Source organism: Meles meles, chromosome 3 (genome assembly GCF_922984935.1).
Source record: "Meles meles chromosome 3, mMelMel3.1 paternal haplotype, whole genome shotgun sequence".
Taxonomy (NCBI): domain Eukaryota; kingdom Metazoa; phylum Chordata; class Mammalia; order Carnivora; family Mustelidae; genus Meles; species Meles meles.
This window is the reverse complement of record NC_060068.1, coordinates 1,927,366-1,999,454: the sequence shown is the minus strand read 5'-3', so window position 1 is coordinate 1,999,454 and position 72,089 is coordinate 1,927,366. Positions and strand designations below refer to the sequence as shown.

The window sequence follows — 72,089 nt, the reverse complement described above, 5'->3', positions numbered from 1 at the left end:
TAAAATCTTGGGAGGAAATCTTTCTGCCTCTAGTACATGAACGTTGTTTCCATTCGTGAGATTGGGAAAATTTTCATAGACAACTTCTTCCACTCTATCTTCTAGACTTCTTTCTTTTTCTTCCCCTTCAGGGATTCCAATAATTCTGACGTTGGAACGTTTCATGGCATCGTTTATTTCCCTGATTCTGTTTTCATGGCTTCTGAGCTGTTTGTTCCAGACTTCCTCCTGATCCTTTCTCTCTATCTGTTTGTCCTCCAGATCACTAATTCTATCTTCTGTCTCAGTTACCCTAGCTTTTAGAGAATTTAGATTGGATTGGAACTCATTGAGAGCATTTTGAACATCATCCCTGGTGGCTTTCAGTTCTGCCCTAATATTGTGAACATCATCCCTGGTGGCTTTCAGTTCTGCCCTAATAAATTCTGTTTGGTCATCCATGGCTTTCTCCAACCTAGCTATTGCCTGGATAATTGTTAGTCTGAATTCCTTTTCTGACATATTGTCTATGTCGATAGGCATTAGCTCAGTTGCAGAAGGCCCATCCTCTGTATTTTTCTTCTGTTGGGTATTCCTCGTCCTAGTCATTTTGGTAAGAGATGACTAAACAGATGCAGCTGGACTTATCGATTGTGGTGCAGTCAATGTTCACCCTGGAACGCTTCTGTGCAATCAGGATTCCCCACCCAAATGAGAGAAAAAAGAAAAGAAAAAGAAATAGAGAAGAAGAAAGAAAAAACAGGGGAAAGAAAAGAGGGAAAAAAAGGGAAAAAAGAGAGAAAGAGAGAGATAGGAAAAAAAGGGAAGATAAAAGAGAAGGCTCAGCCCAAATGGGTCACAAGGTAAGATTTGTGGAGTATACAAACAAAAACAGACAGACAAAAAGAGTGATAAAAGTATATGACAAGAGAAAAAAATATGTATATATAAGCAAAAAAAAGGGGAAGAACCTCATCAGAAAGAACCCCAAGTATAAGGTTTATATATTATTAGGACAAACACAAATTCACAGAAACACTGACAGAAGGAAAAAATGGGAGAATGGTTATAGATTCTCAGTGTGGGTGAGGAAGGTTATTTTGATTCTTCCTGAAGGTATCTTGATGTTTTTGTTAAGGGACTCAACTTTCCTAAGTTACAGGGGGATTAGAAACTGGTTTGCTTATAGGGTAGCATTGATTGGGGAATGGGGATTACCTTGAAGTTTAACTCTATATGTATAGTAGAAAATAAAAATTAAAAAAGAATAAACTAGACTAAACTAAGTTAAAATTAAAAAGAATTAAAAAAATAGAAAAACAAAAGAAAAACACGGGTATATGCATCAAAAAGTTCAGGTTAGAAGGTTATTAAAGAATTTGATGTACTGGACATCTCAGTGTGATGGTAAATAGGTTAAAAAGTTATAAAAAGTATAAAAAATAGGTTAAAAAATTTAAAAAGAACCAGAATATTGGTAAAGAGTTAAAAATAAAAGTTGTATTTATGAAGTAGTGGTGATTGTTCTCTTGTAGTCTTTTTTTTTTTTTTTCCTTCCTGGTTGGTTTTCTGGGGGAGGGGCCTGCCACGTGGGTTTTCAGACAATGATGTTCCCTGAGTTAGGTCCTCCCGCTCCCCTCAAGGGGCTGAGCTCTTTTTTTTTTTTTCAGGAAACTGTTTTTTTTCAGCCTTTTGTTCTCTGGGGGTTTTTATGTTCTTTCATCTGCTTTCTCTCGCCTTGACAGCTTTTGATGGTTTTTGGAGGTTTAGAGGAGAGCAAACAGCACCCCAACCTCCCTTTCAGAGAGAAGCCTCAGACTGTTTTGCAAAAGCTGCTGGCAGAGTCGGTTCTGAGTCACTGTCCCTGGGGATGCAGGAGCTCCTCGTTGTCCCCAAAACCAGGGCAGCGGTGGCTGTCTAGGCAGCTCCAGACCGCCAGAGAGGTTCCGAGCAGAGATCACGCACTGAGATTTTCCCGCTGTCCTGGGCTGGGAATGTCTGGTTTTTCTGGCTGCCAGAGCTCCAGGCTAGCGCCTATGAGCACCTTTCCCAATGGAGGGTGTGGGACGCGCACGTTTCAGGATTGCCTTCTGGCCAGGCTCCCAGCCCCTCACGGGAGCCAGACCCCACTCGTTCTCGGGCACGCTGGCGTTCAGGTGCAGTGGCCGCTCAGGGACGGAGACCTGATTTCTCCGCCGCACTCTCTCTGGCTCCACGCCAGGGGAGGCTGTCCTGGGTCCGGGGACTTAGGTCCCTGACCCTAACCACCCAGGTTCCCACTATTACACCCCCCGCGATCCTTTGCTCTTTGTTTTTTGAGTGCTTTCAACCAGACTCCAAGTTAATGCTGGTCCCCAGACGCAGAGCACTCTCGTGTTGGGGTGTTACTTTCCGATAGGTCACCTCTGGTGGCTCCCTCCCCCTTTTGTTTATCTTCGGACGTTCCCAGTCTGCTTTACCTGCCACTGGCGTCTTCTGCTCCTGTAGAGATCCAGACGTGTATAATTCCATCTCAGGCTGATTTCATGGGTGGTCGGAGTTCTTTGGTAGGTAATCATCTCACTTTAGGGTACAGGTTGAAATGGTGCCTCCTCCTACTTCCACGCCATCTTGACTCCCTCTGAGTTTCAGTTTTTTATAGATCTTAGATTTCAGTCCTTTGTCTGTGCTGCCTTTGCAAATATCACACCCATTCTGTTTGCTGCTCCTTTGTTTTGTTGACTGTTTCCTTTGCTGTGCAGAAACTTTTGATCTTGAAGAAAGCCCAAAAGTCTTTTGTTTCCTTCGCCTTTGGAAACTTGTCTTGAAAGAAGTTGCCATGGCTGGATGTCGAAGAGGTGACTGCCTATTCTGTCCTTTAGGACATTGATAGATACCTGCTTCATGTTGAGGAATTTTATCCATTTTGAGGTTATATTTGTGCATGGTGTAAGGTAATGGTGAAACTTCATTCTTCTATACACAGTTGTCCAATTTTCCAGCACAATTTACTGAAGACACTTTTTTTCCACTGTGTATTTCTTGCTGTTTAATTGAAGATTATTTGACCAAAGAGTTGCAGGTGCATATCTGAGCTCTCTACTCTGTTCCACTGCTCTATGTGTCTGTTTTTCTGACTGGACTGTGCTGTCTTCATGATCGCAGTTGTGTAGTGAAGCTTGAAATCAGGAAACATGATGCCTTCAGTTTTGTTTTTCTTTTTCAACATTTTCTTAAAAAATCTGGGTGTCTTCTAGTTCCACACAAATTTTAGGATTGTTTGTCCCAGCAATTTGAGAAATGCCAGTGAAATTTTGATTGGAATGGTTTTGAAAGTATAGATTGCTCTAGGAAGTATAGACATTTTAAGAATATTTATTTTTCTAATCCATGAGCATGGAATGCTTTTCCATCTTTTTGTGTCTTCCTCAATTTCTTCTGTGAGTGTTCTGTAGTTTCATCAGTACAGGTCCTTTAGTTCTGTCGTTAGGTTTATTCGAAGGTCTCTTATGGTTTTTGGTGCTATAGTAAATGGAATCAATTCTCTAATTTCCCTTTCTATAGTTTCATTGGTAGTCTATAATAAAGCAACTGATTTCTGTCATTGATTTTGTATCCTGCCACCTTACTGAATTGCTTTATGAATTCTAGTAGTTTGGGGGTGGCGTCTTTTGGGTTTTCCATATGAAGTATCATGTCATCTGTGAAGAGAAAGAATTTCACATCTTCATTGCCAATTTGAATACCTTTTATTTCTATTTGTTTTCTGATTGCTGTTGCTAGGACTTCTAACACCATGTTGAACAAGCGTGGTGAGAGTGGGCATCCTTGTTGTTTTCCTGACCTCAAAGGGAAGGCTGTCAGCTTTTCCTCATTGAGGATGATATTTGCTGTGGGTTTTTCATAGATAGATTTTATGAAATTGAGGGATGTTCCCTCTATCCCTATACTTTGAAGCATTTTAATCAGGAACATATGCTGCAATTTGTCAAATGATTTTCCTGAATCAATTGAGAAGATCATGCATTTCTTCTCTCTTCTTTTATTGATATGTTCTCTCATACTGTTTGAACCACCGTTGTATCCCACAGATAAATCCCACCCTGTCATGATGGATAAACTTTCTAATGTACTGTTGGTTCCTATCAGATAGGATCTTGTTGAGAATCCTGGCATCCATATTCATCACAGATATTGGTCGGAATATTTCCTTTTAGATGGGGTCTTTCTCTGGTTTGGAGATCAGGCTAATGCTGACTTCATAAAAGGTGTCTGGGACTTTTCCTTCTGTTTATATTTTTGAAAGCAGCCTCAGGAGAATATGTATTATTTCTTCTTTGAATGTTTGTTAGATTTCCCCAGTGAAACCGTCAGATCCTGGGCTCTTGCTTTTGGGAGGCTTTTGATCACTGCTTCAATCTCGTTACTAGTTAATTGTCTAGACAACCTGAAGTTGTCAATTTCATCCTGATTCAGTCTTGGAAGTCTATAGGTTTCCAGGAATGCCTCCATTTCATCTAGGCTGCTTAACTTACTGGCATATAGCTGTTTATATTTTCTGATGAATGTTTCCATTTCTTTGTTGTTAGTCTTGATATCTCCCCTTTCATTCAAAGTTTTATTGATTTCAGTCCTCTCCTTTTTCTTTTGGATTAGTTTATCCAGTTTTTTTTTTCTTTTTTATTGATTCTTTCAAAGAACCTGCTTCTAGTTTCTTTGATGTTTTCTATTGTATCTTTAGTTTCTATCTCATAGATCTCTGCTCTGGTATTGATTATTTCCTTTCTTGTGTGTGTGGGGGGGGCTTAATTTGGTGTTGATATTCCAGTTATGCAAGATGCAAAGAGAGCTGCTTTATTCTGTATTTTTCAATTTTTTTGAGAAGAGCTTGGACGGTATGTATTTCCCCCTTAGGATCACCTTTGCTGTATCCCATAGGATTTGGGCCAAAATTTCTTCATTCTCATTTGTTTCCATGAATTGTTTGCATTCTTCTTTGATTTCCTGGTTGATCCAAACATTCTTTTTTTTTAAGATTTTATTTATTTATTTGTCAGAGAGACAGAGAGAGAGAGTGCGAGAGCAGACAGAGTGGCAGAGGGAGAAGCAGGCTCCCCACAGAGCAAGGAGCCCAATGTGGGACTCGATCCCAGGATGCCGGGATCATGACCTGAGCCGAAAGCAGCCGCTTAACCAACTGAGTCATGCAGGCGTCCCTGATCCAAACATTCCTAAGCAAGGTGGTCTTTAGCTTCCAGTGTTTGAATTCCTTCCAGATTTTCTTGTGGTTGAATTCCTCTTTCAAAACGTTGTGGTCTGAGAATAGGCAGGGAATAATCTCAATGTTTTGGTATCGATTGAGCCCTGATATGTGACCCAGTATATGGTCTATTCTGGAGAAAGTTCCATTTTCACTCTAGAAAAATGAGTATTCTATTGTTTTATGGTGGAATGTTCTGTATATATCTATGAGGTCCATCTGGTCCAATGTGTTATTCAAAGCTCTTATTTATTGATTGATTTTCTGCTTTGATGATCTGTCTTTTACTGAGAGTGGTTTGTTAAGATCCCCTACTATTAATGCATTAATATGAATATGACATTTTTTAAATTAACTGTTGTCTTATGTAGTTCGCTGCTCTCATAGTGGGGGGATAAATATTTACAATTGTTAGATCTTGTTGGTGGATAGATTCTTTAAAAGTGATACAGTGTCCTGTATCTCTGAGTAATGTCTTTAGCTTGCAATCTAATTTATCTGATATGGGAATAGCTACCCCAGCTTTCTTTTGAGGCCCACTGGCATGAAAGGTGCTTCTCCATCCCTTCACTTTCACTCTGGATTTATATTTAGGTTCCAAATGTGTCTCTTGTAGACAGAATATGAATGGGTCCTGTCATTTTATCCAATCTGCAACCCTGTGCTGTTTTATTGGATCATTAGGCTATTCACATTGAGAGTGATTATTGAGAGATACATTTTTATGGACATCATGTTGCCTGTGAAGTTCTTGTTTCTATAGATTGTCTCTGTAAATTTATATTCCTTGTCACTCTTGGGTTCTTCCTTCTTTTAAAGAGTGCCTCATAATATTTCTTGTAGTGCCATCTTCATGGTCACATACTCTTTTAATCCTTGTGGGTCTTGGAAGCTCTTTATCGCTCCATCCATTTTGAAAGTCAACCTTGCTTGATAAAGTATTCAGGGCTGTGTGTTCTTCACATTTATTGTCCTGAATACATCTTGCCAGACCTGTCTGGCTTTTGTGGATATGTCTGATGTTATTTTGATGGACCTTCTTCTGTATTAAAGGAATCTCTTTCTCCAGCTGCCCTCAGAAACTCTTGTCTAAAATTATGATTCTTGAGTCTCACTATCATGTGTCTTGATGTCTTTCTAGATTCATTAATCTTGGTGGGTATTATTTCAGCTTCATTACTGTAAAGCTTATTCCATTCCTCAGATTGGGGAAATTTTCATCCAGAATTTGTTCAATTCCTTCTTCTATCCTTCTCTATTCTCCACTCCCTCAGGGATCTCAATAATTCTGACATTGGGATGTTTCATGGTGTCATGTTTCCCTAGTTCTATTTTCATGGCTTCTATGTTATTTGTTACAAGCCTCCTCCTGATCCTTTTATGCTATCAGCTTGTCCTCTAGATCAATAACTCTATCTTCTGTTATGGTTACCCTAGCTGTTAGAGGAGTTAGATTAGATTGGATCTCATTTATAGCATTTTTAACTTCTGCCAGGGCAGCTCTCATTTATGCCCTCAGAGATTCTGTGTTGTCACTAATGGTTTTATGCAACCTAGCCATTGCCTGGATAATTGTTACCCTGAATTCCCTCCCTGACATAGTGTTTATGTCCATATCCAAAAGTTCTGATGGAGAGATCACAGTCCCTGAAGTTTTCCTTTTTGGGTGTTCCTCCTCCTAGTCATTTTGGTGAGAAGTGGCTGAGGGCATGTATAGCTGAATATATCAACCACAATCCAGGAAAGTTGCACACAGGTGTGCTTTGAAGCAATTGAAAGTCATCATCAAAAATAAAGAAAGAGAGAAAGAAAAAGTGAAAACCCAGCCACAATGAGCCCCAAGAGTAAGTATTATAAAGTATGTAAACAAAAAAGAACAAACAAAAAGATTGACAAAATAAAAGAAGGAAAAAAAAAAGAGCCCAGCCAAAATGAACCCCTAGAATAAGATTTATATAATACCAGAACAAAAACACATACACCGAAGCACTGAAAGAAGAAAGAGATGGGAGGGTGGTTATAAATCCTAGATGTGTGTGAGGAAGTTTCTTTTGGTTCTTCCTGGTTGTTTCTGAATATATTTGTTAAAGTACTCAACTTTCCAGAGGTAAAGGGAGATTAAAACTGATTTATACATAGGGGTAGTATTGAATGGGGAAAGGGGATTACCTTGAGGGAAACTGGAAGGGGAGATGAACAATGAGAGACTATGGACTCCAAAAAACAACCAGAGGGTTTTGAAGGGGCGGGGGGGTTGGAGGTTGAGGAACCAAGTGGTGGGTAATAGGGAGGGCACGTACTGCATGGAGCACTGGGTGTGATGCCAAAACAATGAACACTGTTATGCTGTAAATAAACAAATAAAAAATTAAATTAAAAAAGGGGGATTACCTTGAAGATTATATCTATCTGTATATTTGAAAAAAAAGAAAAAAGAAAAGAACAAGAAAAAATGATGTATATGTATACAACAAGTTCAAGTTAAAAGGATATTATGGAATATGTTGCATTAAACCTCTAGTTGTAATGTTAAGTATGTTAAATTAAAAAAAATCAAAGAACAAGAATGGTGAGAACAAATTAAAAAAAATAGTCGCATTTAGGGGTGCCTGGGTGGCTCAGTGGATTAAGCTGCTGCCTTCGGCTCAGGTCATGATCTCAGGGTCCTGGGATCGAGCCCCGCATCGGGCTCTCTGCTCCGCAGGGAGCCTGCTTCCTCCTCTCTCTCTGCCTACCTCTCTGCCTACTTGTGATCTCTCTCTGTCAAATAAATAAATAAAAAAAATCTTTAAAAAAATAGTCGCATTTATTAAATATACTGGTTTTAGGGCAATGCCATGAGCTTAATATATTGCTTTCCCCAGATGTTGGGGTTTTAGAGTTTTATGTGGACCCTGTGGTGGTTGTCCTCTTGTTTTTTGTTTTTGTTTTTGTTTTTTGGTTCACCTTCTGGGGGTGGGGCCTGGCGGGTTGTTTCTTAGTCAGTCTTGCTTGAGTTGCATTGACCTAGCCCCTATCAAGGGGCTGGGCTCTGTGGAAACTGGGTTTTTCAGTCTTTTGTTCTCTGGAGGTTTTTGTTCTTTGCCAGCTTTTTTCTGGTTTTCAGAGGTTTAGTGGAAAGCAAACCACCCAGACCTCTTCCCAAGAGATAAGGCTCAGTCTGCTCCCCTCTGTGGTCCAGGACACAGAGACTCCCCCTCTGCAAACTCTGCTGAGCAGTGCAACTTCCCACAGGTGGTACACACCCCCAGCCACTGCCTCACTGGTTGCTCAAGGTGTCTCCTTGTCTCTGCACCTCTATTCCACTAAATCCAGAAGCAATATTTTCCAGGGCGTCAACTTCCAGTGACTGCCTTTGCCAGGACTGCTCTCTGGGGTCCAGGCCCATGCAGGTTGTGCTCAGACTTTGCTGTCCTGCAGGTCGCAGAAGGCTAACCCAACCAGAGATCATATCAAGTTCTCTCAGACACATACTGGGAGCATCCAGACTCTTGGCTGGGCCTAGAGACTCCTGACTATTGCATACACCACACTCTCTCAGGCATGGCCAGGAGTATGCCCAGCTGAGTGGTGGTGCAGGCAGCAGAAAGCCATGATCTCAGGGACCACAGATGTTCTGCTGCATTCTCTCTGGCATGGGTGGTTGCTGGCGGTGACCGCCCTGGATCCCTGGGTTTAAGCCTGTACCCATGATCCCCTGATTCCACCAGTTGCCCCTTAAGTTCTTTTTTGTCTTTTTGAGTGCTTTTAACTATACTCCAAGTTAATGCTGGTCCTGAACCACAGGGCAGTTTAGTATTGGGGTTTTCCTTTCCAACAGATCATTTCTGGTGGCTCCCTCCCCATTCGGTTTATCCTGTAATATCAGTCTGAGTGTTCCCAGTCCGTGTTACTTCTCCACTGATGTCTTCTGCCTCTGTAGAGATCCAAAAGTATATAATCTTATATCTCAGGCTGATTTTTTGTGTGTTCTGGTGTTCTGGTAAATATTTAGCTCAGTTAAGGTGACTGCTGAAACCAGGTCTCCTACTTCTCTCCCATCTTGCCCCCATCTCCTGTGTGTCATTTAAAGCCTTTATTTCCTTGTTGATCTTTTGCTTAGATTATCTGTCTATTTCAGTGAGGGAGATGTTAAACTCCCCTACTATGATTGTGTTGTTGTCATTTAAAAAAATTAATTGGTTTATATAATTGACTGTTCCCATGTTAGGGGCATAGATACTTAAAATTGTTAGATTTTCTTGTTTGACAGACCCTTAAAGTATTATATAGTGTCCTTCCTCATCTTATTATAGTCTTTGGTTTAAAATCTAATTTGTGGGGCGCCTGGGTGGCTCAGTGGGTTAAAGCCTCTGCCTTTGGCTCAGGTCATGATCCCAGGGTCCTGGGATTGAGCCCCACATGGGGCTCTCTGCTCAGCAGGGAGCCTGCTTCCTCCTCTCTCTCTCCTCCCTCTCTGCCTACTTGTAATCTCTGTCTGTCAAAATAAATAAAATCTTAAAAAAAATTAAAAAATAAAATCTAATTTGTCTGATATAAGGATTGCTGCCCCATCTTTCTTTTGATGTCCGTTAGCACAGTAAATTTTTTTCCACTCCCTCATTTTGAATACGGGGGTGTCTTTGGGTCTAAAATGTGTTTCTTGCAGACAACATATTGTTGGGTCTTGGCTTTTTTGTTGTTGTTGTTTGTTTGTTTTTAATCCATTATGATACCCTGTGTCTTTTGATTGGGATATTTAGCCCATTTACATTCAGGGTAACTACTGAAAAATATGGATTTAGTGATATTGTATTGCCTGTAAGGTGATGGTTACTGTATATTACCTCTGTTCCCTTTTGGTTTATGTTACTTGTATGTTCTCTCTTTGCTTAGAGGAAATTTTTAAATATTTCCAGTAGGGCTGGTTTGGAGTTTGTAAATTATTTCAATTTTTGTCCTGGAAGCTTTATTTTTCTTCTATATTCAATGACATCCTGGCTGGATATAGTATTCTTGGCTGCATAATTTTCTTGTTTAATGCATATTTTTTCTTGTTTAATTCCTTTCTGGAATGGCCATACTTTCTAAAAACTGTATATTCTTTGCTTATATAGGGGACTGAGTTTCACCTAAAGTTGACAGTTATGTTTGATATGAAGTAAGAGTTAATTAATAATTTTCCATATGAATACTACTTCCCTGATGATATTTTATTGAAATGTGTTTTATTTCACCTGCTGCTTTGCTTTTTCCCCTTGGCCTCTGTGTGTCTGTAGGTCTTTCTCTGGCAGAAGGAATGAAAGCCAGCACTTCACCTTCATTGAGCTCCAGGAAGCATCAGTCCTGTAGCGAATGTTATATATCATCAAAAAAAGTCATTCATCTGTTGATGGGGGGAGGGGGAGCGGGCTATGGACATTGGGGAGGGGAAGCGAACCATAAGAGACTATGGACTCTGAAAAACAACCTGAGGGTTTTGAAGGGTCAGGGGTGGGAGGTTGGGGCAACCTGAGGGTTTTGAAGGGTCAGGGGTGGGAGGTTGGGGGAACAGGTGGTGGGTAATGGGGAGGGCACGTTTTGCATGGAGCACTGGGTGTTGTGCAAAAAGAATGAATACTGTTACGCTGAAAAAATAAATAAAATGAGAAAAAAAAAAAAGTCATTAACAGGAGTCATGCTGAGTAAGCCCAACTTAGTGTGCACCATAATTTGTGTTATACTCCAAAGAGCTGCATTTAACGTTTAGTCAAGAAAACCAGATATAAAGCTGCCTATGTTCCAATGCCCTGAGGTCTCAAAATGTTTATGTTCGCCATCAGTATAGCTCCCTTTATGGGAATGAAAGTGGAATGGGGCCATGGAAGGACATAGGGACTCCAGTTAGAGACTGACAGACCTGTGTAAGCTCCTTTCCATTGGGAAGGGATGTATTTACTGTCCTTTATCAGACTTGTTGGGCAGACTGACAGGATCAGCCAACCAGAACTTTTAGAGGGGTGGTAGCCCCTTCTCCCAGGTCTGTCAACATGATAACTACCTGACACTTACCTTTCACCTCATTCCTCATTTAGAGGAATCTCAGTTCTTGACAGATGTTTATAACTTTCCTCCCAATATCCCTCCCCCCTTTCTTAATATTATGGTATCTTTCTCAGACTATATTCTGAAACCCAACATGTATATGTGCTCCAACCCGTAAGCTTTCCTCATCTACCCATTTGCCCAGCAGCTTCATCTTCCCTCAGTATCTGGAAAGTCCTTTAACTCTCACAGAAATGGATACAGGCACATTCCTTGGGAAAATAACAACCCAGAGTTCAGTGACAGGAGTCAGCCTCAGTGACTGATGCTCAACCACTGAATTTCTTTGGGGCTTTCAGATCCTGTGAAACTTCTGTGTTATTTCTTTGTAACAAGAGCATGAAAAGTGGCTTCCAGCATATTTTTGCAAAATAAAACAAAATAAAATAATCCAGGGAATTTATACCAGAGATAGCAACTCATAAATTGCTCTGATAACACTACTGTTGCCAGTATTGCCAAGGACCTTCAGATGGTTCATAGATTAGGAACCCACAACAATATACAGAGATACTTTTCAGTGTTCTCATTTTGCTATAAAATCAAAGCCATTGGGACACCTGGGTGGCTCAGTGGGTTCAGCCTCTGTCTTTGGCTCAGGTCATGATCTTAGGGTCCTGGGATTGAGCCCTGCTTGGCGGGGAGCCTGTTTCCCCCTCTCTCTCTGTCTGCCTCTCTCCCTACTTGGGATCTTTCTCTCTCTGTCAAAGAAATAAAATACTTAAAAAAATCAAAGCCATTGGTCAAGCCTAAGACTTAACCCTGAGGACATCAGGACTTCTACTCAACAAAATCCACATCTTTATTCTCATCCCTTATTGTAAGCTAGCTTCTCTAATGTTCACTTTCCCCCCACGCTCAGGCAAATACAGGCCACATTTATTTTAGGGTAAATGTATTTTTCAATAACTAGTATGCCATTTTGTCAATCTATATTAATGGTTTGGTCAAAATAAATTTGTTTGGTGCCTACTAAAACTTCTTCCAGGAAGCAGAGCTCTGCTCTACAGCATTTCCTCTAACTATTTTAAGAAAAGAAATGTAGATATTAGTCATATCTGGAAGTCTAAATGTTTATGCATTTCCCTTTTCAGTCCCTTCTGAATCTCTACAGACCCCGATAGAAATGTTTTTATCACAATTCCTATGAGACTGAAATTCTGTATTTTCGCCTTCTAACTAGGGAGTCTCTACAAATTTATTATTTTTTTTTCTTTTTTCATTATAAAAGAATTTATCGCTAGTAGCGTAACTTTATTTATTTATTTTTAAAATTTATTTTTTTTTTTTTTCAGCAAAACAGTATTCATTGTTTTTGCACAACACCCAGTGCTCCATGCAATATATGCCCTCCCTACTACCCACCACCTGGTTCCCCCAACCTCCCACCCCCACCCCTTCAAAGCCCTCAGGTTGTTTTTCAGAGAATTTAAACTCTAGTTAGTTAACATATAGTGATAACCATAGTGAATATTGATAACCAACATAATTATCATATAAAATCATTTCAGGAGTAGTATTTAGTGTTTCATCATTAACATATAATACTCAGTGCTCATCATAACAAGTAGCCTCAGAAATATCCATCACCTATTAAACACTCCTGCACCCATTTCAACTCCATCAACCTTCAGTGTGTTCTCTAAAGTTGTCTCTTATGGTTGTTTCCTTTCTTTCTTTTTTCCTCCTTCTTATATTTTCATCTGCTTTGTTTCTTTAATTTCCACATATGACTGAAATCATATGGTATTTGTCTTTCCCTGACTGACTTATTTCACTTAGCATAATACCTTTCTAGTTGTATCTGTGTCCTTTGGAATGAAAAGATTTAATTATTTCTAATAGCCAATATATCTATATCTATATCTATCTATCTATAGATATCTATATCTTTCTATCTATATATCTATATCTCTCTATAGATAGATATCTATCTTAGGGTATCTATCTATAGAGAGATATAGATATCTATAGATAGATATAGATATCTATAGATAGATAGATATCTCTATCTCTATCTATCTATCTATCTATCTATCTATCTATCTATCTATCTATCCCTCACTGAGCTGGGAGCCCAGTGCTTAATCCAGGGAACAGGGAGTCCAGTTCTTAATCCCAGAACTCTGGGATCATGACCTGACCCAAAGGCATGTGTTTAACCCACTGAGCCACCCAGGCATTTTTTTTCAAGATTGTTTTGGTTTGTGGGGCCTTTCTGTTTCCATACAATTTTAGTAATGCTTGCTCTAACTCTGTGTATTTGCTGGTGATATTTTGGTAGAGATTTTATTAAATGTGTAGATTGCTTTAAGTAGTGTAGACGTTTTACCAATATTTGTTCCTCCAATCCATGAGTATGTTTCTCCATTTCTTCGTATCCTCTTCAATTTTTTTAAGTGTTCTGTAGTTTTCAGAGTACAAATATTTTCCTTCTTTGGTTAGGCTTTTTCCCCAAGTATCTTATGGTTTTTGGTGTAATTTTAAATAGCATTTATTCATTGATTTCTTTTTCTGCTGCTTCATTTTTGGTGTATATAAATATAACACATTTCTGTGCATTGATTTTATATCTTGTGACATTGCTTAATGTATATATTAGATTTAGCAAAATTTGGAGTCTTTCAAGTTTCTACATAGAATATCATGTCTGCAAATAGTGAAAATTTGACTTCATCCTCACCAACTATGACACCTTTAATCTCTTTGTGTTGTTTCATTGCTGAGGCTAAGACTTCTAGTACTATGCTAAATAATTATGGTCTGTGTGGACATTCCTGTTTTGTTCATGACCTCAGAGGAAAAGATCTAAGCTTTTCCCCAATGAGGATGTTATTACCTCTGGGTCTTTTGTACATGGCCTTTATGGTGTTGAGTATGTTACATCTAGAATTACATTGTTGAGGGTTTTACTTTATTAAGATTGTGTACTATATTTTTTGAAATTATTTTTCTGCATCTGTTGAGAAGATCATATGTTTTTTATTCTTTCTTTCAACTACGTTATGTATCGTGTTGACTGATTTGTGAGTATTGAAACACTCCTGCATCCCAGGAACAAAGTCCACTTAATTGGGATTAATAATTCTTTTAAAGTTCTGTTGGATTTGATTTGCTTGTATGTTGATAAGATTTTTTGCATTATTGCATGGAGTAATGGGTGCTATATATAAACAATGAATCTTAGAACACTACGTGGAAAATTAATGACACATACTGTTTATATTTTTGTGGTTTTAGTTGTGATCTCACATATTTCATTTATGATTTTATTTATTTGGGTCCTTTCTCTTTACTTTTAGGCTAAGACCTACATAAATTTTATCAATTATTTCAAAGCAATAGCTCTTAGTTTCATTGATATGTTTCTAATGTTTTTATTTGTTTGTTTCTGCCATTTATTTCTGTCCAAATATTTGTTATTTCCCTTCTTATGCTGGCTATAGGTTTTATTTGTTGTCCCTTTTCTAGCCCCTTTAGATGTAAGGTTAGGTTGTGTATTTGGGACCCTTCTTGCTTCTTGAAGTAAGCCTGTAATGCAATATATTCCCTTTAAGGACTGCTATTACAGGATCTCAAAGATTCTGTTCTGCCATGTTTTGTTTTCATTTGCTACCATGTATTTTTTATTTCTTATTTAATTTTATGGTTAATTCATTCATTCCTTTGTAGGATATAGTTAACCACCATATGCTTATTATCTTTCTATTTTTTTCTCTTGTCGTTGACTTTAAGTTTCATAGTATTGTGGTCTGAAAATATGCACGGAATGATCTCAGTCTTTTGGTACTTATTGAAAGCTGATTTGTGACCCAGTATGTGGTCTGTTCTTGAGAATGTTCCATATGACCTTGAAAAGAACGTGTGTTTCACTGCTTTAAAAGGAAATTTTCTAATATATCTGTTAAATTCATCTTGTTCAGTGTGTCATTCAATGCTCTATTTCCTGACTTCCTGCTTAGATGATCTGTCCAAAGATGTATGGGAGTGTGTTAAAGTCCTTACTTTAAATAGAAGTCCTTCTATTTTTTATGTAGTGTTTCATGATTTTATTTTTTATGTTATACACAATCTTAGGTAGAGGCAAATAATGAGGACTATGGACTCTTGGAAACAATCAGGGTTTTGGGGGTGGGGAGTATGACTTAGCCCGGTGATGGATATTAAGGATGGCATATGTTTTAATGATCCCTGTGTGTTATGTGTCCCCTGAGATTTCCCCCTTCATTTTTCCCTTCTTCCCCCTAATGTTTTCCATGTCATTACTTATTCCACATATGAGTGAAACCATATGATCCTTGTCTTTCTCTGCTTGACATATTTCACTCAGCATAATCTCCAGTCCCATCCATGTTGGTGCATAAGTTTTGTATTCATCATTTCTGATGCCTGAGTAATATTCCATTGTATATATGGACCATATCTTCTTTACCCATTTGTCTGTTGAAGGGCATCTCCACTCTTCCCACAGTTTGGCTATTGTGGACAATGCTGCTATGAACATTTGGTTAAGTGGCTGCCTACAGCTTCAGATCATGATCCCAGTGTCCTGGGACTGAGTCCCACATTTGTCTCCTTGTTCAGCGGGGAGCCTACCTTTCTCTATTCCTCTGCCTGCTTGTGTTCTTTCTCTGACAAATAAATAAATAAAGTCTTTTTAAAAAACAGTGCTAAGATTGGCTATTTTTTAAAGATTTTATTTATTTAGTTGACAGAGATCACAAGTAGGCAGAGAGGGAGGCAGAGAGAGAGGAAGGGAAGCAGGCTCCCCGCTGAGCAGAGAGCCTGATGGGGGGCTTGATACCAGGACCCTGAGATCATGACCTGAGCTGAAGGTAGAGGCTTTAACCCACTGAGCCACCCAGGTGCCTCAAGTTTGGCTATTCTTGCTGTGATCCTGATCTCAAGGGGAAAGCACTCAGCTTTTCCCCATTGAGAATGATATTCACTGTGGGCTTTTCATAAATGGTTTTAATGTAGTTGAGGAATGTTCCATCTATCCCTATATTCTGAAAAGTTTTAATAAGGAACGGATGCTGTATTTTGTCAGTGTTTTTTTCTGCATCAATTGAGAAGATCATATGGGTCTTGTCTTTTATTAATATGTTCTATCACATTGAAAAATTTTCAAATGTTGAAGCACCTTTGTGTCCCAGGAATAAATCCCATCTGGTCATAATTGATAATCCTTTTAATGTAATGTTGGTCCCTATTGGCAAGTATACTGTTGAGAATTTTGACATCCATAATCATCAGGGATTTTGGCATGTAATTCTCCTTTGTGTGGGATCCTTGCCTGGTTTTGGGACCAAGGTAATGCTGGTCTCATAGAATAAATTTGAAAGTTTTATTTATGCATCTTTTTTTGAAACACTTTTAGCTGCATATGTAGTATTTCTTCTTTAAATGTTTGGTAGAATTCCCCTGGGAATTCCTCTGGCCGTAGACTCATATTTTTTGGAGGAGGTTTTTGATTATTGCTTCAATTTCATTCCAGGTAATTGGTCTCTTTAGATTGAAAATTTCTTCCTGTTTCAGTCTTGCTACTTTATAGGTTTCCAGGAAACCATCCATTTCCTTCACATTGGTTAATTTATTGGCATGTAGTTGCTAATAATAATTTCTATTTTTTTTCTATTTTCTTGGTGTTAGTTGTGATTTATCACCCTTTCATTCATAATTTTATTAATTTGGTTCCTTTCTCTTTTCTTTTGGACAAGTCTGACAGAGTTTTATTAATCCTATTAATTCTTTCAAAGAACTATCTTCTAGTTTCATTGATCTATTCTACTATTTTCCTGGTTTTGACTTCATTGATTTCGGCTCTAATCTTTATTATTTCTCTCTCCTAATTGATTTCGGTTTTATTTGCAGTTCTTTCTCCAGTTGCTTTAGGTGTAAAGTTAGTTTGTGCATTTGGGATTTTTCTAGTCCTTTGAAAGGGGCTTGAATGGCTATGTATTTCCCCCTTACAACCAGGTTTGCAGTATCCCATAGGTTTGGGACCAATGTGTTCTCATTCTCATTGGTTTCCATGAATTGTTTAAGTTCTTCTTTAACTTTCTGGTTGACCCAAACATTTGTTAGCAGGATGGTCTTTACATTTCAAGTGCTTGAAGTCTTTCCATTTTTTTCCTTATAACTGAGTTCCAGTTTCAAAGCATTGTGGTCTGAAAATATGCAGGGAATAAGTTCAGTCTTTTGTTATCAGTTGAAACCTGACTTAAGACCTAGTACGTGGTCTACTCTGGAGAATGTTCCATATGCATTTGAGAAGAATGAGTATTCTGTTGTTTTTCAGTATAATGCTATTTATATATCAATGAAATCCATCTGGTCCAATGTGTCATTCAAATCTCTTTTTTATTCTTATTGGTCTTCTGCTTAGATGATCTCTCTATTGCTATGAGTGGAGTGTTTAGGTCTCCAACTATTAAAGTATTATTATCAATAGGATTCTTTATTTTGGTTAACCATTAGTTTATATGGTGGGCTGCTCCCTTGTTGGGGGCATAGATATTTAGAATTGTTAGATTTTTCCTGTTGGATTGACTCCTTAAGAATGATACAGTGTCCCTCTATACCACTTACTAGAGTCTTCAGCAAAAATCTCACTTCTCTAATATGAGAATTGCTATCCCAGGTTTCCTTTGAGCTCCCTTGGCATTAAAAATGTTTTTCTATCTCCTCACTTTCAGTCTCTATGTGTCTTTAGGTTTGAAATGAGTCTCTTGTAGACAGCATTTGGATGTGTCATGTCTTTTCATTCAGTCTGCAATCCTGTGCCATTTCATGGGAGCATTTAGGCCATTCATGTTGACAGTGACTATCAAAAGATATGATTTTAGGGCCATCATGCTGCCTGTGAAGTCCCTGTTTCTATAGATCATCTCTGTAAATTTCTGTTCTATATCACTCTTAGGGTCCTTTTTCTCTTATAGAATCCCCCCCCCTTAATATTTCCTGCAGGACCACATTGGTGCTCACATATTATTTCAGTTTTTGCCAGTCTTGGAAGTTCCTAATCTCCCCATCCATTCTGAATGACAATCTTGCTGGATAAAGTATCCTTGGATGCATTTTCTTCTTATTTAGTACCCTGTATATGTCTTTCCCACCCTTTTTGAATTGTCAGGATTCTGTGGATAGGTCTTTTGTTATTCTGATGTTTCACCCATGATATGTAAGAAATCTCTTTCCCCAAGATGCTTTCAGGATTTTTTCCTTGTATCTAAGATATTCAATTGTACTATTTTATGTCAGGGCATTGATCTGTTCACATTGATCTTGGGATGAGTCTTCTCTGCCTCCTAGACAGGAATTCTTATTTCCTTCCCCAGATTAAGGAAGTTCTCAGCAATGATTTTCTCAATTATACCTGCTAGTCCTCTCTCTTTCTCCATCCCCTCAGGATCCCAACAATTCTGACATTGGAACGTTTCAGGGCATTATTCTTTCTCAGTCTGATCCCTTGGGTCTTAATCTGTTTTTCCCAGCTCTCCTTAGCTTCCTTCTTTTCTATTATCTTACCTTCTATCTCATTAATTTGTTCTCTTGTTTCATTTACCCTGGAACTCATTTATCCAGTTTAGGTTGCATCTCATTTATAGCATTTTTAACTTCGGCCTGATTAGATCTCATTCCTGACCTTAGAGATACTATATTGTCTCTAATATTTTCCTCACACCTAGATATCACCTTCATAATTGCTACTCTGAAGTCTGTCTCTGACATCTTGTTTATGACCACATCCATTATGTTGGTGGCAGAGGCCATAGTCTCTGAATTTTTTCTTTGTCTGGAGATCCTTTTGTTATTCATTCTGTTGAGGTGTGATTGATGGAATGTGTAGAGTCCAAAGTGTTAAGCATGATCTAAGCAAGATACACCCATTTGGTGACCCTAGGGTTGTGGTCCTCTGGTTCTTCTAGTCTGTCTTCTGGGGGAGGGGCACCCTCTGCTGTTACTCAGGCAACTCTGCTTGGGCAGAGTTGTAGTGCTCCCTATGTGGGGGCAAGTGGTCTCAGTGAAATCCTGGTTTTTAATTTTTTTTTCTTTGGTGGCTTTCTGTGGTGGATTTCGCCATCTCTTCCAATAGTCATAGCAGCAGTGATCACACCCAAATCTTGGTACCAAAGGAGAGAAATAACAGTCTGCTCTTCACTAAGCCCTCAAGACACATGTTCTCTGTTTTAGTCTGCATTGCTAAAAATAGCAATTACCTCAGTGGTGCACCCCACAACAATTCTCCCAGAGTTTGATCTGAGGATTGGGCATGTCTCTGCAATTTGTGCTTCTAAAACTGTAATCTATCCCTGGTTCATGTGCATGAACCTGCAGCACCTGGATCCTATGTGGGGGCTGCACTAAAGTCCTTTCCCCACCTCTGGTGCTCTGCAAGTCTGTGCTTGTTCCTCTGTGCAGTATGTTTTTGTACTCCAGTGCTTTATCACCTTCCTTACAGTAGCTTATGGTGGCTCCCTCCTGCTTCTCTTTATCTTCCTATATTTGCTCTCAGAATCATGGCTCAGCCCTTCATACCTTGAGACTGTGATAGATTTTCTGTTTGTAGAGATACAGATATATATATATATATATATATATATATATATATATATATATATATATATTCCTAGATCTCAGGCTAATTTTGTTGGTGTTTAGAATGGATTGGTAGATTTCCAGCTAAATTCAGGGACCTGGTTGAAATAGGGTCCCCTATTCCTCTGTTTTCATCCCTTCTCTAGAGTCCCTACTCATTGCATCATTGTCAATGAGTTTTTTTGTTGGTTATCAATTGATTTATATGGTTGGGTGCTCCCCAAAATATTTACGTGTTAGATCGGTTTGAATAGTATTTACAATATATGGCCTTCTTTATCTCTTATTACAGTCTTTGGTTTAAAAATCTAGTTTGTCTGATATAAGGATGGCTACTCCAGCTTTCTTTCTTTCTTTTTTTTTAATGTCTTTTGTCATGATAGATAGCTCCCCAACCACTCACTTTCAATCCGCAGGTGTCTTTAGGTCTAAAATGAGTCTTTGTTGTTGTGGTGGTTGTAGTTGTTGTTGTGGTAGTGGTGTTTGATTTTTCTTTGTTTGTTTTTTGCAGGTGGTATATAGATGGGTCCTTTTTTATCCACTCTGATAACTTATGTCTATGATTGGAGTATTTAGTCCATTTACATCTAGAGCAATTATTGAAATACATGCATTTAGTGCCATTTTATGACCTGTAAAGTTGGTGTCTCTTGTGGTGTTCTCATTTCCTTTATAGTTTTTGTTGCTTTTGATCTCCCCCCAACCCCAATTCAGAGTCCCCTTGTTATTTCTTGCAGGGCTGCATTAGTGGTCACAGATTACTTTAGTTGTGGTTTTTTTTTTTTTTTTTTTTTACTTTTATTTTGTTTGCTCTTGTTTTGTTTTTGTCTAGGGAAATTCTATTTGTCCTATTCTGAATGACAGGTGGATGTTTCCCCATGTGACATATCAAATATATCATGCCAATTTCTGGTCGATGAAGTTTCTGTGGACAAATCTGTTGTGAACCTGTTCTGTCTTCCCTTACATGTTAAGGACTTTTTTATTTTTCCCCCACACCTTGATGCTTTTAAAACTTTTTTTAAGATTTTATTTATTTATTTGACAGAGAGAGTGAGTGAGCACAAGTAGGGGAACAGCAGAGGGAGAAGCAGGCTTCTTGCACAGCCCTCACGTGGGGCTTGATCCCAGGACCCAAGGATCACAATCTGAGCTGGAGGCAGAAGCTTAACCAACTGAGCCACGCAGATGCCCTATGCTTTCAAGATTATTTTCTTATCTGTGTATTTTGTGAATTTGACTGTGATATGTCTTGGTGATGACTGGCATTTGTTAAGTTTAATGGGAGTAATCTGTGCTTCTTGTATTTTAATGTGTGTTCCTTCCCCAGATTAGGGAAGTTTTCATATAATTTGCTCAAATAAACCTTCTTACCCTTTTTCTCCTCTTCTGGGATTTCTGATATGAATGTTATTATTCTTAAGGAGTCACTGACTCCACTAAGTCTACAGTCATGATCCATTACTTTTCCTTCCCTCTTCTTTTCAGCTTCATTATTTTCTATATTTTACCTTCTATATCACTGATTCATTCCTCTCTTTCATCCATCCTCATTTTCATGGCAACCATTCAGGTTTACATCTTAGTTTCAGCATTTTTGTTTTTGGCCTGACTGGATTTTAGTTCTTTTTTCTCTACAATAGGCAATTCTTTATTGTCTCCTAAGCATTTTTCAAACTAGCTCATATCCTTATAATTCTTGTGTACATTTTTTTCAGACATCCTACTTATATTTGTATTGATAAAATCCCAGGCTCTTACTTCTTACTGTTCTTCCTTTTGGGAAGAATTCCTCTATCTTCTCGTTTTGTCTAGGTCAATGTTTTTTGGGTGTGATTGTTATGAAAGCTGCTGTATTCATGCTTCTCAGAGTAATAGCTACATTAAGAAAAATTTTTAAAAAGGAGGGTGCATCCTATATAAACTCTGCTGTTGTGTTTTGTCTATTCCTACCATTAGTTGAGTCCTCTGTAATGTCTCATTCCCTACAGTTGGGGCTGTTTGGACCTTGTCTTACACTCTGTCAAATGTTAACTGGATATGTTTTGGTCTTCTTGTTAAAATAAGCTAGAATTAATAAAAGAAAGAAAGAAAAGAAGAACGGAGAAGAAGAGGAAGAAGAAGGCGGAGGAGGAGGAGAAGAAGAAGAAGAAGAAGAAGAAGAAGAGGAAGAAGAAGAAGAAGAAGAAGAAGAAATATTAGAAGCAGAAGGAGGAGGAGGAGGAATAAGAGGAGGAGGAGGAATCTAGAACTTATTTCCCATAAAGCAGAAGCTATGTAGCCTTCTATGATCAGTAGACTTAGTGTGTCTGAGGGGTTTGTGCTGGTCTTCTGGAGTAGGGGACCAACACACTGATTCTCCAGCAAACATGCCCTAGCAGGGATGCACCTGCAGAGTACAGGAGGTGGGCATTGGTGTATATTGTTTCAGTATCCATTGGTGGGTACTGTGTTCCTCATGAAAGTGATTAGTTCTGATATTCAGCAGAAAATAGTATTACTCTGCTCTCTCATCTCTGGAGCAGGAAATTCACATCACTCTTCAGTTAGCCATCACAGATGAGCAAACACTCACCCATATTTTCTTCCTAGCTTCCATCAAATCCTTGCCTTCAGTTTATGTCTAAACTGTCTACTTTCCAAGCTACACATTAATCCTGTGATTTATCTCAGGCACGTGGCTGGGTTTCGAAACTCCAAATTTATAAACCCTGTGAAGTGGATCCATATTGATCTTTTGATATATGATCTCACTTTATTTTTGCCATTTTTGGATTTGTCCCTGAAGTGTTGTCACATGACTTTAAAGTGCTTTGGAGTTTATTGAGAGGCACAGCAAAAAACTGGCGCCAAGCTTTGTTGCACTCAGCTGGTATCTCTCTTCCTATGCTAATGAAAAGGGCATCATGTTATACCCAGCAGTTATTCGGTTCCTGGAGAGGCCATGCCATCATTCCCAAATGCACTCTAAGCAGGAAAATTGTTTCTCCCTGTGTGACACAGCTGATTCTCAGACCAAGTTGCCCAATCCTTGTCCTCCATACTTCTTCTCCATAGAAGTACTACTAAGTATGTGAGAATGATCCTGATGATGTAACAGACTTTTGAAACTTTAGACTTTGTACTCAGCTGCTTATAATAACTTGCAGTAGTCAGTCTCTCTTCTTTTCCCAATCAATGTTTTGGGGCAAGAGTTTTTCTTGTGTAATTCCCTGCCTGCTGCTTTCACTCTCTCTCTGTCTTTCTCTCTCACTCCAATCTCTGTCATCAGGGCTCCCTCCCTTCTGTAGCACCCACAATTCTTACCTCCCTCAAATCAACTCTCCACAGCTCCTACTTATCATGAGGTGGCATTTTTTTTTTCTCCCTCCACATATGTAGTTTGTTCTCTCAGTCCTCAGGTCAATTTCATATCTGCTTAGAATGATTTGATATTTATCTAGCTGTGTTTGAGAGATGAGGCAAGCTTATGGTTCCACTACTCTTCTGCCATCTTAATTCCTCTTGATTTTCTTCATTTTAATTAAAGTAGAGTTTCAGGCATTTCATCAAAATGAGATTGTATTGTGTCTTGTGTAACTGGAATAAGTAATTTAAGCAAGTTATTTTTGTCATAATTTTCCCCCTTGCCATAATTTTCCATATTTTCTAAGTCACATTCTACAATTTACATTCTACAATTTACAATCTACAACAGTTTAATGTTAGTGGAAAGACACATCAATATGCTAGACGTCTCTACTTCTTAGCATTTATCTATACACTTTAACTAAAGGCTAGCATTGCAATACCTGTAATTGAATGAGTCAGGTACATTTTCACTACAATAAGGGAAAACACACACTGTAGGGAACTGTGGAAAGTCTTGGTGAAGAAGTATTAGAGGTAAAAGGAATGAGAACAGTTTTACCTAATTATTGTTGTAACGAGCTAAATATATTTATCATTATTGCTATTCATTTTTATTTTTTTTTTGTAAAGGAGAAAGAGTTTTACTTGATCATTGTAATGAGCTATGTTTAGACGTTATTTCATATTCACTTTTCCCTCATTAGTTCCTCAAAGGATTTGAAATAGCTGAGGATTTTATTTTTCCTGTTAACTTGAGGAGAGTAAAATTTGCCTGTATTTTGTCTTGTTACGATTTCTTTCTCAAACACCTGGTATCTTATGGTACATAATCTAATTTTCACTAATATGTATTATTTTTTGCAGCATCCCAGAGCAGCTCTTATGGGCCATATTCTAGCCTTCTGGAAACATGAGCTCTTCACCCAGAAAAGTTTTAAGTGCACAGGTCATGCAATGAAGTGCCCCTTTATTGCACTACAGAGTAGTTGCTAGTCCTTCTCATTTCAAACATCTCCAGAAGAAGGCAAACAAAGGTCCACCATGTTCTTTAGATTTCATGAGAGAGACTAATTAATCTCTTAATTGTTTTCTCATATGATTTGAAGGGCAAGCAACCATACTATCTCCTAATTTTCTGGGACCATCACTGAGAACACATACAGATCTTTCCTGAAACCTCAATGAACTCTCTTGACATTATTAAATATTCGAAGTTCATGATCAGGTAGATTCATATTACCAGATATAGGCCACCTCATTTAAAATTGCCTATGATAATGGACTTCATATTCATTTGAAATAGTCCAATTATTATTAGTATTATTATTATTATTTTAGGCAAGGATTTAATTTTAACATTTCTTTACTTATATATTAAATATTTTATTATAATATACCCAAATGGTCCATTAATGGCACAAAGAAAATCTATTTCAGCATACCAGTAATGTTGTTTCAGCTAATTAATTCTCTGGAAACTAATTTAGAACCATTCTGTCCCAACGTCATCTGTGTCCCATAGGTCTTCTACTTTCCCCACAAAGGCCTGCTTTTATTTATTTATTTATTTATTTATTTATTTAGTAATGTTAAGTCAACCACTGTACAGTACATCATTAGTTTTTAATGTAGGGTTCAATAATTCATTAGTTGTGTATAACACCTAATTCTTGTCACATCACATCCCCTCTTTAATACCCATCACCCAATTACACAACCCCCCACTACCCTCCCTTTTGTAACCCTCAGTTTGTTTCCCGGGATCCAGAGTCACTCGTGGTTTGTCTCCCTCTCTGATTTCTTCCTACTCAGTTTTCCCTCCCTTCCTTTATGGTCCTCTGTTTTATTCCTTATATTCCATATGTGGGACACTATATTATCATTGTCTTTCTCTGTTTGACTTCACTTAGCACATTCCCCTCCTGTTCCATTCATGTCGATGCAGATGGTGGGTATTCATCATTTCTGATGGCTTGGTAATAGTCCATTGGATATATGTACCTCATCTTCTTTATCCATTCATCTTCTGAAGGGCATTTTGGCTCTTTCCACAGTTTGTCTATTGTGACATTGCTGCTATGAGCACTGGGTTACATATGCCTCTTCTTTTCACTACATCTGTTCCTTTGGGGTAAATAAATAGTAATGCAATTGTTGGGATGTAGGGTAGCTCTATTTTTTTAACTGTTTGAGGAATCTCCATACTGTTTTCCAAAGTGGTTCTACCAGCTTGCATTTTTACCATGCTCACTCTTATTGCACTTCATATTCTCTTGAATTGAATTAATTTTCCTTCACCATTTGCATAAGTAGACACATCATTTGGGTATTTTATTTATGTTCTGTGGTCTTGCATTTCCATTAAGTAAATTCTGCAGCATGCAATTCAAATCAAATTATTCTTGTCCATAGACAAAAATACATATTTGTGAAAGAAGTGATTAAAAAGGTATAATTTATAGTATTGAAATTTAGATTTATTTAAGGAAGAAATATAGCATTCTAAATATCTATATCTATATCTATAGATACAGATATATATCTCCTAAGATTCAGCAGACATTTCTTCTTCAGAAGAACATCTTCTTTATGGTTTGTTTATATACTATATTACAGGATGATCAGAGGGTGTTCATTTTGACCATTGTAGAGTGGGCCAGGATAAAAGTATGGTCTCAAGTCCTCTGTGAAGCAGTTTCTATAGGTGTAGATGTGAGACAGGTTGTTCACATTATAAAAAGACACCCTCCCAGCCTCATAGTCCAGGAAGATTCCAATAATCTCAGGACGTTCCTCAAAATGGAGTGTTATCCGTGGGCTTGCAAGAGCTTGGTAGTCATTGCATTTTTTTAAGCACAATGTCCAGAAGCCAGTCTCTGGGGACACTGTGATTTCTCCTCGTCTGCAGACAGAATTTTACAAATGCCTAGAGTCCACTTCATTTTCCTTTCTACACTCACCTCCCAGTAGTGTCTACCTTTGGAAAATATTTGCTTACCTAATACACAGACTAAGTTATCAAATTGCTGACAGCTTACAGGTATTTCTTGCAATTTTTTTTTTTTTTTTTTTTTTTTGTTTTCACACTTTTCTTGTCTTCAGCAACTTCGAGATATGGGTGAGATGTTTCTGGATCCAAGGTAATATTTTCTATGGAAGAACCTGTTGTCAGTCTTGTCCATGATCAATAATAATCCACAATAATTAGTACAATGTACAAGGACCCTTTCCCTATCTAGGATTTTTCTCTAACTTTCCTCAAATGAAGTTGTTCTTTTCCATCAAGTCATGCTTTTTTATCACTTCTATTTACTAACTCATACATTTGAGAACTTGACAATGAACATTTGCCCAGAATGGAAAAAAATGAATATCTAAACAGATTTTTTCTAGTCGCAATATTTTTTTTTTGCAAATGCAGTATTACATGGAACACTTATGTACCTAGTGTTATTTGAAGCACATTCATAAATATTTAATTTTCATAACAAAATAATAAAATGTAGAAATGCTTTTATTTTATAACTGAGAGAACAAAGATTTAAAGAAATTTGTCCAACTATGATTAGTAAAATCCCTCAATGTTAGGATTCAAGTCCATATCTATTTAATTCAGTTTTGAATTAATGAAAAATATTTATATATATTTACTTTAAATCTGAATGTCTTGACAATTTAAACTGTGCTCTAATAAACTTCTTATTATCTAATGAAATTTGACTACATTTGCTAAATTAATTTTTCTACAATTGCCTATCTACAGGCACAAGTTTTCACAGATACATGAATCCAAAATAATTTGAAAAGTGTTAAAAACATATTAACACACAAGACTGAGGTAAAAATTATCTGGATATCTACCTAATTACACAGTATTCTCTTAATATGTGCTATATGTATTTATCCTACAAATTAATAGTTTTAGATAAAACTGTTTTATTTGTGTTATTATAACCACAAAGAAAATTCCGCTAGTAATAATGCAATATAAAAATCATTAAAAACTCTTATATGTTAACACTGCAAATATAGGATTTTTTCTGTTAAAGTGACTGCAACTCATCGGCTCATAGACATTTTTTTCAAAGGAATATTTATATGTGTACTGTATTTTTTTTCAACAGGCAAATGTGCTTGTAAAGCTGTCTAATGAATGTGAATATTATGTCAATTAGTTATATAATCTGGAGAAATCTCCTATGAAACCTCATTATATATTTCTTTATAAAACAGTGTATTAGTACCTGACTTTGTGTATTTGTGAGAATCAAATGAAGATGCTTCATTGTAACTAATTAATACAAAGCTGTAAGATGTAACAGAAATTTCTATTTTTCCTAGTATTAAATAAAGGCAACAAATGTGAAAGTTGTTGTAAGTCAAAAGATATCTTGAAGGAGAAAGTGGTTTTCAACTTGACAAATCAAATGAATGTCCTCTGATTGTGGTCCATAGTCAATTAGTGTCATTGTGCCACCAAATCTTTAGACAAATTTCTCCAACCTACCATAGATGAGTGGCTGCCTACATTTGCCCCATTCCCTGTCAGCTAACTCTATAACCATCCCTCATTCAAAACCATTTTTGGTTCTGAAAAGCATGTTGATGGTCTAATTTTGGATTATAATATTCTGGTTCCCTCCATCAATGAATCTCAGATAACAGCACAATTTGTGATATATAATGACCTATAGCTGTAAACTACTCAACAATGAGCATAATAAAATGGAAGTTTTGGCAAAAAAAAAAAAGTGCATTTGCGTTAGGTAGGAGTTTGTGAGTGTGTTAGTCTCCCTAGTGCTAGCACAGTGCTCTGGCTTAAAATAAGAATCCATGTACAAGTACTTAAGCATCTAGTTACCTGCAAATCCTCGAGCAAAAGCCAACCCTAGAATTAAAAAAAAATAAAGGAAAAGAAAATTATAGTTTTGAAACCAAGATTTATCAGTAAGTAAAACAGGAATGTGATGTGCAGTCAAAAGACAGATGTATGAGTCAAGGCTAGAGGTTGCCCTTGTCATAACTCACCTTCTTTTCCCAGGAGTTTTATCCTTTCTGAAAGAATAAGATGTAGTGAGAGTTTGCTTTGAAATATATTAACATTTTTATCCTCCTAGAGAAATATTACTTACCAAGTTCTTCATGAATTTTTCCTGAAAAGAAAACTCCTTGTGAGGAGTTGATTAAGAGTTGTTAAGTAGACTTTCTAATGTTTACACATATAAATAATTTGGTTAAAAATTGTTTGAGTTAAGTTACATATTTGGAAAATAATGGTTTAAAAACTTTTGGTTGGTTTTGCATGAACGTAATTCAAATGATCATAGTGCAAATTTTTATGAAAATTTGAGAGAGACATTTGAAAGACAAATAGACTCTCCCAGGTGTCTGCATTAAGCACATTCAGACTGCCCTTACCAAAAAGCATAAATTTAAGAATCCAGCACCGAAACGCCAGTGAGGTTTGGATATAATTTCTTTTTCTCTGTGCCAGAAGTATTAAAAACTAAATGTACTTAATGCTGCTATAAATATTGTTTTGGAAATGCAAATCTGTCCCAATATGACTAAAATATTAAGAAAGAATTTCGTCATATTTTGAATTTTACCTTTTTATTTGTGATTTGCTGTATAGATGTCTGTACCTGTTGAATCTATGGGTGTAGATTACATAAAATATATAAACCTACACACAAATACCCACATATAGGCACACATCTCAGAAGGACAATGACATATACCCACCCACAACTTGTATTGTAATTTTCTCCACTTTTACCTCACAGTGACTATGAGCCACCACTCTCACTAATGGTGCACAGGTCCGTGACCCTCCTTTGGTTTTTATCCATAGTCATTTTCTGCTCTTTATCTCTTTGTTTCTATTTCCTCTCATTATTGTCTATTTATTTTATTCTCTTCCTTTGCACAAGTTTTTGAGCATAGTGTTGGTAGGGAAGCTACATGGATTCACATGTAAACTTCAGGTTCCTTTCCTGATAAAATGCCATATTATTGTAGTGTGTGGATATTTACTAACAAGTATAAAATTCTGTAACATTGTGACTCAATGAATGAATTACAATTATTCAACATTATGAAGGTGTTAGCTGATGCTATGATAGTAATTGTTTTGCAATACATAAATGTACCAAATCAACATGTTATACAAGTTGAACTTACAAAATCGAATATAAAAATTATATTTTATTAAAAATATAAGGCAAATATATTTTATTAATGTTATAAGGAAGTACCTCCAAGTTGTCAAGGGACTAGATTTTAAATGTCCTCACCACAAAAAAGGAAATGATAATTGTTTGATGTGATGTTGTAAGAGATATTAGCTAATGCTAGTTTGGTCCTCATATTGTGATGTAAAACTGTAAGTAAAACTATATTAAATAAAAAATGAAAATAAATTAGATTTTTATGGAGATGAGCTTTGCCAGATACATTACTGAGTATATAATGTTTAATATGTGTTCAATATAGTGTTAAATATGTACTTGTGATTGATATGTTAGTTAAGAGAATTTAGCATCCAGTTATCAACAGAACTCTTCTTTCCTTTGCAAAAGTTTTGCATTTACTGGAAAACAAAATTAATTTATTTTGAATGCAGCCTACCATCAATATGCATGTACATCATGCATTAACGTTCATCAAAATGGTGATTTTATCTTATAATGCAGACAACAAAACACTATTTTAAGAAAACTGTAAAAATAATTGTGTATAATTTTAACCTACTGAATTGTAAAATGTACTCATGATTTGTCATTTAATCTTTCCTAGGTTTGTTAGCACAAGAATATAGATACCACAATAGGAATCACAGTCATGTAAACTGAGGAAGAATTTTATATTCAAATTATGGCTTAGATGTTTAAGTAATACACATATTTATGAAGCAGAAATTGCCATCCAATTGAAGAAATGGCAATTATGTCAATAGATAATACTCTTTTAAACTAGAGTCTCCTGCTAAACTCTCAGCTCGGGGTTACCTTGAACTGATCGCGGTGATCGCGGGCTGGGTGAGCTCGGAGCGCAGCTAGAGGCTGGGGATACGGGAGTGATTGGGTGCTGTCCTCTGGGGGCGCACTGAGGAGTGGGGCCCCAGGCTCTTGGCTCCTCCGGGCCAGAGACTGGGAGGCCGCCATTTTCATTCCCGTCCTCCGGAACTCTACGGAAAGCGTTCAGGGAACAGAAGCTCCCAAAAGCGAACCCGAGCCGATTACTTAGTCCGGCCGCCGGTAAGGGCGGTGCAATCCCGCCTCGGGCAAAGACACTTGAGAGTCACTACAAGAGGCCCCTCCCCCAGAAGATCAACAAAATATCCAGCCAGGACGAAGTTCATCTATCAAGGAGAAAGAAGATTCAATTCCTAAGAAAGCAGAGCAATTCCAGAGGAGGAGAAAGCAAAGCACGGAACTCATGGCTTTCTCCCCATGATTCTTTAGTCTTGCGGCTACTTCAATTTTTTTTTCTTTTTTCAATTTTTATTTCTTTTTTCTTTTTTCTTCTTCTGCTAAATTTTTTTTAAACTTTTACCCTTTTCTTTTTTAACGTTTTTTGACTAGTTCATCTAAATATATATATTTTTTCTTTCTTTTTTATATTTTTTATTTGTTTTATTTTTTAAATTTTTTTCTTTCTTTTTTTTTTTTCTTTTTTCTTCAGAAGCTGTTTTTATCCCCTTTCTCCCCCCCACAATTTGGGGTCTCTTCTGATTTGGTTACAGCGCATTTTTCCGGGGTCTTTGCCACCCTTTTAGTAGTTTATTTGCTCCTTCATATTCTCTTATCTGGACAAAATGACAAGGTGGAAAAAATCACCACAAACAAAAGAACAAGAGACAGTACCGAAGGCTAGGGACCTAATCAACACAGACATGGGTAATATGTCAGATCAAGAGTTCAGAATGACGATTCTGAACATTCTAGCCGGGCTCGAAAAAGGCATGGAAGATATTAGAGAAACCCTCTCTGGAGATATTAAAGCCCTTTCTGGAGAAATTAAAGAACTAAAATCTAACCAAGTTGAAATCAAAAAAGCTATTAATGAGGTGCAATCAAAAATGGAGGCTCTCACTGCTAGGATAAATGAGGCAGAAGAAAGAATTAGTGATATAGAAGACCAAATGACAGAGAATAAGGAAGCCAAGCAAAAGAGGGACAAACAGCTACTGGACCATGAGGGGAGAATTTGAGAGATAAGTGACACCATAAGACGAAACAACATTAGAATAATTGGGATTCCAGAAGAAGAAGAAACAGAGAGGGGAGCAGAAGGTCTATTGGAGAGAATCATTGGAGAGAATTTCCCTAATATGGCAAAGGGAACAAGCATCAAAATCCAGGAGATGCAGAGAATCCCCCTCAAAGTCAACAAGAATAGGTCCACACCCCGTCACCTAATAGTAAAATTGACAAGTCTTAGTGACAAAGAGAAAATCCTGAAAGTAGCCCGAGAAAAGAAGTCTGTAACATACAATGGTAAAAATATTAGATTGGCGGCAGACTTATCCACAGAGACCTGGCAGGCCAGAAAGAGCTGGCATGATATATTCAGAGCACTCAACGAGAAAAACATGCAGCCAAGAATACTCTATCCAGCTAGGCTATCATTGAAAATAGAAGGAGAGATCAAAAGCTTCCAGGACAAACAAAAACTGAAAGAATTTGCAAACACCAAACCAGCTCTACAGGAAATATTGAAAGGGGTCCTCTAAGCAAAGAGAGAGCCTAAAAGTAGTAGATCAGAAAGGTACAGAGACAATAAACAGGAACAGTCACCTTACAGGCTAATAATGGCACTAAATTCATATCTCTCAATAGTTACCCTGGATGTTAATGGGCTAAATGTCCCAATCAAAAGACACAGGGTATCAGAATGGATAAAAAAACAAAACCCATCAGTATGTTGCCTACAAGAAACTCATTTTAGACGCGAAGACACCTCCAGATTTAAAGTGAGGGGGTGGAAAACAATTTACCATGCTAATGGGCATCAGAAGAAAGCTGGGGTGGCAATCCTTATATCAGATCAATTAGATTTTAAGCCAAAGACTATAATAAGAGATGAGGAAGGACACTATATCCTACTCAAAGGGTCTGTCCAACAAGAAGATCTAACAATTTTAAATATCTATGCCCCTAACGTGGGAGCAGCCAACTATATCAACCAATTAATAACAAAATCAAAGAAACACATCAATAATAATACAATAATAGTAGGAGACTTTAACACCCCCCTCACTGAAATGGACAGACCATCCAAGCAAAAGATCAACAAGGAAATAAAGGCCTTAAATGACACACTGGACCAGAAGGACATCACAGATACATTCAGAACATTTCATCCCAAAGCAACAGAATACACATTCTTCTCTAGTGCACATGGAACCTTCTCCAGAATAGATCACATCCTGGGTCACAAATCAGGTCTCAACCAGTATCAAAAGATTAGGATTATTTCCTGCATATTTTCAGACCACAATGCTCTGAAGCTAGAACTCAATCACAAGAGGAAAGCTGGAAAGAACCCAACTACATGGAAACTAAACACCATTATTCTAAAGAATGAATGGGTCAGCCAGGAAATTAAAGAAGAATTGAAAAAAATTCATGGAAACCAATGATAATGAAAACACAACAGTTCAAAATCTGTGGGACACAGCAAAGGCAGTCCTGAGAGGAAAATATATAGCAGTACAAGACTTTCTCAAGAAACAAGAAAGGTCTCAAGTACACAACCTAACCCTACACGTAAAGGAGCTGGAGAAAGAACAAGACAGAAACCCTAAATCCAGCAGGAGAAGAGAAATCATAAAGATCAGGGCAGAAATCAATGAAATAGAAACCAAAAAAACAATAGAAAAAATTCAATGAAACTAGGAGCTGGTTCTTTGAAAGAATCAGTAAGATTGATAAACCCCTGGCCAGACTCATCAAAAAGAAAAGAGAAAGGACCCAAATAAATAAAATCATGAATGAAAGAGGAGAGATCACAACTAACACCAAAGAAATACAGACAATTATAAGAACATACTATGAGCAACTCTATGCCAACAAATTGGACAATCTGGAAGAAATGGATGCATTCCTAGAGACATATAAACTACCACAACTGAACCAGGAAGAAATAGAAAACCTGAACAGGCCCATAACCAGTAAGGAGATTGAAACAGTCATCAAAAATCTCCAAACAAACAAAAGCCCAGGGCCAGAACGGCTTCCCAGGGGAATTCTACCAAACATTTAAAGAAGAACTCATTCCTATTCTCTTGAAACTGTTCCAAAAAATAGAAATGGAAGGAAAACTTCCAAACTCATTTTATGAGGCCAGCATCATCTTGATCCCAAAACCAGACAAGGATCCCACCAAAAAAGAGAACTACAGACCAATATCCTTGATGAACACAGATGCAAAAATTCTCGCCATAATACTAGCCAATAGGATTCAACAGTACATTAAAAGGATTATTCACCACGATCAAGTGGGATTTATTCCAGGGCTGCAGGGTTGGTTCAACATCCGCAAATCAATCAATGTGATAGAACACATTAATAAAAGAAAGAACAAGAACCATATGATACTCTCCATAGATGCTGAAAAAGCATTTGACAAAGTACAGCATCCCTTCCTGATCAAAACTCTTCAAAGTGTGGGGATAGAGGGCACATACCTCAATATTATCAAAGCCATCTATGAAAAACCCACCGCAAATATCATTCTCAATGGAGAAAACTGAAAGCTTTTCCGTTAAGGTCAGGAACACGGCAGGGATGTCCATTATCACCACTGCTATTCAACATAGTACTAGAAGTCCTAGCCTCAGCAATCAGACAACAAAAAGAAATTAAAGGAATCCAAATTGGTAAAGAAGAAGTCAAACTATCACTCTTCGCAGATGATATGATACTATATGTGGAAAACCCAAAAGACTCCACTCCAAAACTGCTAGAACTTGTACAGGAATTCAGTAAAGTGTCAGGATATTAAATCAATGCACAGAAATCAGTTGCATTTCTGTACACCAACAACAAGACTGAAGAAAGAGAAATTAAGGAGTCAATCCCATTTACAATTGTACCCAAAACTATAAGACACCTAGGAATAAACCAAACCAAAGAGACTAAGAATCTATACACAGAAAATTATAAAGTACTCATGAAAGAAATTGAGGAAGACACAAAAAAATGGAAAAATGTTCCATGCTCCTGGATTGGAAGAATAAATATTGTGAAAATGTCTATGCTACCTAAAGCAATCTACACATTTAATGCAATCCCTATCAAAATACCATCCATTTTTTTCAAAGAAATGGAACAAATAATCCTAAAATGTATATGGAACCAGAAAAGACCTCGAATAGCCAAAGGAATATTGAAGAACAAAGCCAAAGTTGGTGGCATCACAATTCCGGGCTTCAAGCTCTATTACAAAGCTGTCATCATCAAGACAGCATGGTACTGGCACAAAAACAGACACATAGACCAGTGGAACAGAATAGAGAGCCCAGAAATCGACCCTCAACTCTATGGTCAACTCATCTTCGACAAAGCAGGAAAGAATGTCCAATGGAAAAATGACAGCCTCTTCAATAAATGGTGCTGGGAAAATTGGACAGCCACATGCAGAAAAATGAAATTGGACCACTTCCTTACACCACACACGAAAATAGACTCCAAATGGATGAAGGACCTCAATGTGAGAAAGGAATCCATCAAAATCCTTGAGGAGAATGCAGGCAGCAACCTCTTCGACCTCAGCCGTAGCAACATCTTCCTAGGAACAACGGGAAAGGCAAGGGAAGCAAGGGCACAAATGAACTATTGGGATTTCATCAAGATCAAAAGCTTTTGCACAGCAAAGGAAACAGTTAACAAAACCAAAAGACAACTGACAGAATGGGAGAAGATATTTGCAAACGACATATCAGATAAAGGGCTAGTATCCAAAATCTATAAGGAACTTAGCAAACTCAACACCCAAAGAACAAACAATCCAATCAAGAAATGGGCAGAGGACATGAACAGACATTTCTGCAAAGAAGACATCCAGATGGCCGACAGACACATGAAAAAGTGCTCCACGTCACTCGGCATCAGGGAAATACAAATCAAAACCACAATGAGATATCACCTCACACCAGTCAGAATGGCTAAAATTAACAAGTCAGGAAATGACAGATGCTGGCGAGGATGTGGAGAAAGGGGAACCCTCCTCCACTGTTGGTGGGAATGCAAGCTGGTGCAACCACTCTGGAAAACAGCATGGAGGTTCCTCAAAATGTTGAAAATAGAACTACCCTATGACCCAGCAATTGCACTACTGGGTATTTACCCTAAAGATACAAACATAGTGATCCGAAGGGGCACGTGTACCCGAATGTTTATAGCAGCAATGTCTACAATAGCCAGACTATGGAAAGAACCTAGATGTCCATCAACAGATGAATGGATAGAGAAGAGTTGGTATATATACACAATGGAATACTATGCAGCCATCAAAAGAAATGAAATCATGCCATTTGCGACGACGTGGATGGAACTAGAGCGTATCATGCTTAGTGAAATAAGTCAATCGGAGAAAGACAACTATCATATGATCTCCCTGATATGAGGACATGGAGAAGCAACATGGGGGTGTAGGGGGATAGGAGAAGAGTAAATGAAACAAGATGGGATTGGGAGGGAGACAAACCATAAATGACTCTTAATCTCACAAAACAAACTGGGGGTTGCTGGGGGGAGGTGGGATTGGGAGAGGGGGAGCGGGCTATGGACATTGGAGAGGGGAGGCAAACCATAAGAGACTATGTACTCTGAAAAACAACCTGAGGGTTTTGAAGGGTCAGGGGTGGGAGGTTGGGGAACCTGAGGGTTTTGAAGGGTCAGGGGTGGGAGGTTGGGGGAACAGGTGGTGGGTAATGGCGAGGGCACGTTTTGCATGGAGCACTGGGTGTTGTGCCAAAAGAATGAATACTGTTACACTGAAAAAATAAATAAAAAAAAAAAAAAAAAAAACTAGAGTCTCCTGGCAATCAGCTAAAGATGGTTCAAAATATGAACAGAATTTTCGCAAACTATAACCAACTTATACCTACCAGGTGTGATCTCTGTAGTATCAAGAAAATACCTTAAATTAGGATGACGCTCTTATCTATAACATAACAGATAAATGAGCTAATGTATATATATGTATATGTATATGTATATGTATATGTATAATGTATATATATATATATACATATATATATATATATATATATATATATATAATTTAGCATTCAGCAACTGATATTTAACTTATCTGACATGTCCGCAAGCAACATTTATTATATTTTATTCATGACATTCATAATTTAATTGCCAGGATTTCCTACTTATCCAGTGCATTTTTATTGAGGGTCTTCTGCAGACCAAGCTATAGTTTCATTGTGATGAGTATGACAAAATCTCTTTACCCACAGAAGCAAAGACATGCAGCCAATTGACATACCATTCTAAAATCAAGGTGTGTTAAGAGAACAAAAAATGTTAACAGAGACATTGATGCTAATTTGACCAAAATTATTTTCTTTGTCTAAGTATAATCATTTTTACAAAAATAATATATGTCAATATATTTAAAAAATGAAAGAGAAAAAAAAATCACATCAGGCTTCCATTACCTAGTTATAACTCCTTTAAAATATATCCTATCTTATAAGCATCCTTTATATATATTAAATATACCCTATCATATAAGCAATGAATCACTGAAGATTAAATTAAAAACTAATGATGTACTACATGTTAGCTAATTGAACTTACATTAAAAAATTAAAAAAATAAAATACCTTGCCATATTCTCATCTAAATATACAGAATATCTTTACACTACAATAACAAAAGGGATAATCTAATACTTGGTTTTCATCATTTAAATTATTCATTTCAAGATTAATTTGAATATATTCCATGAAAATATTCCACTATAGCATAATCAAGTGACTGGATGGTTTTCTTTTTGTAAATAACATTTAATAAGATAATTATTTTCTGTGCATTGAATTATTAATTTTTTCCCTTATTCTGATAAAAGTAAAAAAACAAAACTATTGATCATTAATAAATCTCGTCTCTGAGGTAATCTGAAAGAAAGAAAGAAAGAAAGAAAGAAAGAAAGAAAGAAAGAAAGAAAGAAAGAAAGAAAATGAAAGATAAATGACACACAGAAAAAAAATGACTGAGTCCAAAACCATATAAAGTAAAAATACAATTTGTCACTTAAAGACCAAAAACAAAACAATAAATTAAAAACAAAATAAATTAAAAACAAAAGGTTTAAATATATATATATTTTTTGCCAAAGGTCATTGAGGGCCTGGTACTAATCATCAAAATTCTAGGTAGTTGAAGAGATCACTAATGGTAAAAGAGTTTAGGAATTACTGATATTAGAGTATTGAATTTTATCATCATCTCAATGAACAAAATAAATGTATCCAATTATATAGGTCAGAGAAGAGGGATGGTTTGCTTGTGTTTCCTTTTCCATTACCTTCCACTTCAACCTCCACCTTGAGTTCTTCATTGGGACTTCTTGATTGTAGCTCCATCTTTGTTTTTTTAAGATTTTATTTATTTATTTGACAGAGAGAGATCACAAGTAGATAGAGAGGCAGGCAGAGAGAGAGAGGGAAGCAGGCTCCCTGCTGAGCAGAAAGCCCAATGCGGGACTCGATCCCAGGACCCCGAGATCATGACCTGAGCCGAAGGCAGTGGCTTAACCCACTGAGCCACCCAGGCGCCCTCGTAGCTCAATCTTAAGTTTCCACCATCTTCATCACCCTCCTGAATCTTTCTCAATTACTGTGGAAGCCCCTTTACTGATCTCCCAATTCCCACTCTTGCACATGTCAATGGATTCTCTAATGCAGTCTTTTAAAAATACCTATTTTATAATCTTATTAAGTTAAATCCCTCCTCACTCAAAATTCCTCAGTTCCTTTCACCTCTCATAGGACTGATACTAAATTCTAAGTGACAGGTTGATTACGATCTACCTTATGTCTACATTCTCAGCCATATTTTCTTAGTCATATTTTCTTCTAGTTATTTATATCATGTTTCTTTAATTGTTGTTATTCTTATTTCAATGTTAGTCACATTAGGGAAATAATACATGCTTTGTACTTACCTATGTATTATTATTGTAAAGTACAGTTTGTTTGATGTAAAACTCATTTGATAAATAAATATAGGTTGTTGATGATGATGATAATGGTGATAAATACATTTTGCTGTCAGGACATGTCCCATATGACTAACCTAGCCTTTCTTAAACCATAGATAAATGCTTTCCTTCTTTCATGTGTGAGTTCTATTTTTTTCATTTTTGTTTTTGTTTTAATAAGAGAAAATTTATTTGTTGACATTTATTGTAAAATGATTTGTTTTGTTCTTTACTCCAAGACGTATTAATTCATTTCTGGGAAAATGAGAAGAAATATTGGAAATGTAATAAATTTGTGTGCACTGGTTTTCAGATTTGGATTAATCTGAAGTTTATCTGATTTCAGTCAGCATGGGTTTATGTTATATACACCCACCCAGAGTACTTTTACTTTTGATCAACAGCCTTCCTTATATGAGAAGCTTTGTCACACAGAAAATCTAAATCTGAATATGATTCCAAAGTCAGATAAAGTGGGGACAGTAATGCAAATGCTATCATGTATGTCTCCACGCCGAGAATCACAGAATCAAAAGAGGCGAACCATAAGAGACTATGGACTCTGAAAAACAACCTGAGGGTTTTGAAGGGTCAGGGGTGGGAGGTTGGGGGAACAGGTGGTGGGTAATGGGGAGGGCACGTTTCGCATGGAGCACTGGGTGTTGTGCAAAAAGAATGAATACTGTTACGCTGAAAAAATAAAATGGAAAAAAAAAAGAAACTTCAGATTCTACACAAGATTTCTCTCTTTCTTTAAACTACTGATTTTACACAGGAATTTTCTTCCAAATTTAAGAGACCAGTAGACTTATTAAATAACTAAATAATATGTACAATTAATAGCATTGAAGATTAACCATGAAATAATAAACAAGCATAAATAAACTTCTTAGATGGGTTTATTAGTTAAGTTTATAGCTCAGAGTAGATTCTACCTAACGTTTCTTTCTCTCTGTCTCTCTCTTTTTTAAACCACTAACCAAATGATTTGTTATCTACCTTCAACAAAATAACATTGTTGAAATGAAAATGTTATCATTCTACCCTTTTTTAAAAAAAATATTTTTATAATTCCTTTAATTTCTTGGATAATATTCAACATTCTGTTTCCCTGGATCACATTCAAAATTCTTAGAATGGCAAAGAAATACTGTATTTCCTAGCTGTTGCCTACACTACAGCCCTGATGGGAATTTTCTGAACCAGAGTCAACTAGATATTATGTCTCCCCTTGTAGAATCAGACTCACCTCCCCCCCTAGACTTTAGTGCCTCATGTGTTTCCTGCTTTCCACATGTTATTCCTCTCTTTTACCCACCTGTCTTCTTCATTACCACTAGTCTCATCTCTGTTGCTGTTTTTTCATCAATCCACAACCCAGAAATAAGTGCAATCTCACTATTGTATGTGTTCATAGCCTCATGAACTCTTCTCCATAACATTTATGAGAATATTGGTTTCCATTTAACATGTAAATATGGATTATCTCTCCTGAGATAGCAACTTCCAAACTGAAAAACAGTCTTGTCCTTTCTTTCTTTCGTCCTTCCTTCCTTCCTTCCTTCCTTCCTTCCTTCCTTTCTTTCTTTCTTTCCTCATTGTTTCTTAAGCACTGACTATGGAATAGGCAGCCAGTTATCATATGCACAAAGAATGATTGCCCTCACTGCATGCAGCAGATGTGAGACCTGAGTTCCAGCCCTCAACAGCATTAGCTGAAGCATCCAGTTCTTCTTCATTTATGATTAAGATGTTCCCTGTTTCATGAATACTTATACTTACTTTTTCAAAAAGTAGCAGAAATATATTTTAGTTATTTCTAAACATTTTTTATGTCATAAGTGGGGTGTTGGATTTTGACTCCTTTATAGTATTAAAAGAACGTCAAAGGCACAGTTCAAACACTCCTTCAATATCAACAAAATCAAATAAAACAAAAATCAGTATCACTTACCTTTCTCTTTTTCTATAGTCTCTATATAAAGAAATAAACAAAAGAACAGTATGTTAGAATGTGTCATGTTATTCCTATTCATGGAAAACCTGTCCTGGAACTGGGTCTTCTTTGACAACAGAGACCCTGAGACCAGAAAGTTGATGATCCAGTCTATATATCTGAAACACAGAGAGACACTTATTCTTTGAAAAATAATAATTTAAATAAAATAAGTCAATCTAAAAGAATGCAGTTTGACCTGTAAATGTGTAAATGTGTATGTATACACACACACACACACACACACACACACATATATATACATATATATATATATATATATATATATATATATATATATGTAAAACAGGATATTTAAAAGGAAACCTTTTGGATGAGGTGTGAAAGTCAAGGAAATAGGTGCCAAGGACCTACAAATTCTTCCCATTCTTCGCAGAATTGGGGGTAGTCTGAAACGACCTTCAGATTCTTATTTTATCGCAAGATCATTCATAATACAGTGAAGTTGATAAGGAGAAACTGAAAACAAACAAAAAAAATGTTTCCTAAGTTTTCTATGGATTTTTTCAGAAGGATTTGCTTTAGCTTACCTTGTGTTAATGAGGTGCTTTATTTTTTATATATTTTAAGATTTTATTTATTTGACAGAGAGAGTGTGAGAGAGCACAAGAAGGGGGAGCAGGAGAGGGAGAATCAGGCCACCCACTGAACAGGGAGCCCTATGCAGGGCTAGATTCCAGGACCTTGAAATCATGACCTGAGCTGAAGGCAGATGCTTAACCATCTGAGTCAAACAGGAGCCTAAATGAGGTGGTTTCTTTAGCATATTCACCTCAAGCAATAGATCCTTTATTTAAACAACCATTAAAACCTTAAGACATATCTTTTGGGGTTTTAGAGATAGAGAGGTAGTTTCCTAATCTACAATTTTAAGATGTTCTAAACCATAGGTTGTTTAATCCTACAGTATTGAAAACCTCCCACATAATCTGAAATTATTGCAGATTTTTCCTCCAGAGCAAATTTTACATGTTTTCAGACTTAGAATAAATAGAATTCACTTGTTTTTCTTACTGTCAATCACATCATAATAACTCACTGTTTTGAGTCTTTCAGATAAGAGTCAGCAAATATCCTCACGAGGGCTTTCTTGAGAAATTTGTTGAGTAGACAATATAGTATATTTCATGGATAGTAACAAATTAGTTTAAATAAATACATTTTCAAATTAGCTATTTATTAAACATTTGAGCAAGTGAGACTACATGACACACAGTTATATGTGTCTTTGTATCTGGTTTATGGAAAAACCTGGAAGTCATTAAGTTTATGGAAGAAACAACCTCTTTAATCTATTAATCTTTCAAATAAACTTCCTTGAATCATTTTTTTCCATAACAGGTTTTAACTATTAAATTGTCCAGGCTATGAAATGCCCTTTGGCCCTCATTCCTTCACCTCCTACCTGCTTCTAGTTCCTCAAGGGAAAAGAGCTAAAGGTGACAGAGTGTGAGTGGGTGAAGGAAGGAGAAAAAAAAAAAACTTGTCTGACATGAGTGTTATCTGTGTGTTTGAATGCTATAATGCTTACTCTTTCTTTTGGAGAGGATTTGGTATATTCCTCAAGGTCCTCCCTCCCAACTCCCAATATATTTTCATCCCTTCATGTGGGGTGAGTACTTGGTAACTCTCTTAGAAACTCCTCCCTTCCCATGATTCTCCTGAGGTCCCATAGAGCCTCACCCAAAGTCTCAGGCAAGTCCATTTACAGTCAGCTCCAGACCCAGATTCTTCAGCATGCCTTTTTTGGCTCAGAGGAGTATGGCCAAACACACGAGGTTCAGAAGAATATAAGATGAAGATAAATTAAGGTATGGATTATGATGTGATTTTGTGAGAATTAAGTATAATGTGATCTTTAAAATCTAGATCAGTAAAGAAAATAGCTCATGTTCTCTTTTCCTACATAATCTAGAAAAATAAGGTGCAAAACAAACAAAGAAAAAATTCATGAATAAGTTATTTTTTTCCACCCAGCAAGCATTTGTGGATTGGCCACGCTTAACTCTGCAGTGATCATGCTACTGACTATCTCAGTAAGGGACATATACCCCTGATAAGTTCCATGTACATAACACCATGCAAAAAATAATAAGGTATACATCGCTGCAGCATCCCATAGAGTACTCAGATCCCTCTCTGAAATAGTGAGGGTTCACCAGTTTCCCACAAAGAAAACAGTGCTAACCAGGAAATGACCACAGAAATAAAATATTTGAGGAATAAGAAAAATCAAGTGCAAATGCATAGAGATCAATTTACTATAAAAATATTCTCCTAAGTAACAAGGTCAAGAGTTAATAAATTCAAAACTAAAAAATATGGATACAGTATATTAAAGCATATATCTATTATATTTTAACAATTTAACACACCATATAGAAAAGGTTTAAAGAGTTTAAAAAGTTTAAAGGTTTAAAAGAGTCAAATATTGGTTTTAATATGTTTGGTTAGAATATAAAATATAAGTTAACATTGGCGCATCTGGGTGGCTCAGTGGGTTAAAGTCTCCCCCTTCAGCTTGGATCATGGTCCTGGGATCCTGGGATCAAGCCCTGCATTGGGCTTTCTGCTCAGTTGGGAGCTGCTTTCCCCTCTCTCTCTCTGCCTGCCTCTCTGCCTACTTGTGATTCACAACTGTCACATAATTAAATAAACTCTTTAAAAATATAAATAAATTAACATTAATTTTAATTTAATATAATAATTCATTATAATTTATTGTATGATTTATTAAATAAATAAATGCATTTAATAATAAATTTAGGAATTAGACAATGTAGGTGAAAATCAAAGTCACCTATTGATTTTATAGTAGAAGTAGTAGCAGATAGATCATAAAATAATATCTGGTTATTTGGCCTTTAAAAATTAAAACATCTAAGAAAGAAAGGAAATATTTTATTTTTATTTTTACTTATATTTTAAAGATTTTGTTTATTTATTTATTTGAGATAGAGAGGTGTGAGAGAAAGAGCAAACACAGGAGAAATGGGGAGGGCCAGAGGGAGAGGAAGAAGCAGACTCCCTGTTGAGAAGGGAGCCTGACATGGGCCTCAAGCCCATTAGCCAAGGATCATGACCTGACCTTAAGACAGATGCTTAACCAACTGGACCACCCAGGCACCACTTAAAGGATTTTTAATTTTTTTAATTTCACAGTGTGACTATTTAAAATTGTGAATTGTTTATACAACCTATATTTATAATGTCACAAAAAACACGTAATTTCAGCTGATAACTAATCATATATAGAGAGATAATTTAAAGGAATTGACAGTTTATGAAATGGAAATCAGTTGCTAATATAAATTTATTAGATCACATATGATTTTATTTTTATGATATTTTATGATTTTTATGGTTTATGTTTTTATGATTTTTATGATATTTTACCCCATGACAATTTACCCCTAAAATATAGGCAAAACTACTCACCTTTCTGTGTAATTAAGAGTTCTATGTAAAAATAAAATATATAATAAAGAATTTAAAAAATTATGTATGGAAGAATTTCTAGAGAAACAGACTTTACTCAAATTTTTCAAACTTGTAATTAGTAAAATATTAGCCACGTAGGTCAAAATAAGAGACAGAGAAGAGAAACAAAGAAGCATGCATTGTGTACATCATTTCAAATGGATGATTTCTAAGGGATTCCAGAGTATCATGAAATATGCCCATAATTTCTCATCTACATTCTCCTTTACTCATGAACTAAATCAGTCCATGCATATTCATCCTACAATTATTTGGAACTCATCACAGGATAGTCCCCAAAGAAAGTTTATCCAGATTACACATGGGGTCAGAGCTGCAAGAGAGTAGGAGGGCATCACTGAGCCTTCAGAAGGTGGAGGCATCCAGAGTCAGCAACAGTCTGAAACAGCCAGTCAGGCTTCATTGCTCATTCCAAGAAGAAATTCTGGGCATTGAAAGACATAATTTTTCCCTGGACACTTGACAATGGCCATAATCTGATGGCAATTCAAATACCAATTCTTACCTTGTAAACTGTTATGCAGCACACAATAAAATATTTTAAAAACCGAGGGGGTCAGATTAAGTGAGAAAGAATTCTTCATACATAAGGACTTTTCAAAAATGTAGAAGAGAAAAAAAAAAGGTTCTCCAAGTGCATTTTACAAACTCTTCCTTTTCTCAATTCTTAAGGCAATGGGATAACAAGTATGCCTTACATGCAAACTAACAAAGAAAAAATGAGAATAGCTAACTTTAGTAGAAATTTGATGGTGGACTAGACTGTGCTCTGCACCAAAATGTAGCACCATGAACCTTTTCAGTAATTCTGTGGGATTTAATTCAGATCTTCATTTAGTACATTGCCCAGGTATTAACCAACTTTTCCTCTCTGTAGAATCAAAGCAATACTTGCAAATCTTAAGGAATAACTATTGATATAGTGATCCAACAGAGCTGCCAGACACTTGGAAAACCCAATTAAGACAAAGGGAAGGACATGCATAATTAAAAAAAAAAAACCAAATTGATATTTATTTCCTTATGTCTTCTCAGAATTTTTTTCTCTTAAATCTGTCCTTCAAAAAAAATGCCTGACCTTTAAATTGTGGTCAATATATTAAAAACAGGGTAGTCACCTTGATAGTTACCCAGGTTGACTTACCATGATCTTCCTGAAGTTTACCTTTAAAAAGAAATACACAAACCAGTTAGAGAGTGAAAATAAAAATTCTGACAGTTCATCGTTATGAAGGGAGCTTATAATACACGTGAGCTGGAAATTATATATTTTATGTGTGTGAGACACGTTTTATGCAGCTGGATAACAAGTAATAGAAGATTCACCAACAAAGAGGTTCTTGACAGACTTTTGAGCGCACATATCATGATTCACAGAGCTCCATACCATGATCTGCCAACACTGCCTTGGAGATATTCATTCTCTGGGACACAGTGTGACTTGTTGGATGAGTATTAGTAGTTCTGAGCTGCCCTACATTAAGGTATCCCCAAAGGACAACACTGTAACAAGTATTAGCCATATTATATTACATGATTTCAAACCACTGAATAATAATCTCTTTGACATTATTAATTTTAGACATGATAATTAGAGATCATCAAAGAGAATAAGAGTGAAATATATATCTCCGAAATCATATATGTACGCTCAGGAGAGTGCAAATTATTAATATAATAATTCTCATTTGTTCAGCAAGAATTTCATTTTTTATTGAAAAATAATTGACATAATATATTTTATTAGTTTCAGGTGTACAACACAGCAATTCAATATTTATATATTTTATGAAATTGTCAGTTAAATGAGTTTAGTTATTATGTATCACCAAAGTTGATAAGGTACTATTGATGATATTCCCTGTGCTGTACATTACGCACACACATCTCATCTATTTTGTAACAGGAAGATTTTACCATTTAATCCCATTTATCTATTTTATCTATTCTTCCAACCACATCCCTTATAACGACCATCAGTTTGCTCTCAGTATCTATAAGGTTTCTGGTTTTTGTTTTGATGCATTGTGTTGTGTTGTGTTTGTTAGTTTGTTTGGATTTTTAGAGTCTACATGTAAGTGAAATCACATAGTATTTGGTTTTCTTCATCTGATTTATTTCACCCTGTATAGTACCATTTAAGCACACTCATGTTCTGTCAAAAGGCAAGATTTTATTCTCCTATATGGCTAAATGATATTTCGTGTGTGTGTGTGTGTGTGTGTGTGTGTGTGTGTGTGTGTGTGTTTGAATATATATTTTATAATACATAGTATATATAGAGCCTGGGTGGCTCAGTGGGTTAAAGCCTCTGCCTTCTGCTCAGGTCATGATCCCAGGGTTCTGTGATTGAACCCCACATATTCTACTCTGCAGGGAGCCTGCTTCCTCCTCTCTCTGCCTGTCTCTCTGCATAATTGTGATCTCTGACTGTCAAATAAATAAATAAAATCTTTTTTAAAAGAGGTATATTTATACTATATAGTATATATAGATGTACATATATCAGTTTTTTTCCATTATCTATCTTTGAATATTTATGTTACTTCCATATCTTATCTTAGCTATGTAAATAATGCTCTGATTAACATAGGAGAGTGCATGCCTTTTTAAAGTTGTGTTTTCATTTTTTTCTGATAAATTCCTACTACTTGAATTCCTACAAAATATGATTATTTCATTAAAAAAACTTTGTTTTTTCAAAATTGGCTGCACCTATTTATTTTCCCTCCAAGAGTTCACAGTGTTACCTTTCCACATCTTTACGAACATTTACTGTCTTTCTGATAATAAACACTGTGACAGGTATGAGATGATATCTAATTGTGAATGTGATACATATGTAATCCACCACTGATTAGTGATGTTTAGCATCTTCTTCTGTGACTTTTGGTCTTCAAATCTTTTTTTTTTTAAGTCTAGTCAGGTATTCTGCTCATTTGTTAATTAGGTTATTTGAATTTTTTATATTGAATTATATGACTTTGTTATATATTTTGGATATTAACCCCTTATCAGATTTATCATTTGCAAATATTTATTTGCATTCAGTCAGTTAAATTTCATTTTGTTTATGGTTTATTTTGTACTGCAAAAGCATTTAGTTTGAGGTAGTTTAGCAATTTATTTTTGCTTTTGTTTTTCTTGCCTGTGGGAAAAAAAATATTAAGTAAATATTGCTAAAGCTCATGTCAAAGATTTTACTGCCCATTTTTTTTCTTCTAAGAGTTTTATTGTTTAGATCTTACATTTAAGTCTTTGACCCACTATGAGTTTCTTTTGTGTATGATATGGAAGTTGTCAAATTTCATTCTTTTCCAAGCACATGTTTTGTTTTCTGAATAGCATTTAATGAAAGGACACTTACACATTGTATATTCTTGCTTCCTTTGTCATAAAATTGACAATATAAATGTGGAATTTTATTGGATTTTTTGTTCTTTTGTACTGATCTATGTGTCTACTTGTATGCCAGTAAAGTAGTGTTTTGTTTATTATAGCCATGTAGTATACTATGAAATCCAGGAGGGTGATACTAACAGCTTTTTCTTCCTTATCAATATTGCTTACTTAGGAACGAAGATGGTGGCAGAGTAGGAAGACCCTATACTCCTCTCATTCCTCAAATGCAACAAGATAACTATCAAATCATTCTGAATATCCAAGAAATCAACCTGAGGAAGAAAAAAATATATTACACGACTAGAGGGAGAGAAGAGGTCACTATGGAGAAGGCAGAAGTGTAGAGATGTGGTTTTGTGGAGAAATGGATCCTGGGTGCTTCATAAGGTAGGGAGACCTGGTTGTAGAGAAAGATAATACATAAGGAAATGCACAAGGAGAATATGACCTTGCCAACGCTATTGGGTGAGGGGGAAAAAAAGAAAGGATGATTTTTTTTTTGAGGTTTTTGTTTGTTTGCTGACTTTTTTTTTCAACAAGCAGGGCTTAAGGACTGGAGTTTTTCTGTCAGTAGGCCGAGCTGGGATGGAGCCTCGAGATATTTATTGCCCTACTCCTGGAGAGAAGACAAGTAAACAGGCTAAGGGAAGATGGTTTAATTTCAGGATCACCTGGGCACAGGGTGGGTTGGTGGGGGCTTGCTTCTCTTGGAACACTTCAGTAAGAGGTGCATTCACAGAGACCCCTCTACAGTGATAAAAGAGCCACTGGGCAGCATTTTCCTTTCCCACTATTCAGAATAGGCATAAAACCTTCTTCCAAGGGCACTCTGTCCCCTAACACTGACTGTCTAGCCTGATTTCTCCAAACCTCACACCCTTGCACTCTAGCGTGATTGCCCTTCTCAGTGAAACCTCCATGAGTTCCAGTGAGGTGAGACCCCTCCCCAGAAGAATAGTGCAGGCCCCTCCCCATGCCATGTTTCTAAAGCCTGGAGTTTTAAAACTCATTAGGCTTTGCTGGGATAGAATCCAGAGGGCACTGCAATGCTCTTGGAGAGAAGATGGACAAACCCAGAAGCAGACTGCATGAAAATGATTATTTGAAAAATGCCTGGGACACACAAAGTGTAAAATACTCACTCTACTGGGAGTATTTCCCTGAGAACAACAGGCATGGAGATCTGTCTCTGGAGACAAAGGTGTTGGCTGGTGACATTTTTCTCCCCACTGCTCAGCATAAACATAAAAGTTACCTTTGATAAACACCACAGTGCTGATATTACCTGCCTAACCTGCTTATACCCTGTGATCTGCCACAATTTCCCTTCTCTGTAAAATATGCCTCAATCCCAGCATGGCAGTTTCCTTCCTCAGAAGACCAGTAGGAATCCTGCCCACACAATGTCTCCTGAACAAACAGTTCTTCAAGGCTGCAGTTACAGTGGAAGAAGCATCAGGTCTCCTTTAATAAGCAGACCAGAGGAAAAGTTGGTCCTAGTTAAAATTCACCATACTCTGCATCAAGTCTAAACACTGCCCACAGCAGGCAAGGAAGCACCTCTTCAGAGGACTTCCTGAAGGAAATAGTCGCCAAAGCACAACAGCAGAGTCAGTCAGCATGCACTAGAGACACCCCATGATATACCAGTACCTAGACATTATATGACTCTTCTTCATGAAGCCAGTACTCTCAGGCACAAGAAACACAGTAGGCTTTATTAACACAGAAAAAAAAAAAGCAAACAGACAAACAAACAAACAAAAAAAGACTTAGAGAAAATGTCAGGATAGAAGAAATATCTGAAATGAAGCAAAAAATTATGTCCATAGTCAGTGTTCTAAGTGAAATAAGTACATATAATATGCCTGATGGAGAATTTAAAACAACCATCATAAGATTCTAGCTGGGATTGGAAAAAGAATGGAGGACATGAGAGGCCCATATTGTAGAGACAAAAGAGTTTTTAAAAAACAGAAAGGAAATAATAAAATAACTGAGATTAGAAACAGACAGAGTATAATGAACAGAAGGATGGAAGAAACAGGAATGAATAAGTGATAAAGATAGAATAGTGGAAAACCATGAAGGTGAAAGAAAGGAGAGAGAAAGAGTTGTGGATCATGAGGACAGACTTAAGGAAGTCAGTGTCTCCATCAAACATAGTAAGTTTTGTATCATAGAAGTCACAGAAGAAGAGAGAAAAAAGTGGACAGAAGGTTCATGGGAGAAAATAATAGCAGAAAAGTTCCCCAATCCAGGGAAATAAACAGAAATCTAAATTCAGGAGCCACAGAGATCTCCAAACAAAATTAACAAAAGTAGGCTAACACACATACAAACACGTTGCAGTTAAATTTGCAAAAGCACAATAAACCGTAAGACAAATTCTTTTACAAGGAAAGACCATAAGGTTAACTACAAATCTCTTCACAGAAATTTGGCAAGAAAGAAGGGAGTAGCATGAGATATTCAATATGCTGAAAGGGAAGAAAAAATGCAGCCAAGAATACTCTATCCATCAATACTGTCACAGAGAATATAAGTGAGGTAAAGAGTTTCTCAGACAAAAAAAAAAAAAAAAAAAAAGGTATTCATGACCATTAGACTGGCCCCACAAAAAATATCAAATGGAACCATTTAAGTGTGAAGGAAAGAACATCAAAAGTGACAAACATTAAAAAAAAAATAGAAACAGAGAAAATCTCCAGAAACACTGACAAAACAAGTAATAAAATAAACACAAAAAATAATAAAATAAACACACATCTATCAATAACTACTATGAATGTAAATGGATTAATATTCAATTCACAAAACATAAGATGTCAGAACAGATTAAGAAAACAAGACCCATCTATATGCTGAATGAAGGAAATTCATTTTAGACCTTGAGAAATCTACAGATTGAAAGTGAGAGGGTAGAGAAACATTTATTATTCAACAGGCATATAAAAGAAAGCTGGAATGGCCATACTTGTAAAAGACAAAGTAGATTTTAAACCAGACTATAACAAGAAATTAAGGGCACTATATCATACTAAAGGAGACTATCCAACAATAAAATCTAGCAATGGTAAATATTTATACCACCAACATGGAAGCACCCAAATATATAATCACTTAATAATAAACTTGAATGAACTCATTGATAAAAATAAAATAATTGTGGGTACTTGAACACCCCACTTACCTCAATGGATGGATAATCCAGGATAAAGTCAACAAGGACACAGTGGATCGAAGGACACATTGGACAAGATGGACTTAACAGATAAATTCAGAACATTTCATCCTGAAGCAGCAGAATACACATTCTTTTTGAGTGCACAAGGGATATTCTCCATTATAGATCACATATTAGGTCACAGAGCAAGCCTCAACAAGTGTAAAAATAATGAGATCATAACATGCATCATTTCTGACCACAAAGCTATGAAACTTATTCAACCACAAAAATTAAGAAATAACACAAACACATGGAATTCAACAAGATGAATAGATCAGCCAGGAAGTCAAAAGAGAAATAAAAAAAAGTAAACAAACAAAAATGAAAACATAATGGTCCAAAACTTTTCGGATGTAAGAAAACTAGGCATAAGATGGAAGTATATAGCAATATAAACTTACCTCAGGAAGCAAGAACTAATCTCAAATAAAAAGACCAAAAATGAATAATCCAGTTAAAAAATGGGCAGAAGCCATGATCATTTTTCCAACGAAGGCATACAGATGACTAACAGAGACATGAAAATATGCTCAATGTCACTGACAATCATGGAAATACAAATTAAAACCACGATGAGATACCACCTCACACAAGTCATAAGGGTTAAAATTAACAACCCAGGCCTATTCACCTGAAGCAAATATTATAAGTTAATTTAAAAAAAAGAAACAAACAAACGAACAAAAACTAACAACACAGGAAATAACAAATGGTGAGTATGCAGAGAAAGAGGATGCCTCTTACACTCTTGATGGGAATGTAAGCTAGTGCAGTCACTATGCAAAACAGTAGGGAGCAGGGAGCGTCCTCAAAATTTAAAAATGGATCTACCCTAGGACCCAGCAATTGCCCTACTAGGTATATAGAGAAAGGATTAAAAAAAACAATGTTTTTTGAGGGAATACATACACCTGATGCATAGCAGCATTATCTACAATAGTCAAAATATGCAAAGAGTCCAAATATGGGTAGGGGCAAGGGCTAATTAAAGGGAATTAAGAAGTAAAACTTCTAGGGGCACCTGAGTGGCTCAGTGGGTTAAAGCCTCTACCTTTGGCTCAGGTCATGATCCTGTGGTCCTGGGATCAAGCCCCGCATCAGGCTCTCTGCTCAGCAAGTAGCCTTCTCCATCCCCCCACTCTCTGCCTACTTGTGATATCTGTCTGTCAAAAAAATAAATAAAATCTTTAAAAAAGAGGCAAAACTGGGGAGCCTGGGTGGCTCAGTGGGTTAAAGCCTCTGCCTTTGGCTCAGGTCATGATCCTCGGGTCCTGGGATTGAACCCTATGTCGGGCTCTCTGCTCGGTGGGAAGTCTGATTCTCCCTCTCTCTCTGCCTGCCTCTCTGCCTACTTGTGATCTCTGTCTGTCAAATAAATAAATAAATAATCTTTTTTAAAAAAGAGGTAAAACTTCTAGTTGTACAATAAATTAGTCACAAAGATGAAAAGTTCAGAGAATATAGTCAATATTTTAATACTGTAAGCTGACTGCATTTATTCATTGAGTAATGTATAGAATTGTCAAATAAATATGCTGTACACCTAAAACAAATTCAACAGTGTATGTTAACCATACTTCAATTAGCAAACAACAAACAAACATACAAACAAAATGGGGGGGGGGAAGGAAAATTTCTTTCTATTTCGAAAGCTATCTCCAGAGAAGACACCTAAACTTCTACTGTGTCTGGAACCTCCTAGAACTCCAAGACACCGTGTGTATGGTTGAACCAAGAACCCAATCTGCACAATCTCTACAATAGGACACTATTTGTTGTGTTCACTCTCTGACTTCCCCAGAGTTGCATTATCTTTTCACATCCCACTGCCCTGTCTGCTCAAGGGCCCAGAGTCATTCAGCTAGACAATGTCCTTGGGATAGAACTAGGAATAAAAGTCAATACCTGTATTTTACAGTGATTGTACTTAAAAGGAAGTATGTGCTTTTGTCCTGGTCCAAAGTGACCAAGAGTGTGAAATTTCAGTTTTTAAAAGTATCCTGGTGTTTTCATAATGATTTCACATTTTACAATATTCAATTTTTTTCATTGATATTGTGATTTTTTCATCAAAGAAGAAAAGTTCTACTTACCTTAGGATCAAATCTTGGTCCACTCTAAATATATTACCTCTTATTCTCCAATTGTAATAGCAAAGATTAAATAACATCAGGTTCTGTGTAGCCTAGGAAACTGCGTGTTTTCTTTCTGGATTTGATCTACTTCTTGTGCATCAATATTTTGTATTATTTTAATCCATCAAGTAATTATACATAAAATTTAAATTCTAATGTTTAATGTTTCTTACTATTTTTCTAAATCAAGTAAATTTTGATGATGGTACTCTTGGAACAGAAACATCAGCACTTCTAACATAGGACCTTGTTAGAAATGCCAATACTTGAGCCCAAGTCAGAATTGTTGAATCAGAAATTCTGGGATGTGTGCCAGCAATATGTACCCACCATATGATTCTGATGCATGCTTGGGTTTAAGAACATTTGTTATATCTCATCCTTAGAAAGAACTTAATGAACAGAATGGTACAGTGTTTCTGCCCTAGATCTCCAAAACTGACAAAACGCAGCTACTCCTCAAAGATGTGGCTAGAGCAGTGTACATATATAAAACAGAGTTCAATAGTCTTTACTTAAGTTCTCACACAAGTCTCTCCATTTTAACATGGATAAGATTAGCTCTCTGGGAACTTTCCAAGCATGTACAATTCCTGCAGTCTTCTGTTTTTGATCCACGTTTATTCAGGCACAACTTGAACTGTGACCTTATCCTCTAAATGGAAATGTGAGCTTCTCTGATTTACCAGTAAACCAACTCACCATGCTTCTTTTTGACTGAACCTTTTAAAAAAAAGAATTTATTAGTAGAACTGACCTAGTTCTCTCTCTCTAAATGTATAACCAAATGTGTATCTCTCTCCATATATATATACAAATATGACATATACTAAGATAACAGAATACAGGGGAAAGAAAGGTAAAACTTAAAAAAAGTTTTTAAAATGATTGCCTGGAGTTAAGTACTTCGTCCTTCACGCAGTCATCATACAGAAAAAAAAAAGCGTTTTGTTGTAGATATATATGGCATATATATTAATATATAACTATATAAGATTTGTAACATACATATATATATATCATACATATACATAAAATACATATATATATATATACATATATATGTATAAACATACAATTTGCCCTTTTAATCACTATTATGTGTGTAATATGTCATGCTGTTTTCCACTGCTGTGCAAACATCACCATTGTTTCTAAAACATTTTTATCATCCATAATATAAAATCTATAACTATTAAATAGTAACTTCACACTGATCCCACTTTCCAATTCCCATTGACTTTAACCTATTTTCTGTTTCCATAAAATTTGATTATCCCAGCTACTTAATATCAATTAATCGCACATCATTTTCACTTTTTGTGTCAAGCTTATTTTACTTGTCATGTTTTCAAGGTTCATTTATATTGGATCATATATCAAAATTTCATTCATTTTTTTAACAAATTAACAGCATTCAATTGTATCATACTTCATTTACCCATTCATGTGATGATGAACATGTGTGCTGTTTCCAACTTTGGCTACTGTAAATAATACTGCAATGAACATGGCATAAAGTAACATTAAAGTCCCTGTTTTTAATTATTTGTGTTACATTCCTAGGGATATAAATAGTTAATCATATGGTAATTATAGGTGTCATTTTTGAAGGACTAACAAGCTGTTTCCATAATGGTTGCACCATTTAAAATTTCCACCTGCAAACTGTAGGAGGGAGGGGCAATGTGGTGGAGAAATAGGAGACCTTGTTTCAACTGTCCCCCTAAAGCGAGCTAAATATCTACCAGAACACTGAATACCCATGAAATCAGCCTGAGATGTAAGAGTCTACACTTCTGGATCTCTACAGGGATGGAAGACATCAGTGGAAAGGTACAGTGGAGTGGGAATGCTCAGATATCAAGGGATACATAGAAGGGGGAGGGAGCCACCAGAAGTGACACATTGGGAAGCAATACCCCAATACAAAAGTGCCCTCTGATTGGGGACCAGCATTAACTTGGAGTCTGGTTAAAAACACTGAAATAGAGCAAAAGATCATAAGGGGCAACTGGTGGAATCAAGTCGCCCCAGGTACAAGCTTAAACCCACATTCCCAGGAAGGATACCACTGGCATCTACTCAGGTCAGAGTGAGTATGGCGGGGCACTCAACCAGTGGACCTTGAGTCTGTGGCTTTCCACTGTTTGCATCTCTGCTCAGGCTGGGTGTTCCCTGCTCCTGAGGGAGGCTTGTCTGGGTGCAGGCCTGCAGTCTCTGGGTCTGCAGACTTCTGTGACCCACTGTGGGCTCAGAGCACTCCCAGTATGTTCCTGAGAGAACTTGGCAGGATCTCAGGTCAGGATCCCTCTACCAGCAGCATTCCATGACCCACTGTGGGGTCTGAGCACACCTGGCATGGGCCTGGACCCCAGAAAGCAGTTGTGGCAATGGCAGCCAACAAAATTGGGTTCCCTGGACCAATATTGCTTGCCATTTTAGTGGTGCAGGGGTGAAGAGACAAACAGGGCCCTCTGGTGGTCATTGTGATGGTAGCTAGTGTCACACAGTGCTTATGGGAGGTTGTGGTGTGCAGCAGAGTTTGCAGAGGGGGGAGTCTGTGTATTCTGGACCACCCAGAGGAAGGAGACTGAGGCTTCTCTCTGAGGCAGAGGTCTGGGTGGAGATTCTTTGCCCTGACCCTCTGAAAATCCATTAAAAACCTGCCAAAGAACAAAAATCTACAGAGAGCAAAAGCCTGAAAAACAGGTTTTCACAGAGCGCAGCCCTTTGATAGATGGAAGGGCTACTCAACCCAAGCAAGATTGACAGGAGTCAAGCTCAGCAGACTCCTCCCTCAAAAGACAAACAAAAAGCAAGAGGATAATAACCACAGGGTCCCCGTTATAATGGTAAACCCCAACATCAGGGGAAAAAATATATTAAACACTGGGTATTGCCCTAAATCCTGTATATTTCATAGATATGTTTTTTTTTTCTCATGATTCCTGTTCTTTTAATTTTTTAACCTACTTAATATTACAACTATAGGTTAAATACAACATAATCTTTTTTTTTTAATTTATTTGACAGACAAGAGATCACAAGTAGGCAGAGAGGCAAGCAGAGAGAGAGGAAGGGAAGCAGACTCCCCAAAAGCAAGCTCAGCAGGAAGCCTGCTTCTCCCTCTCACTATGTCCCCTGGCCATGCTTGCTCTCTCACTCTCTCACTATCTCAAACAAATAACATCTTTAAAAAATCTTTAAAAAAAGAAAATATGGTGTGTATATACCATGGAATATTACACTTCCTTCAGAAAGGACGAATACCCAAATTTTGTGTCAAAATGGACAGGACAGGAGGAGAATATGCTGAGTGAAATGAGTCAGGCAGAGGAAATCAATTATAATATGTTTTCACTTACTTGTGTAGTATAAGGAATAACATGGAGGACATTAGGAGAAGGAAAGGAAAAGTGAATTGGGGTAAATTGGTGGGGGACAGGAAGCATGAGAGACTGTGGACTCTGAGAAACAAACTGCAGGTGTTGGAGGGGAGAGGCCTCAGGTATGTGTAAGCCTGGTGGTGGGTTTTAAGGAGGGCATGTATTGCATGGTGCATTGGGTGTGGTGCATAAAAAATGAATCTTGAGACACTGAAAAAGTAAAAAATATTAAGATGTTTAAAATAATCATTAATAATTAAATTAATAATTAAAAATAATAATTGAGAGTCAAGAGGGCGGGGAAGTAGGAGGAGGCACTGTTTCAACCTGTACCCTAAAGTGAGCTGATTACCTACCAAAGAACTCCGACCACCCATGGAATCAGCCTGAGATCAGAATTATACACGTCGGGATCTCTACAGGAGCAGAAGATGAAAGTGGCAGGTAAAGCAGACTGGGAGAATCAGACTGATATCGGAAGATAAAGGAAAGGGGGAGGGAGCCACCAGAGGTGACCAATTGGAAAGTAATACCCCAATACGAGAGTGCCCTGCATCTGGGGACCAGCATTAACTTGGAGTCTGGTTGAAAGCACTCAAAAAACAAAGAGCAAAGGATTGCGGGGGGGTAATAGTGGGAACCTGGGCAGTTAGGGTCAGGGATCTAAGTTCCCAGACCGAGGACAGCCTCCTCTTGTGCAGAGCCAGAGAGAGTGCAGCGGAGAAATCAGGTCTCCTTCCCTGAGCCGCCAGTGCACCTGACCCACCAGCTCGCCTGAGAAGGAGTGGGGTCTGGCTCCCTTGAGGGGCTGGGAGCCTGGCCAGACGGCAATCCTGAAACTCCCACATCCCACACCCTCCCTTGGGATAGGTGCTCATAGGCACTAGCCTGGAGCTCTGGCATCCAGAAAAACCAGACATTCCCAGCCCTGGACAGTGGGAAAATCCCAGTGTGTGATCTCTGCTCAGAACCTCTCTGGCAGTCTGGAGCTGCCCAGACAGCCACCACTGCCCTGGTTTTGGGTACTACGAGGAGATCCTGCATCCCCAGGGACAGTGACTCAGAACCCACTCTGCCAGCAGCTCTTGCAAAACATTCTGAGGCTTCTCTCGGAGAGGGAGGTCAGGGTGCAGTTTGTTCTCCTCTAAACCTCCAAAAACCATCAAAGGCTGTCAAGGCGAGAGAAAGCAGATGAAAGAACATAAAAACCCCCAGAGAACAAAAGCCTGAAAAAAACAGTTTCCTCAGAGCCCACCCCCTGGAGGGGAGCAGGAGGACCTAACTCAGGGAACATCATTGTCTGAAAGCCCATGTGGCAGGCCCCACCCCCAGAAAACCAACCAGGAAGGAAGGAAAAAAAAAAAAGAGAGACTGCAAGAGAACAACTACCACTACTTCATAAATACAACTTTTATTTTTAACTCTTTACCAATATTCTGGTTCTTTTTTTATACATACAGATAATTTTTTAACCTATTTACCACCACATTGAGATGTCCAGTACATCAAATTCTTTAATAACCTTCTAACCTGAACATTTGATAAATACGCCCTTGTTTTTCTTTTGCTTTTCTATTTTTTTAATTCTTTTTTAATTTTAACTTAGTTTAGTCTAGTTTACTCTTTTTCAATTTTTATTTTCTACTATGCATATAGAGTTAAACTTCAAGGTAATCCCCTTTCCCCAATCAATGCTATCCCAAAAGGCAAACCAGTTTCTATTCCCCCTGTAACTTAGGAAAGTTGAGTCCCTTAATAAAAACATCAAGATACATTCAGGAAGAATCAAAATAACCTTTCTCACCCACACTGAGAATTTATAACCACTCTCCCAATTTTTCCTTCTGTCAGTGTTTCTGTGAATTTGTGTTTGTCCTGATAATATATAAATCTTATACTTGGGGTTCTTTCTGATGAGGTTCTTCCCTTTTTTTTTGCTTATATATATATATATATATATATATATATATATATATATTTCTCTTGTCATATACTTTTATCAGTCTTTTTGTTTGTCTGTTTTTGTTTGTATACTTCACAAAACTTACCTTGTGGCCCATTTGGGCTGAGCCTTGTTTTATCTTCCCCTTTTTCCCTATCTCTCTCTCTCTTTTTTTCTTTTTTCCTTTTTTTCTTTTCCCTTTTTTTTTCTTTCTTCTTCTCTATTTATTTTCCTTTTCTTTATTCTCTCATTTGTGTAGGAAATCCTGGCTGCAAAGAAGCATTCCAGGGTGCACATTGAATGCACCACAATCGATAAGTCCAGCTGCATCTGTTCAGTCATCTCTTACCAAAATGACTAGGACGAGGAATACCCAAAAGAAGAAAAATACAGAGGATGGGCCTTCTGCAACAGAGCTAATGGCTATCGACATAGACAATATGTCAGAAAAGTAATTCAGACTAACAATTATCCAGGCAATAGCTAGGTTGGAGAAAGCCATGGATGACCAAACAGAATTTATTAGGGCAGAACTGAAAGCCACCAGGGATGATGTTCACAATGCTGGGCAGAACTGAAAGCCACCAGGGATGATGTTCAAAATGCTCTCAATGAGTTCCAATCTACTCTAAATTCTCAAAAAGCTAGGGGAACTGAGACAGAAGATAGAATTTCTGATCTGGAGGACAAACAGATAGAGAGAAAGGATCAGGAGGAAGCCTGGAACAAACAGCTCAGAAGCCACGAAAACAGAATCAGGGAAATAAATGATGCCATGAAATGTTCCAACGTCAGAATTATTGGAATCCCTGAAGGGGAGGAAAAAGAAAGAAGTCTAGAAGATATAGTGGAAGAAGTTGTCTATGAAAATTTTCCCAATCTCAAGAATGGAAACAACGTTCATGTACTAGAGGCAGAGCGATTTCCTCCCAAGATTTTAGATTCTCGAAAGTCCTCACGACACCTTACAGTTAGAATGAGGAATTATATTTCACGACTGACCCTCTTAAAAGCAGCTAGTACAAAGAATCTCCTTACATACAGAGGAAAGTAAATTAGAATAACGTCAGACCTTTCCACAGAGACCTGGCAAGCCAGGAAGGGCTGGCAAAATATATTCAGAGAACTAAATGAGAAGAACATGCAACGGGGAATACTCTATCCAGCAAGACAGACATTTAAAATGGATGGAGAGATAAAGAGTTTCCAAAACTGGCAAGGCTTAAAAGACTATGCAACCACCAAGCTGACACTGCAGGGAATATTATGGGGGGTCCTATAAAAGAGAAAAAATCCTAAGAATATCATTGAACAGAAATATAGAAACAATCTACAGACAGAAAGTCTTCAAAGGCAACACGATGTCAATAAAAACCTATCTCTCAGTAATCACTCTCAATGTGAATGGCCTAAATGCGCCCATAAAACGACACAGGGTTGCAGATTGGATAAAACGACAGGACCCATCCATATGTTGTCTATAACAGACCCATTTTGAACCTAAGGATACATCCAGACTGAAAGTGAAGGGATGGAGAAGCATCTTTCATGCCAAAGGGCCTCAAAAGAAGGCCGGGGTAACGATTCTCATATCAGATAAATTAGATTATAAACTAAAGACTGTAGTCAGAGATACAGAAGGACACTACATGATTCTTAAAGGGACTATCCGCCAAGATGATCTAACAATTGTGAATATCTATGCCCCCAATATGGGAGCACCCAATTACATAAGAAAACTATTAATCAAGATAAGGAGTCATATTGATATGAATACAATAATAGTAGGAGATCTTAATAAACCTCTCTCAGAAATAGACAGATCATCAAAGCAGAAAATTAATAAAGAAATAAGAGCATTGAATGAAAAATTGGACCAGATGGACTTCATAGACATACAGAACATTCCACCCTAAAACAACAGAATACTCATTCTTCTCAAGTGCACATGGAAACTTCTCCAGAATAGACCACATACTGGGTCACAAAGCAGGGCTCAAATGATACCAAAAGACTGACATTATTCCCTGCATATTCTCAGATAACAATGCATGAAATTGGAACTCAGTCACAAGGAAAAGTTCAGAAGGAACTCAAACCCCTGGAAGCTAAAGATCACCTTGCTTAAGAATGCCTGGATCAACCAGGAGATCAAAGATGAACTTAAACAATTCATGGAAACCAATGAGAATGAAGACACTTTGGTCCAAAACTGCAAAGGCGGTTCTAAGGGGGAAATACATAGCCATCCAAGCCTCCCTCCAAAAAATTGAAAAATCCAGGATGCACCAGCTGTCTCTACACCTTAAAGAACTGGAGAATCAACAACAAATCAAACCAACTCCACATGCAAGAAGGGAAATAATCAAGATTAGAGCAGAGATCAATGAGGTAGAAACGAGAGATACAGTAGAACGTATCAATGAAACTAGAAGGTGGTTTTTTGAAAGAATCAATTAGATCGATAAACCATTGGCCACACTAATCCAAAAGAAAAGAGAGAAAGCCCAAATTAATAAAATTATGAATGAAAAGGGAGAGATCACAACGAACACCAAGGAAATAGAAACAATCATCAGAAATTATTACCAACAGTTATATGCCAAAAAGCTAAGCAACCTAGATGAAATGATTGCATTCCCGGAATACTACAAACTCCCAAAATTGAACGAGGAAGAAATTGACAACCTGAATAGACTGGTATCTAGTAACGAGATTGAAACAGTCATCAAAAACCTCCCCAAAAACAAGAGCCCAGGACCTGACGGATTCCCTGGGGAATTCTACCAAACTTTCAAAGAAGAAATAACACCAATTCTCCTTAAGCTATTTCAAAAAATTGAAGCACCCCTGACCCTTCAAAACCCTCAGGTTGTTTTTCAGAGTCCATAGTCTCTTATGGTTCGCCTCCCCTCCCCAATGTCCATAGCCCGCTCCCCCTCTCCCAATCCCACCTCCCCCCAGCAACCCCCAGTTTGTTTTGTGAGATTAAGAGTCATTTATGGTTTGTCTCCCTCCCAATCCCATCTTGTTTCATTTATTCTTCTCCTATCCCCCTACCCCCCCATGTTGCTTCTCCATGTCCTCATATCAGGGAGATCATATGATAGTTGTCTTTCTCCGATTGACTTATTTCACTAAGGATGATACGCTCTAGTTCCATCCACGTCGTCGCAAATGGCATGATTTCATTTCTTTTGATGGCTGCATAGTATTCCATTGTGTATATATACCACATCTTCTTTATCCATTCATCTGTTGATGGACATCTAGGTTCTTTCCATAGTCTGGAGGTTGGGGGAACAGGTGGTGGGTAATGGGGAGGGCACGTTTTGCATGGAGCACTGGGTGTTGTGCAAAAAGAATGAATACTGTTACGCTGAAAAAATAAATAAAATGGAAAAAAAATGTTAGCATAAAAAAAAAAAAAATTGAAGCAGAAGAAAAACTTCCAGACTCTTTTTATGAAGCCAGCATTATCCTGATCCCCAAACTAGGCAAAGACCCTACCAAAAAGGAGAATTGCAGACCAGGATCACTGATGAATATGGATGCAAGGATTCTCAACAAGATCCTAGCAAACAGGATCCAGCAGCACATTAAAAAGATTATCCACCATGACCAGGTGGGATTCATCCCTGGGTTGCAAGGTTGGTTCAACATTCGCAAATCAATCAATGTGATAGAACAAATCAATAAGAGAAGAGAGAAGAGCCACATGGTCCTCTCAATTGATGCAGAAAAAGCATTTGACAAAATCCAGCATCCGTTCCTGATGAAAACGCTTCAAAGTATAGGGATGGAGGGACCAGTCTTGAACTTCATAAAATCTACCTATGAAAGACCCACAGCAAATATCATCCTCAATGGGAAAAAGCTTGCAGCCTTCCCGTTGAGATCGGGAACACGACAAGGATGCCCACTCTCACCACTCTTGTTCAACATAGTATTAGAAGTTCTAGCAATGGTAATCAGACAACAAAGAGAAATAAAATGTATCCAAATTGGCAAGGAAGAATCAAACTCTCTCTCTTCGCAGATGACATGATTCTTTATATGGAAAACCCCAAAGACTCCACCCCCAAACTACTAGAACTCATACAGCAATTCAGTAACGTGGCAGGATACAAAGTCAATGTACAGAAATCAGTGGCTTTCTTATACACTAACAATGAAAATACTGAAAGGGAAATTAGAATCGATTCCATTTACTATAGCACCAAGAACCATAAGATACCTGGGAATAAACCTAACCAAAGAGGTAAAGGACCTGTACTCGAGGAACTACAGAACACTCATGAAAGAAATTGAAGAAGACACAAAAAGATGGAAGACTGTTCCATGCTCTTGGATTGGAAGAATAAACATTGTTAAAATGTCTATACTGCCTAGAGCAATCTATACTTTTTTAAAATATTTTATTTATTTATTTGACAGAGATTTCAAGTATGCAGAGAGGCAGACAGAGAGAGAGAGGAGGAAGCAGGCTCCCTGCTGAGCAGAGGGCCCGATGTGGGGCTCAATCCCAGGACCCGGCGATCATGATCTGAGCTTAAGGCAGAGGATTTAACCCACTGAACCACCTAGGGGCCCCAGCAATCTATACTTTTAATGGCATTCCGATCAAAATTCCACCGATATTTTTCACAGACCTGGAGCAAATAATCCTAAAATTTGCATGGAATCAGAAGAGACCCCGAATTGCTAAGGAAATGTTGAAAAACAAAAACAAAACTGGCGGCATCACGTTACCTGATCTCAAACTTTACTACAAAGCTGTGATCACCAAGACAGCATGGTGCTGGCATAAAAACAGACACATAGACCAGTGAAACAGAGTGGAGAGCCCAGATATGGACCCTCAACTCTATGGTCAAATAATCTTCGACAAAACAGGAAAAAATATTCAATGGAAAAAAGACAGTCTCTTCAATAAATGGTGCTGGGAAAACTGGACAGCGATATGTAGAAGAATGAAACTCGACCATTCTCTTACACCGTACACAAAGATAAACTCGAAATGGATAAAAGAACTCAAGGTGAGACAGGAATCCATCAGAATCCTAGAGGAGAACATAGGCAGTAACCTCTTCGATATCAGCCACATCAACTTCTTTCAAGATATGTCTCCAAAGGCAAAGGAAACAAAAGCGAAAATGAACTTTTGGGACTTCATCAAGATCAAAAGCTTCTGCACAGCGAAGGAAACAGTCAACAAAACAAAAAGGCAACCCACGGAATGGGAGAAGATATTTGCAAATGACAGTACAGAGAAAAGGTTTTTATCCAGGATCTATAAAGAACTTCTCAAACTCAACTCACACAGAACAGATAATCATATCAAAAAATGGGCAGAAGATAGGAACAGACACTTCTCCAACGAAGACATACAAATGGCTATCAGACACATGAAAAAATGATCATCATCACTAGCCATCAGGGAGATTCAAATTAAAGCCACATTGAGATACCACCTGACACCAGTTAGAATGGCCAAAATTAGCAAGACAGGAAACAACGTGTGTTGGAGAGGATGTGGAGAAAGGGGAACCCTCTTACACTGTTGGTGGGAATGCAAGTTAGTGCAGCCACTTTGGAGAACAGTATGGAGATTCCTGAAGAAATTAAGAATAGAGATTCCCTATGACCCTGCAATTGCACTGCTGGGTATTTACCCCAAAGATACAGATGTAGTGAAAAGAAGAGCCACCTGTACCCCAATGTTTATAGCAGCAATGGTCACAGTTGTCAAACTGTGGAAAAAACAAAGATGCCCTTCAACGGATGAATGGATAAGGAAGTTGTGGTCCATATACACGATGGAGTATTATGCCTCCATCAGAAATGATGAATACCCAACTTTTGTAGCCACATGGATGGGACTGGAAGAGATTATGCTGAGTGAAATAAGTCAAGCTGAGAGAGTCAAGTATCATATGGTTTCACTTATTTGTGGAGCATAACAAAGAACATGGAGGATATGCGGAGATGGAGAGGAGAAGGAATTTGAGGGAAATTGGAAGGGGAGATGAACCATGAGAGACTATGGACTCTGAAAAACAACCTGTGGGTTTTTAAGGGGCGCGGGTTGGAAGTTGGGGAATCAGGTGGTGGGTAATAGGGAGGGCATGTATTGCATGGAGTACTGGGTGTGGTGCAAAAAGCAATGAATACTGTTATTCTGAAAAGAAATTAAAAAAAAGAAAATAAAATAAAAGAAAAATCTCCCATAAATAAGAGGAGAATTATACAAAACATTAAAAGAATAATTAATATCTATACTCCTGAAATTGTTCCAAAAAAGAAATGGAAGGAAAACTTCCAAACTCATTTTATAAGGCCAGCATGAGCTTGATCCCAAAACCAAAGACCCCATTCAAAACGGAGAAATATAGAGCAATATCCCTGATAACAGATGCAAAAATTCTCACCAAAATCCTAGCCAGTGGGATCCAATATACATTCAAAAAATTATCATCATGACCAAGTGGGATTCATTCCTGAGTTGCAGGGTTGGTTCGACATCCACAAATTAATCAATATGATACAATACATTAATAAAATAAAGAACAAGAAACATATAATACTCTCAACAGATGTTGCGAAAGCATTTGGCAAAGTACAGCATCCATTATTGACCAATACTCTTCATAGTGTAGGGATAGAGAGTGCATTCCTCAACATCATCAAAACCTTCTTTGAAAAACCCACAGCAAATATCATTATCAATGAGGAAAACTGAGAGTTTTTCCCCAAGCCTCAGGCACATGACAGGACTGTCCATTATCACCACTGCTAGTCAACATAGTACTAGAAGTTCTAGCCTCAGCAATCAGACAGCAAAAATAAATAAAAAGAATCTGGATTGGCAAAGAAGAAGTCAAACTCTCGCTTTTTGCAGATGATATGACACTTTGTGCAGAAAAACCAAAAGATTCCACTCTAAAAGTGCTAGAACTCACACAGGAATTCAGTAAAGTGTCAGGCTATGAAATTGATGCAAAGAAATCAGTTGCATTTCTATACACCATTAACACGACTGAAAAAATTGATTAAGGGGTTTATCCCATTTAAAATTTCACCCCAACCATGAGATACCTAGGAATAAATCTAACCACAGACGTAAAGAAATCTTACTGAGAAAACTATAGAGTACTCATGAAAGAAATTGATAAAGACACCAAGAAATGGAGAAAAAAATCTATGTTCATGGATTGGAAGAACAAATATTGTTAAAATGTCCATGTTATGTAGAGCAATATGCAAATTTAATGCGATCCATATCAAAATACCATTAACTTTTTTCACAGAAATGGTAGAAATAATCCTAAAATTTATATGGAACAACAACAACAAAAAAAACTCTGAATAGCCAGAGGAATGCTGAAAAAGTAAACCAAAGCTGGCAGCATCACAATTCCAGGCTTCAAGTAATATTACAAATCTGTGAGCATCAGTATAGTATGGTACTAACAAAACAAAACAAACAAACAAACACAGACACATAGATCAATGGAACAAAATTGAGAGTCCAGAAATGGACCTTCAAGTCTATAGTCAACTAATCTTTGAGAAAGGAAGAAAGAATGTCCAGTGGTAAAGAAGACAGTCTCTTCAACAAATGGTGTTGGGAAAATTGAACAGCCACATGAAGAAGAATGTAACTGGACCAGTTCCTTAAACCACACACAAAAATATGTTCAAAATGGGTGAAAGACCTCAATGTGAGACAGGAATCTATCAAAATCCTTGAGGAGAGCACAGGCAGCAATCTCTTTGCCCTCTGCCACAGCAAATTCTTCCTAGAAACATCACCAAAGGGAAGGGAAGAAAGAGCAAAATGAACTATTGGGACTTCATCAAGATGAAAACTTTTGTACAGCAAAGGAGACATTCAACAAAAACAAAAGACAACGGACAGGATAGGAGAAGATATCTGCAAATGACATATCAGCTAATGTGCTCATATCCAAAATCTATAAGGAACCTATCAAACTCAACACCCAAAAAACAAAGAATCCAATCAAGAAATGAACAGCAGATATGAAAAGACGTTTCTGCAAAGAAGACATCCAAATGGTCAAGAGACGCATGAAAAAGTGCTCAATATCACTTGGTATCAGGGAAATTCAAATCAAATCCACAGTGAGAAACCACCTCACACCAGTCAGAATAGCTAAAATTAACCAGTTCAGGAAACAGCAGGTGTTGGTGAGGAAGTGCAGAAAGGGGAATGCTCCTACACTGTTGTAGGGAATGCTAGGTGGTACAGCCACTCTGGAAAACAGTGTGGAGGTTTCTCAAAAAGTTGAAAATAGAGCTACCCTACCACCCAGCAGTTGCACTACTGGGTATTTACCCTAAAGAAAGAAATGTAATGATCTGAAGGGCACATGCACCCGAATGTTTATAGAATAAATGTCTGCTATAACCAAACTATGGAATGTCCATCAGCAGATGAATGGAAATAAAGATGTGGTGTGTATCTACAATGGAATAGTATGCAGCCATGGAAAATCTTGAATATTGCTATTTGCAATGATGTGGATGAAACTAGAGGGTATTATACTAAGTGAAATAAGTCAATCAGAGAAAGACAATCATATGATCTCACTGACATGAGGAATTTGAGAAAGAAGAAAAGATCATAGAGGAAGGGAGAGAAAAATGAAACAAGATGAAACCAGAGAAGGAAAAAAAAATATGAGAGATCTCAGGAGACAAACTGAGGGTTTCTGGTGGGGAGGGGGGCAAGAGTGATGGTGTAGCTAGATGATAGATATTGGGGATTGTATGTGCTATGGTGAGTTCTGTGAATTGTGTAAGACTGATGAAACACAGACCTGAACCCCTGATACAAATATACATCGTATGTTAATTAAAAATTTTTAAGAAGAACGGATCTCTAGAAAAAATGAAAAAATGAGTTATACAAAGGCAAAAATACAAAGATATAAAAATTACTTTGAATGTAAATGGATAAAGTGTTCTTGTCAAAAGAAGTAAGATAAAAAAACAAGATTATATATATATATATATATATATATATATATATATACACACATATATATAAAACATCCAGCCATAAAACACACTTTATACCTAAAGACACCTGTTGATTGAAAGTGAGTGGATACAGAAATATTTATCATACAAAAGGATATCAAAAGAAAGCCAGATGAGAAATGTTACTATCATACGAAAATATGATCTTTTTACATTCTTTTTTTTAAAGATTTTATTTATTCATTTGACAGACATCACAAGTAGGCAGAGAGGCAGGCAGAGAGAGAGAGAGGAGGAAGCAGACTCCCTGCTGAGCAGAGAGCTGGATGCGGGGCTAGATCCCAGAGTGGAGGAAGCAGGCTCCCTGCTGAGCAGAGAGCCTGATGTGGGGCTCAATCCCAGGACCCTGGAATCATGACCCAATCCGAACGCAGAGGCTTTAACCCACTAAGCCACCCAGGCCCCCTGATCTTTTTACATTCTTTAAACAAAAAGTGTAACAAGATTTTTTAAAAAGGCACTATATAGTAATAAATAGAACAATCCAGCAAGATCTAATAATTGTAAATATTTATGCAACCAGCATGAGAACACCGAAATATACAAACAATTAAAAGAAAATGTAATGGAACTATTTGATAATAACACAATAATAGTAGGGACTTTAAAACCCCATTTTGTTCAATGAGCAGATGATCTAAAAATAAAATCAAGAAGAAAACAATGGCTTTAAATGACACACATTGGACCATATGGACTGAACAGACATATTCAAACAATTCTCAAACAACAGAGTACAATTTCTTTTCCAGTACACATGGTACATTCTCCAGAAGCGATCACATATTAGGTCCCACATCAGGCCTCAATAAGAACAAAAAGACTGAAATAATGTGGGAAACAAAGGCAGAAGAAAAAAATATTAAATTTCCTTACTTCCTACAGCCCATTGACATGTCCTTGCAACAGTCAGAGTGACATTCTTTTAGGGACTCAATTGCCTCAGTGTTATTTTGTTAAGTTCAAAAGACAATCCTACCCCAATCCCCCCTGTTCCCCACCAGGATTCTGTATGTATAGTTTAGTGTATAAAAATCCCCTTCGAAATTTCCTTTATCTCTTATCCCACGAAGATACATGTTGGCAATCATCCCCCAAGCATATTGCCCACTGATATACAACTGAAAGAGTCTCATGATTATGGCTTTAGTAGACAGTAATAAGTCACATTTTCCCAACAATAGCTGGCCCTCTCAAGGTCCTGGAAACCTTGCTTCCAAAATTCCTTAGAGACTTACGCTATCCCTAACTCCCTCTCAACTTGACAGTATATAATGGGCCACTCCTCATGACCTCATTGTAGCTTTTTCTCCCCATGGGTCCTTTCCCCGTGCTTTAATAAAATCACCTTTTTGAGGCAAAGATGTCTCAAAAAGTCTTTCTTAGCCATTGACTTTGAACCGTAACATTTTTCTACATCAGAATCATAGTATGTATTTAGTCTGACCACAACACTATGAATCCAGCAGTCGACTACAAGAAAAATTTTGGAAACACCACAAATAAATGGAAATTAAACAACATGCTACTAAACAAGGAATTGATTAACCAGGAAATCAAAGAACAAATTTAAAAAGTACATGGAAACAAATGAAAATGAAGACAGAATTGTCTAAAATCTTTGTGATTCAGCAAAAGTAGGCCTAAGAGGGAATTATATGGCAATATGGGCCTACTTAAAGAAACAGGAACACATCTGAAGTGAACTCACCATACACCTAAAGGTGCTAGGAAAACAACAAGAAATGAAGTCTAAAGCTAGCAGAAGGAATGAAATAATAATTATTAGAGTAGAAATCAATGACACAAAAACTAAAGAAAAAATCAAAGTTCAAACAAATCAATGAAATGAGGAGATGGTTATTTGAAAAAAAAAATGAAACCAATAACATTCTGGCTAGAATTATTAAAAAAAAATAGAAAGGACACCAACAAATAAAATTATAAATGAGACCAGAGAAATAACAACCAACAATACAGAAATAAAAAGACTTAGAATACAATGACAACCTAGATCATAAGGCTAAATTTCTATAAACATATAAACTACAAAAACCGAAACTGGAAGAAATAGAACACTGGAACAGATCAATACCCCACAAAGAAATAGACTCAGTAATCAAAAAACTCCCAATGAACAAATACCCAGGACCCAATAACATCACAGGTGAATTCTATCAAACACCTAAAAAAAGCATCTATACTCCAAATATGTCCCACCCACCACCACCCAAAAAAGAAAGGAAACTTCCAAAGTTTTTTATGAGGCCAAATTTTACATGATAACAACCTGGATAAATAATCCACTCAAAATGGGAACTATGGGTCAATATCACTCATGAACATGGGTACAAAAATTCCCAGTAAAATACTACCAAACTCTACCCAGCAATACATTAGAAAATAAAAGTAATAATTCACACAATAAATTGAAAGTTATTCTTGGGATACAAGGGCAGTTCAATACCTGTAAATCAATCAGTATGATTCATGCAACATCAATAAAAAGAAAGAATGAGGTGAATATGTTCATTTCATAGATACAGAAAAATCATTTGACAAAATACAGCAAACATTCACAATTAACAAAACTGCAAAAAAAAAATTATGTTTAGAGGCAACACACCTGAACAAAATAAAGGACTTATATGTGAAAAACCCACAGGTAATACATCCTCCAAGGGGAAAAACTGAAAGCTTCTCTTCTATGATCAGGAAATAGACAAGATGTCCACTCTCACCACTGTTATTTAACATAGTGGTGGAAGTCCTAGCAAAATAAATAAAAGGCATCCAAATCAGCAAGGAAGAAATGAAACTTTCACTATTTGCAGAGGGCATGATTCTCTCTAGAAAAAAAAAAAAAAACCTGAAAGAATCTATAAAGAAACTTCTAGAACTGACACAAAAATCCAGTAAATATTCAGGATACAAAATCAACATACAGAAATCAACAGCATTTTTATACATGAAAAATGAAGCAGCAGAAAGAGAAATTAAATAATCAATTCAATTTATAATTCCACCAAAAATATTAAGATACCTACAAATAAACCTAATCAAAAGAGTGGGATCTATATTCTGAATATTATAAAACATTGATGAAAGAAACTGTACAGAATATAGAGAATTGGAAAGACATTCCATGCTCATGGATTGGAAGAACACATAGTGTTAAAAGTTGATATTACCAAAAGTAATATAAATATCAGAATGCACCTCTATCAAAATACTAACAATGGGGTACCTGGGTGGCTCAGTTGGTTAAGTGTCAGGTTTTGGCTCAGGTCAAAATCCCACATTCCTGGGATTTAGTCAGACTCCATGCTGAGCAGGGAATTTGTTTTTCCCTCTCCCTCTTCTCCTCTGCCCACTACCGTGCTCACAGTCTTTCTTTCTCCCCCTCTCTTCTCTCAGATAAATATATACATAAATACAAAAATAAGGAAAATCTTAAAACAAAAATAAGGAAAATCTTAAAAAAATACTGACCACATTTTTCATAGTACTACAAAAAAAGAATCCTAAAATTTGTATGGAATCACAAAAGTCCTCAATAACCAAAGAAAATTTGGAAATTAGAAGCAAAGCAATTCCAGAGTTCATGTTCTATTAGATAGTTGTAGTGATCAAGACAGTATGGCACTGTCAGAAAAGTAGCCACAGTGACCAATGGAACAGAAAGGATCCAGAAATGAACACAAGGTGGGAGGTTGGGGGAGCCAGATGGTGGTTATATGGAGGGCATGCATTGCATGGAGCACTGGGTGTGGTGCAAAAACAATGAATTCTGTTATGCTGAAAATAAATTAAAAAAAAACATATAATCAATTACTCTTTAACAAAGCAGGGAAGAATGTCAAATAGTACAGAAAGTTTCTTCAACAAATGGTGTTGTGAAAACTGGACATCTACCTGCAAAAGAAAGAAACTAGACCACTTTCTTAATGTGCAAAGATATATTCAACTCAGGGTTGCCTGGGTGGTTTAGTTGGTTAAGTGTCTCCCTTTTGGCTCAGGTCATGATGTCAGTGTCCTGGGATCAAGTCCCTCATGGCATCTAGCTTCTTGTTCAGTACCGACTCTGCTTCTCTCTCTCCCTCTGCCCCTTCTTCCACTCATCCTCTCTCTCTCTCTCTCAAATAAAAAAAAAAAAATATATATATATATATATATATTTAACTTGGATGAAAGACCTAAATATGAGGCCTGAAACCATAAATATCCTAGAGTAGAACACATACAGTAACTTATGTGACACTGGCCATAGCAAATTATTTTTCTTCCTTTCTTTCTTTCTTCTTTCTTTTCTTTTCTTCTTTCTTTCTTTCTTTCTTTCTTTCTTTCTTTCTTTCTTTCTTTCTTTAAGATTTTATTTATTTATTTGACAGAGAGAGAGAGAAATAGGAAACACAAGCAGGGTAAGTGGGAGAGGGAGAAACAGTTTCCCTATGGAGCAGGCACCCTGATGTCGCACTAAATCCCAGGATCCTGAGCCTATGACCTGAGCTAGAGGCAGACACTTAATGACTGAGTCACTCGGGTGCCCCATAACTTCTTTCTTGATATGTCTCTTGACATAAGGGAAACAAAAGTAAAAATAAGATATTGGGGCTTCATCAAACTAAAAAAGCCCGTGCAAAATGAAGGAAATAATCAACAAATCTAAAAGTCAATCTTTAGATTGAGAGAAGATATTTGTAAATGACACATCTGATAAAGGGTTAGTATGCAAAAAATACAAAGAAGATATCAAACTTAATACCCCAAACTTGAATATCTAATGGTCAGAAGATATGATAAACAGTATCCCCCAAAAGACATACAGATAGCCAACAGACACTTGTAAAGATGTTTAACATCACTGATCTTCAGGGAACTACAAATAAAAACTACAATGAGATAGCATCTCACAACTGTCAGAATGGCTAAAATTGACAACAC

The 72,089-nt window shown here is 37.0% G+C and overlaps 1 long non-coding RNA gene across 2 annotated transcripts; it reads right to left on the bottom strand.

The window, feature by feature from the left end:
• Nucleotides 1–24,849: 24,849 nt before the first annotated feature.
• On the bottom strand, nt 24,850–46,200 carry LOC123939333. Of its 2 annotated transcripts, XR_006817823.1 has the most exons (6): nt 45,127–46,200; nt 43,920–43,940; nt 40,419–40,439; nt 28,262–28,386; nt 28,095–28,121; nt 24,850–26,383 (listed from the first exon to the last, which is right to left on the bottom strand). It is a non-coding gene; the product is annotated as an uncharacterized LOC123939333 (long non-coding RNA). The 2 variants fall into 2 exon arrangements; XR_006817822.1 differs by having other exon boundaries at nt 43,920–46,200.
• Between the last annotated feature and the right edge of the window lie 25,889 nt (nt 46,201–72,089).